The sequence below is a fragment of the Zingiber officinale genome, chromosome 2B (genome assembly GCF_018446385.1).
Source record: "Zingiber officinale cultivar Zhangliang chromosome 2B, Zo_v1.1, whole genome shotgun sequence".
Taxonomy (NCBI): domain Eukaryota; kingdom Viridiplantae; phylum Streptophyta; class Magnoliopsida; order Zingiberales; family Zingiberaceae; genus Zingiber; species Zingiber officinale.
The window spans coordinates 103546768-103618856 of NC_055989.1; the positions used below are offsets into that span (position 1 = coordinate 103546768).

A 72089-nucleotide genomic window follows, 5' to 3' on the forward strand; every position below is an offset into this window, starting at 1 on the left:
GAACTTCGGCTCCTCGTATTCTTCGAGTCTTGTGTAAGTCAGAGCGTACTATCTCTACATACTACTTACACGATAGTACACCGGGCACTTTATCTTTTAGTGATATATGGACACCACAAATTAGAACAAACTCATGGCTGATCGTCCCAAGATGATATTATAGACGGAAGAGGCATCTGCCACTGTGAGAATAGTAATCCGTGTTTGTTGTTGGAGCCCTTCTTTTAAGGACAATGGGAGATTGATTTGTGTGAGAGCTCTACCTCATGTCCTGTAAACCAAACAATATGATCGATCGATATCAATCAAGCTCATGTCTGTCGATCTGCATTTAATTGAAAACCTTTTTGAAGAGAGCCTTGACCGAGCTTCTGGTATAGATGAAGATTTTAGTCACATCATAATTAGCTATGGTGGCGTATACCACCAGTTGATCCTCATGAGGGGTGGCTATCCTTCCAAGTTTTAAGGATCGAAACTAATCAGGGACCTTCTTTTGGTCTTCTTTTTGTCGATCTCATAGCTCTCGAGCTGTTGATCATGAGTCTTCCTCACTTGATTTGAGTCTCCATTAGTCATACCTCCTAAGATCATGTTGATAGGGGAAGCTGCCCTAGTGGCTTCAAGACAAGTATCTTGACGACGTTGGGTCGTCTCCTAAGACTTCCTTGATGGCGAGTTCATTTAGTGGCCTATTCTACAATCAGAGTTGTTGCTCATGTAGTATTTAGCTGGTTATTGACAGAGAGCACTGGGGGTGATCTTTGTCATGTAGGTAAGTCTCGGCGAGTTTCGGTGACTCAACGGAGTTCTCTGGCATATTGATCACGTTCATGGATGAAATGGTCATGCAATCGGTTGTAGGCATAGACATGACCAGACTTCTCAGGGTGTAGTCGGCCTAGCTCAACAACGAGGTTGGGATTACTTCTACAATCTACACTGCTTTCTGCCCCCTTCGGGCCTAAGAATATCGGTGACTCGTGTATGACTCCTTGTTTCAAAAAGGTGGTGTGGGAGTTTTGCACTAAGATTGGGTGACTACTAGTGTCGGCACGCCGACCTCCTTCCTTCTCATGAATTGGACTTCTTTTATAGTGATATACTTATCGGCTCATCCCCAATACATAGTTAAAATCTGTGGGAGGCTTCTTCACTAAGGATCGGAAGAAATCCCCAACCAATAATCCCCATTGAATAAATTCCCTCAAGGTTTCTCCGGTCTCCAACTTTAAGACGAAGAGATTGAGGGGAGTTTTATGACATCACTTGATGTCGGCGAAGTGATGCAAGAAAGTGGCCTTGAAATCCCCCAACAGATTGGATAAAAGAGGGTAGGAGTCGGCTGAACAATCTCGGAGCTGAGCTAGAGAGAGTCATTAGAAAGAATCTAAATTTTACATCATCTTTGAATTGATGCAACAGAGAAACATTTTCAAACAATCCTAGGTGATATGCAAGATCTAATGATCCCTTATACTCTCTGAGTTGAGGTGATTGAAAGTGACATGGAAACACTGTTGGAGGATCGGTGGCCGGCTTGAAGGGGGGTTGGATAGACGGCACCCCCAAATCACTCGCTTTCTACGTATTTGTTAGTTGCGCAGCGGAATATAAATAATACAAACACAAATACGAAAGCTAAATACAATAAGAAAGAGCAAGCAAACCGCTAACACGTTCGTTTAACGTGGTTCGGAGATTAGGGCTCCTACTCCACGACTTGTCCTTGAGGTGGACAATCCCTCAATCCGTCGGTGGATTAGTCCCCGGCAAACTCCGGCTAGCTCAACCTCCTTGTGGGTGGAGAAACCTCACCACAACACTCTCCAAAAACACTTGGACACAAGGGAACCTTTGAGCACTTAGTGACTACTAATTAGGCTTTAACCGAGTCTAATTTCGTCAAGTTGGCCGGCCATCCCAAGCTCCTTCTTATAGAGCTTGGGGAAATCAGCCTTGCTGATTTGTCCGTTACCAGCCGACTGGTCCATGCATCAGTCGACTGGTGCCAGCCCAACGGCACTCCAACGGCTATCTATCAGTCGACTGGTCCCATGACCAGTCGACTGGTCCCATGACCAGTCGACTGATCCCAGCCATTTCGGGCACAGAATGCTTCTGTGCTCACCACCAGTCGACTGGTCCCAGTACCAGTCGACTGGTCCCAGTACCAGTCGACTGGTCCCAGTACCAGTCGACTGGTACAACCCTAAACTTAGGGTTTCCCATCCCGAGTACATTTCACTCGTACTCGGACCCTCACGACTCACTTGACTCTTCTTTGCAGTCTTGACCTCTTGCCTTCAAGCCTACTTCCTTTGGCTCTCGTCCCTCGGATGCATCCAAGCCCGCGGCTTGTCTCCAATGTCATCCTTCGCGTATGCCTCGAAGTTGCTTCCCTCGGCCCTTGTCCTTGCTGCCTTGTCCACGATCCCTCAGATGCATTCAAGCCCGCGGCTTGTCGTCAATGTCATCCTTCATCGGACCCAAAGCCGTCAACCTGAGTCACATGTGTCACCTGCAGTCCTGCACAACTCAAGTACACATATCAAATAACGAGGGTAAACCTAACTTAAACCCTTTGCCCAAACACCAAAACACATGGTCCCACGAACCATTGGGATTGCTCCAACAATCTCCCCCTTTTTGGTGTTTGGCAATACGTTTAAGTTAGGGAAAACATATAGCAAATAAACATACTAAAAACACATGGACTTACGTTGCCAAGGCTACACACTTGGACTTACACCGCCGAATGGACTTACGTTGCCAAGGCTACACACTTGACAATCGCCGAATGGACTTACGTTGCCAAGGCTACACACTTGACAACCGCCGAATGGACTTACGTTGCCAAGGCTACACACTTGGCAACCGCCGAATCAAAATGCAAACATGCATTGAAACCTATCACAAGGCTCCCCCTACACCTAAGCTCCCCAATGAGCTAGGATTTTACCACGGGCTTTTTAAGAACCTATCACAAGGCTCCCCCTACACCTAAACTCCCCAATGAGCTAGGATTTTACCACGGGCTTTTTAAGAACCTATCCCAAGGCTCCCCCTATGCAAAGACACTTAAGGTTTTCCCAATTTAAACCTTACTTCTCCCCCTTTGCCTAACATCCAAAAAGTTCTCCAACAATATTCCAATTGTTGAAAACTTATCATCTAACTGACCCTAAACTCATGTATTAATCCCCCTTGGATCTCATACATCTAACCGAGTTGACATGGTCACATACCAATGCTGAAAATAGTTTTAGACTGGTATCAGTCGACTGCCCCAAGTGCCAGTCGACTGGCCCCCTTCGACAGAATCTTACAGAAACATTCTATGGTCGAAAAGCACTGTTACCAGTCGACTGATATCTGCACCAGTCGACTGGTACCCTTTTTCTGAAAAAATCAGCCTTTTCAGGCCAACTTCAGAAATGCACCAGTAATTCCCTAGACCTCCAAAATTTTCCAAATTTTGTGGAGAGGTCTATTGTACCAGTGTCTACTTGGGAAAAATACATTACAAAATGTATCTATCACCAATCCCAAGATTGACACAAAATCCAAAACTAGCTAAATGGTTCAATTAAACTTTGACCTAAAGTCCTAGTTTTGGCTTCCTTTTGATGTATTTGCCCATACCAACCCACAATGCATCCCTAGCATTGGTTTATATGGCATCTATACATCCAAAACCAATTATCATGCTATATGACCCCAAATGTCATATTTCTTGCATGAAACACAAACCATGTGTGCCAAATCCCTAAGTTTGAGACTCAAGTCCGTCTCTAAACCACTTGGCACACTCCATGGCTCCTCTAGACCCCCAAGTAGAACCCACCTGAGATCCATTGGCCATGGGTCCCAATTTGACTCTTTGAGCTCCCCCTAGAGCTCTTAGCCTTAGCCACCTCCCTAGGTGACTCATCCACAATGGCTAGGCCACATCGGTCCACCCCCGGTGACACTTGGCCTACAAACGTAACTTTCTTAACCTTGGACACTTTGTCCTTGGTTAATTTCTCCTTACCATTAAATGGTTTTCCCTTGCCATTTATTGGCTTCTCCTTGCTATAGTCATATGCAACCCTAGCATAAGACTTTTTATTGGCCTTGGATGACTCTCCCTTGCCCTTATCATGTGCCACCCTAGCACATGATCTTCTTTTGACCTTGGAGGGACTAGATCGGTATCCCAAGCCCGATCTATCATTGTTGGGTTTTTGACTACCCAACACCATACTTAATCTCTTAGATCCAATAGTGAATCTCTTAAGGAATTTCTCTAAACCATCAAGCTTTGCCTTCAAAGCTTAATTCTCCCTTTCTAGGTTCCTAACCCTAGAGTCAACATGTCCACCTTAGACATTCCTAGACCTACCCTTTCTAGGCATATGTCTCCCCTTCTTGGGATTAATGCCTTGGGTCTCCTTAGGTCTACCATTTCTAAATTTATCATGCATAGATTTCCTAGGGTTATGATCCACATTTACCCTATTCTGATCATGATATCTAAATCCAAAATTTTTCATTGCTACATAATGATAATCATTATTTTTCCTAGCATGCATGGGAACATAAGAATTTGCATTGCATTTCAAATTAGGATATACCTCCCTTACCCTTGAAGCTCCCCCTTGACTTGAGCTCCTCTTCTTCTCCCATTTCTTCAAATGCGCCAATTTCTTGATTTCTTTCTTCTTTGGGCATTTGGTGTGGTAATGACCCCGCTCACCACACGTGAAGCACACTATGTGCCATTTTTTCTTTTGGGCTTCTTTATTCCTACAACCCATGTTAGTATTCAAAATAACTTGATTGGGTTTAGGAGTTACCTTCTTCTTACCCAAAGGACACCTACTCTTGTAGTGCCCCTTCTCATTGCACCCGAAGCACATAATGTGGTCCTTTGACTTTGCTTCGGTGGAGGTGCTTGCTAAATTGACTTCTTCCAAGACCTCTCCTTCATCCTCTTCACTTGTCTTGGATTCTTCTTCAATTCTTGAGGATGTTGATGATACTTCATCCTCCTTCTCCTCCTCAGATGTTGAGCATGGCTCAACTTCCGTTTGCTCCTCTTCAACTTGAGCAACTAGACCCATCTCAATGGGTTCTTCTTCCTCTTGTGTAGGTTTAGGTTCTTCTTGTAGAACCATCTTCACCTTGCTCCACAACTCATGGCCGTTCTTATACTCACCTACACCATTTATCACATGATTAGGCAAAATATCAATCAATATAGATATTACCTTTGAATTTGCCTCCGATCGTGAGGTTTGCTCTTCCGTCCAACGTCGTGGTTGGAGTCTTTTTCCTTTCTTGTCTTTCGGGACTTCAAACGGTTCTTTGATCACCATCATGGTGTCTCAATCCGTGTTGAAGAAAACCTCCATCCTCATCATCCAATACGTGATGTCCCCAAGGCTTCCTCCTTCAAATTTTGGAGGGACAATCAACCCGGCCATCTTCTTATATGTGTTGCTCTTCTCGGCGGTTAGTCCGATGAAGTGCGTCCTCGCTTTGATACCACTTGTTGGAGGATCGGTGGTCGGCTTGAAGGGGGGTTGGATAGACGGCACCCCCAAATCACTCGCTTTCTACGTATTTGTTAGTTGCGCAGCGGAATACAAATAATACAAACACAAATACGAAAGCTAAATACAATAAGAAAGAGCAAGCAAACCGCTAACACGTTTGTTTAACGTGGTTCGGAGATTAGGGCTCCTACTCCATGACTTGTCCTTGAGGTGGACGATCCCTCAATCCGTCGGTGGATTAGTCCCCGGCAAACTCCGGCTAGCTCAACCTCCTTGTGGGTGGAGAAACCTCACCACAACACTCTCCAAAAACACTTGGACACAAGGGAACCTTTGAGCACTTAGTGACTACTAATTAGGCTTTAACCAAGTCTAATTTCGTCAAGTTAGCCGGCCATCCCAAGCTCCTTCTTATAGAGCTTGGGGAAATCAGCCTTGCTGATTTGCCCGTTACCAGTCGACTGGTCCATGCACCAGTCGACTGGTGCCAGCCCAACGGCTATCTATCAGTCGACTGGTCCCATGACCAATCGACTGATCCCAGCCATTTCGGGCACAGAATGCTTCAGTACTGATCCCAGTACCAGTCGACTGGTACAACCCTAAACTTAGGGTTTCCTATCCCGAGTATAATTCACTCGCACTCGGACCCTCACGACTCACTTGACTCTTCTTTGCAGCCTTGACCTCTTGCCTTCAAGCCTACTTCCTTTGGCTCTCGTCCCTCGGATGCATCCAAGCCCGCGGCTTGTCTCCAATGACATCCTTCGCGTATGCCTCGAAGTCGCTTCCCTCGGCCCTTGTCCTTGCTGCCTTGTCCACGATCCCTCAGATGCATTCAAGCCCGCGGCTTGTCTTCAATGTCATCCTTCATCGGACCCGAAGCCGTCAACCTGAGTCACATGTATCACCTGCAGTCCTGCACAACTCAAGTACACATATCAAATAACGAGGGTAAACCTAACTTAAACCCTTTGCCCAAACACCAAAACACATGGTCCCACGAACCATTGGGATTGCTCCAACAAACACATCCTCTAGGAGACTTCTCAAGAAAGGAATGCCTGGGAGTCCCTCTCTTTAACAAGTGAGGGTCATTTGCCTTTGTTAAGGTTTTGGGGTAGCGTCTCACTAGCCATTGATTCGTGTGAGTATTCCTCTGGTAGGATCGTTGTCCTAGCTTGGAGGTTCACCAATAAGGAGGGGGGAGTGCCAACAAAAGCTAGTGACACTCAGCAGGGGAGAGGAGGCACCTCAAGCGAGGTAGAGAGCACTCCGGAGGGAGCCAGATTCACCAGAGGGTGTCTCTCTAATATATATATATTGCCCTGTATGATCAACTAGTCACTTGAAATTGTCCCTCATCATGGTGATAGTGGCCTTTGTCACTAGTGGAGTTGTGGTCCTCGATAGTTTTCCCGATGTCAACTATCTCAATGTCTTAGTTCGAATTTCCCACAAACAGTGTCAACTTGTTCCTGTCTAAGATCGAGAACAAGTGAATCACCGGTGAGGCATCTTCAAAGTTAACCAACTACAATGATCTAACGAGGAATGGATTCTATTGGTGCAATTTGCACTAACGGTCTAATTCAAGTTTTGATGAATGATAAATGAGTTAAGTTAGGTGTTTTGTGATATAATTACGTTATCAAGTGTGCAGGAATTGACGGATCTGGAGAACCTGACACCAGACTGAAATCTAGCTAAGTCTGGGGGATCGGATAGTTGATGCGAAGTCCAAATAGGTCATGGGACGACCGAATATCTGGCAGGAAGTCCGGTTGGATTGGCAGGACGGGACAACTGACAGAAGTCCAGTTGGGTCTGCCGACCAGACAATTGGCATGAAGACCTGGTGGGTCAAGAGGTTAGTCAACCAACAACAAATTGGTAAATAAAGGTAAGTCACTGGAGAAGAGTGACTAAGTGAGGACGCATCCCGGTTGAGGGACAATAGGCGTCAGTCTAGGTTAAGTCCATTTTGGATCCCTAATCTGAGACTTTGACTAGTTCCTGGTCCTGGGAGGACAGAAACTAATTACTATTTCTTTTTATCATTGTACTAACTTTGTTTTGCAGGTTAGATGTTTTAATTTTGGGCTAACACAATTTGCAGGGCAAAAGGAGCAAAAAGCCTTAGGATGAACAGTACCCAGAGATACCTTCAAGCATTGGAAGACGTCTTTGACTATTCATGGAAGGTGTCTTCAATGGCATGGAAGGCGCCTTCCAAGGGATAAATTTTGGACCCCGTCAAAGATAAGGCACAGCGAAGTCAGAATCAAATTTGCCACATTAAAGGCGCCTTCCATGGCTATGGAAGGCGCCTTCCATGCCCTTTATAAGGCAGTCTCAACCAAGCTTCAAGATACAACTGAAATATAAGCTCCTATGCATCTGATTGAGGCTCCGACTGCTCTGGCTTCCTACTACAACGCTGCTACACTCATCTACTGCTAAGAAGCTGACCAAAACACTGAGTTTGAGTTGACCGTCTTATGAAAAGTGTTTGGTAACTTTGATTCTTTGTATTTAATTATTGCAAAAGGACAAGTACAATGTGTTGTACTTGTACCGAAATTCTTTGTACTCGATTCCCTCTTCCGGAGGTACCGGAAGAGGTATTTTATTGGATTACCTATCGATAGGTCCGTAGGACCTGAGTCTTGGAGTAAGACGCTAAAAGCTCCGAACCAAGTAAAACCGATTGTGTTTTCGTGTGTTTTTGATTTCTTAAATTCCGCCGCATATACTTTTGTTTTAAAAGGTAAAAACAAGTTTTCAAAAATCACGTGATTCAGCCCCCCCCCCTAATGTGCGTCTCGATCCAACAGATTCAATGGGTCTCTACAAAAGTCAAAGAGAATTAGAATGGGAGCCAAGGCAGATCTCGGCTCAGTCACTCCAATGGTACGATTAGGTCAGATGCTTGGGAGAAAAGTGGAGACATTAACCCCATGTCTAGGTCGTGAGGCTGCCACGCAGGTCCACTACCCATTGGGGGGAGGGGGTGGAGTTTAGAAGGGGCCCATTTGAGGGAGACAGGCATGGTTGAGTTGAAGGGTTCCAGTGTGGCCAAGCAAAAAGAGTTGGGCGTGGTCGAGCTGAAGGTTTCGGCCATTACTAAATTGAAGGAGTCAAATGTGGCCGAGTTGAAGGAGATAGGTAGGGCCGAGATGAAAGAGTTGGGCGTGGCTGAGATGAAGGAGTCAGATCCTTCTTGAGCTTTCCTCGGCGTACTAGGGTGTCTTGATCTACCACGTTGGCACCTCAGTGCTCCATTTGACCTACTTCAAGTTTGCCTTGACCAGAGTCGATCTCCCTTTCTCTTTATCTTACAATTCAGCTTGACTTTCGATCGACCTGGTGATGTCACGTGCAAGTAACCTCTTTCCGCCACATCACATTGAATTCTACAAGTTCCATTAACAATTTTCACCTTTTCAATAGCTTTAAGCTGGATGGTAAACCATGAAATCAAAGTCGTTCAAAAGGCATTTGGAAGTAAGGTTGTAAACGAATCAAGCTAAGCTAAATAACAAGAGGCTCGAGCTCGGTCTCAGTTCATTATCCCTAAGCTTGAGCTCGGCTCGAGTTAGATTCTAGCTTTAGTTCTTAAGCTCGAGCTCGACTCGTAAAAAATTCAATAGCTCGAGTTCGGCTTAAGCTCGACTTGAAAAAAGTTTGTTTAAAAATTAAACAAACTTAATTCGAACTCGTTTAAGATAATTAGCTATAATAATTAATAATATATTATTATATTTATTATTTATGTGATATTTAATTATATATATAATAAGATAAACAAGCCTCTTAACGAACATGTTCACGAGTCTCTCAACAAATACGTTGGCGAGCCTCTAAGCGAACATGTTCGTGAGCTCACGAACCAAATACTATTAAGCTCGAACTTGGCTCGATAATATTTTCGAGCTCGAAATCAGGCTGGAGCTCGGCTTGTTAACTTAATCGAACGAACTTTTTTCGAAGTGAGACCCGAATAATTCACGAGCGGCTTGATTCATTTACACTCCTATTTGAAAGGGGCCAAGCTGAGGGAGACGAGCATGGCCAAGCTGAGGGAGACGAGCATGGCCAAGCTAAAGGAGTTAAGCGTGGCCGAGTTGAAGGAATCGGGCGTGACTAAGATAAAGGAGTCGGATCTTTCTTGAGCTTGCCTCAGCGTAATAGGGTGTGTCTTGACCTATCACGTTGGTGTTAGAAACCAAACAATCTGTTGTCGAAGATTTTAGGGGACTTAGTTGAATTTAAAACTTACACGGAATTTAAATCCAACTTACAGTCGAAATGACCTGAGCAGATAATCTTAGGCTGCCAATAGGGGCTGGTTTCCATAACGCAGCAGAGCTGAGCGACATGGCAGGTCTACAGAGCGGTAGAGCAGGTCTGCAGACCAGAGTGACAGGCCAAGTCTACAGAGCAGAAGAGCAGAAGAGCAGGGCAAGGCTGCAGAGCAGCAGACCAGAACGGCAGGGCAGAGCGACAGGCCAAGTCTGCAGAGCAGAAGAGCAGGGCAAGGCTGCAGAGCAGAAGACCAGAACGGCAGGGCAGAGCAGCAGACCAGCGCTGCAGTGCGGAAGACCAGAGTGGCAGGGCAGGTCTGCAGACCAGATCTGCAGAGTGGCAGACCAGAGCAGCAGGTCTGCAGAATGGAAGACCAGGTCTGCAGAGCAAAATGACCAGGTCTGTAGTAGGACAGACCAGACAGTAAGGTCGGGCGAAAATTTCGACCGGGCAAGTTGACCGAGGCCTACGAGTAGCAGTTTCCTTGAAACAGATTCACCCACCTCCGGCTGTGTTTCGAGGTTTACTTGGGTCATCTGTTTCCCAAGATACAACGATCGACCGTGAACTCCACCAAGCACTGGTTGCACCTTTAGTCTCGTGGCAAAATGTTGGTTGTTCCGCTTGGGCAAATTTTGCCCCGACCGGTCCGACATTCGTGTGCGCATGTTGCGCTCGAGTCAACTTAGTTCAATGCAATCCGGGCCCTAGATTTGCACCCCCCCCTCCGCGCACCCACGCGTGAGAGAGAGTCTCTCCCCATGCATTTGTTCACATCCTCAATATATGTTAATCAATATAAACCAACAAAGATGTCAAGAAACTCTCAATATGAGACTAAAGTCTCATACACAATAGAGTTTCTTCACTTCCTCCTCTTCTCCATTCACACTTATTCAACAGTTGGTACCTCAGTGCGATTCATTTGACCTACTTCAGGTTCGTTTTGATCATAGTCGACGTCCCTTTCTCCTTAGCTTAAAATTCAATTTAACTTTTGACCGATCTGGTGGTGCCACATGTAGGTTACCTATTTCAGCCCATCACAACGAATTCTGCCAGTTCCATCGACAATTCTCTCCTTTTAACAGCTTGAAGCTGGATGATAACAACGGAGTCAAAGTCAACTGCTGGGTCTATTTTTACGTCGCTATTTTGGCCACGAAGAAAATTAGAATGAAGTAATTATGTCATGTTGACTAAATATTCTTGTATGCTTTATTTGATTAATTATCACGTGATGATATCCAAGACAGGTGTTTTTACGGTAATATGATTCACTATCAAACCTAATTAATAAAATCAAATTGAGAATCGGATTTATTTTTTTTGAAAAAATTAATAAATTCAATTAGACTCGTTAACTATTTCTAAAATAAATGATTCAATATTATAAAAAAATTTTATTAGTCACTAGGATAAATCAAAAAGTATACATTGTAGATAAAACCCAACATCCTTTAGTTATATGATCAATTTAGAAAAAAAAAATTCTATAAATACGTCATAATTAGTGATCGAATTATGAATACCTAAGTCAGGACGACAGGGCCGGCTCAAGGCATAGACCATTAAGGCCTATGCCTAGAGCCCCTATTATATTGGGGCCCACAAATTTTAGATATATATATCTATATAAATTAAATATGAATCTTAATTTTAAAATGTATAAGTATGGATATTAAATATATAAAATTAAGGTTAAAATAAATTTTAGTTGAGATTTATTTTTATCGGTAATTTTTATTTTTTTACTCATGTTAGATTTAATTAATAGTTTTAATTTTTTGCTATTAAAATTAGATTTATTTGGTAATTTTTTTTATTTTTTTATTAAAATTTAATTAGTAATTTTAAATTTTTTAATGATAAAAATTTAATTTATTAATCAAAATTAAAATTTGTTAATAAATTAAAAATATTTATTAGTTACACTTAATTAATATATATATATATATATATTTATAAAAATACTTTTAAAGTCAAAAACATATTCAATAATATAGTATTATTTCTTTCTTAAATTTTATTTTTCTTCCATTTTTTTAAAATAATTCACCATCAATATTTTTTAGCTAAATATTTTTGGATAAATAAATTTTATTAATAATTTATCAAAGTTAAAATTAATAAAAAGACAGTTTAGTTCACGAAGCTCCCGTCAATTGAGGGATTCTGAAAAAGAGTCTATTATCTAGTACTAGAATTTATTTCCTTGAGGTCATATAATAATTTTATATTGTGTCGAGACTTTCCTTCCTCAAAATTAAAAATGATTGATATTTTTTAAAAAAAATTATAATTAAAATATATATTAATAGTATTACAATAATTATTATTATTTCTAAATTAGATAACATAAAATATTTTTTATTTTAAAAATTTTACTAATTATAAAAAAAATGAGGTTTGACATAAGATAAAGTTATTGCTACATGGTCTAATTGGTCATTGCTTCTAATTATATAAATAATTATTGGCAATATATGGAATTGTCCTTTTAAATTTTACTAACAAAATTAAATGTTGCCCCCAAGACATGGTGGAGTTGGTTAATACAGGGTAGATATTGTTACAATCGGTAAGGTGTCAAATCTCGACAAAATCAAGAAAAATACACTCCCCGCAGTAGCCGACTGCAACTTCCCGATTTATCTCCTCACAGTTGGTCGTAGGGTCGATCGGGTTGGACTACTAGGGTGGCAAATTCCACCTTTTGTTATAAATAATAAAATTAAATGTTTCTAATATTTATTTAAAAAATATTAAATTCTTTTTTCTGCCTAGGGCCTTAAGAATGATTAAGACGACCCTGACCTAGGTAACAATTTAAATATCCTACCGCGATACTATAATCCCGGGGACGAGATTAGATCTACCAGTTTATATACATGCATGACACCATGTCATAATTATTGCATTAATTAACTGACTAATGAAGATTATGAACTTCTTAGAGCTTGGAGAGATGGAATTCTTCTGGAGAGATTTGCATTACCTATACATGCATGACACCATGTCAAATCCCGGGGGCTATTTGATGATTGATGATCTTAGATTTTTTTTTTTTTTAGCACAAGTATCTAATCCTTCGGGCTGATTAATTATGGGGATGATCATCCTGAGTTTCTTCCGTCATCAGGGATACATTTAAAAATGCTCATAATAAGAGGCTTAGTAGCTCAACAGTTTCTCTCGTCATGAGGGATAAATTTAAAAATGCTCATAATAGGAGACTAAGTAACTCAGCATCCTAAATTTATCATTCTAGTAGAGATAAATATCATACAATAAGTCATATATAAAAATTAAACTATGAGTGTTTGAAATCGTGTATGAACGCCCTTCGGCTGAATCATAGCCAGGGACATCATATTTTATCTTTTTTGATTGACAATCCTAGATTATCTTGTTGATTACGTGTGGAGTGGTATAAAATAGATTAATTTGTTTGGTTATTCTAAACCCAGATCTTATTCAATTAGTGATTTAAAGTTTGATATAAAAATACTGGAATTTAATTTTTAAAAATAAAAATAAAATATTAAACTTTAGATTTGCTAAATAATAATAATAATAATAATAAAAATAAAGCACATGTTTCTTATATTTTATCTTTTCCTTTTTTTCAACCATTCAAACAAATTTACCAAACAACTTGATTTACAGGAATTAAATAACTATTACAGTAAAAGAAATAGTAGAAAATAATATAAAGTTTTGGAACATAAAGATCTGTTTTTGCATATTTCTTACTATCATAGCTCATATAATATAAATAGACGCAATTAACTAAAGAGATGATTCCATGGTGTTTCTTTCTATTAATTTTCTATTCAGTGTCGACAAATGGTGGTAGTGCGCCAAAATGCAGTCCCACGTTCCTTAAAGTTTTCCAAACAGAGACAAATCAGTTGACTAGAGTCTTCCTGCCCTAAACTCTATCATCATCTTCTTTAGTTAAATGTTATAACTTAGCTTGCAGCAACTCGGCGCAAAGAACACAACAATAAATTGCAGGGGTAGGCGACGCAAATCCTTAGAATTCCATGGCGCGGATGCAGCTCTTTCTTCTACACTTTCTGGAAATAGTAGTAGCAGAGACATTCTTTCTACTTGGCCGATCTTCCCCTGGTATGTTAAGAAAGAAATCTTAATTCAGAATTAAATTAAATTATAGAATCGGAGGATTTTGATAATCTTTTAACAGATCTATTCAAATAAAACCTTCAGAATTTTATGAATCGGATAAGATCTTTTGGATCTATTTAAATAAACCTTTAAGTTTTATTTCATTTTCTAAGATAAGTTTATTTTTCTGTTAGATAAGTTAGACTTTTCTCTTGAAAAATACTCCTATGTGTCTATCTAAGAAGATATTATGTAACTTTTGGAAGACAGGTAATTTCTTTTGGTTAATCAATTCAACTTGATTATTGGAGGTTGATTTCTCTCAAAATGATCATCCTATCTCCCTTTTTATTTTTATTTTTTTTTAATTTTATGTGATAGGACCCAAGTTTCTATCAACTTGGTGTCAAAGCCGCATTCAGCTTCACCATCGCCCTATAACATCAAGCATCAATCCTTCAACATCTAAAGCGCACATCCATTAACAAGTGCATGATCTTAACCTGCCTTCAAGAGAAGAAAATCCACTCCAACATAACGATCGAAGGATCTCAACCTGATGTCAAATGGGCTCTAGAATTTGAATCTAAGCATGATCACAAGGTTAAGAACTCCTTAATCAATTTGGTCCCTCTTGTTATGAGAATGTTGATGGAGAGTTGGCCAAAATCTGGCAGACTACAACCGTATTAGAGTACCAAGGACGATTTGAGCATCTCTCCAACCGAACTCATGATTGATCAGAAAAACAATTATTGGGCATTTTATTGAGGGGCGTCGCCTTTATATACAATGAGAAATAAAAATGAATCGACCATGTACCATGAAGGATGTCCTATCCTTTGCACGAGTACAAAAAGAGAAGATCAATGAGGATGGAAACAAGGTAATTTGTGAACACACATCTCATTATTCAACATCCTGTAGATTGACAAAAGAAGATATCAATGAATGAATGACAAAAGGATTATGCTTGTATTGTGATGAAAAGTGACACTGTCGTCATCAATGCAAGCAAAAGAGGATATTTATGATTGAACAAATAGAGAACTTTGAGGAAGAAGATGATTTTGATGAAGGTGGAGGTGAAACACAAGAAAACATAGACTAAATACAAGATGACTATATGACAATATCAATTCATGCCTTAGAAGGACTATAAATTCCACAAACGACAAAGGTAAAAGGATTCATTAAAAACAACCAATGATGATACTTATAGACTCAGGAAGCACCAACAATTTTCTAGACTCAACATTGGGAAGAAGACTTAAACAAAAAGTAGAGCAAGCATCTACATTTGATGTCAAGGTGGAGGATGGAAGATCACTTATAAGTCCAAGAAAGTGTGACAGTATTAAAATTTTCTTACCAAATTATGAAGTAACTACGTATCTGTTTCTTCTACCCCTAAATGGATGTGATGTCATAGTTGGAGCATAATGGTTGAGAACATTAGGAGACAATATAAAATTTCTCTTAGCTAACAAGGTGCTTCCAAGATCAAGGAAAAGAAGTTTGCATCAGAGGCAAGAGACAAAATTCTATCACATTAATCAGTAGTCATCTGATAGAGAGATTATTAAAGAAAGACTGCTCTATATTTCTCATGCAACTCTCTATCAAGAAGGAACCTAAAGGTAATCACATACTCCTCAAGAATTAGAGACACTTCTTTCAAAATTTTTTATGATATTTGTTGAGCCAAAGGGGCATCCTCCACTATATTCACATGATCATCATATACCTCTAAATCTGAATAGTGCACCAGCAAATGTTAGGCCTTATCACTACCCCCATATATAGAAGGAGAAAATTGAGAAGATTGTACAAGAGATGTTTCAAGTTGATATCGTTCTCTCTATTGGTGTAATCGACCTTTAGGGTTTCGATGTTTGATAATGTACCCAACTATGGTCAGGTTGACTAAGGGTTAATCTAAATAGGACTTGATGTTTGAAAGAAAGAAGTCTAGCCAGGACTAGATGACTAGCAAGGGTAAGTCTTAACCGAAGGTTAGCCAATGGGAAGTCCTGGTGAGTGAAGTCAGACCCTAGTGAGTGCGGTAGAGAAGTTTTGGAGGAGTAAACTCCAAACATGTGCGTGGTCGACCAGCCAACAATTTCTTAATACCGCTAACATTGTTTTACCTTACTATTTTATATCTACTATGCTAACTCAGTCTTGCAAGTAAATCTTAGTAGATCAAATTGATCAGACACTAATCGGGACTAGAGAGAGTCCAACCAGGTCTAAAGGATCAAATGTTTGGCATGTAAGGTCAAGTAAGTAACTAGAGGAGAGTGATCCAGTGAGAACTAGTCCCAGTGGGACTGTAAGTGCTGATCCAGTTTAAGTGTTTTTTGGAAGCCTAAACTAGGACCATGACTAGATTCTAGTCTTGATAAGACAGTATTTAATTAATAATGCTAATATATATTATGCTAACTCTATTTTATAGGTTACACATTATTTTTGGACTAACATATTTTTATAGACTTCAAAAGAAAAAATCTTCCTTGGATGAATAGTATCGGAGGCGCCTCAGAGGTGCTCGGAGGTGCCTCGGAGTAGCATATGGAGGTGCCTTGGAGTGCTTGGAGGCACCCTCGCACGGATAGAAACTAAAGCTCGTAGAGTTAATCAAGTCCAAAGCTTACAAGATTAGTTTTTAGGTTGGAGGCACCTCGAATGCGGTTGGAGGCGCCCTCAACGCTCAATAAAAGAGTTGTTCAGCCAGCAGAAGAGGTACAACTCATACACAAGCTCTTAAGACTATTCTACGACCTCTCACTACTACCACATTAAAGCTTCAATGACGCAAGAATGACACAACGCCGCTACATGCTCAAACAAGCCTAGACTTTGGTAACGTGTAGTTATTGCATAATTTTTCTATCACTTTTTTCCTGCATATTAAATTCTGAGATTGGTAGTTTTGTTACCAACCTAATTTTTGTAAAGAAGCGATTTGATAGTGAATTACCCATCGGAAAGGTCCAAAGGACCTGGGTCTTGGAGTATAAGTCGTCAAAAGCTCTGAACCAAGTAAAAAACCAACCTTGTGTTCTTTCGCTTGTTTTTATTATTTATATTTTCCGCTGCACTTTATTTTAAAAAGAAAAGAAAAGGTTTTAAAAGACACGTGATTTACCTTCCCCCTCCACCCTCACGTGCCTCGATCCTACAATCCCAAGTGTAAATTCATATTCCTCACCAGTGCTGCTTGTGTGAAAGAGACGAAAGTTGGCAAATGTGTGTGGATTCGTGTATTCAATAAAATTATAGTGAAAGACAAGTATCTCATCCCTATTTTTGATGAATTACTTGATGAATTAGGATGTGTCTCATTCTTCTTAAAGTTGGATCTTCACTTAGACTTCCATCAGATAAGAATTCATCAGTCAGATATTCCAAAAATAGCTTTTGGACTAATAATGGACATTTTGAATTTTTAGTCATGCCTTTTAGCTTAACTAATGCACCTTCTACATTTCAAAGTTTGATGAACAATATCTCCAAGCCTTACCTTAGTATGTTTGTATTAATTTTCTTTGATGGCATTCTTATTTATAGTTCATCATTCTAAGATCATTTGTATCACATTTATAAAATACTCACTCTTTTGCATGAGCATTCTCTTTTTGTGAAAAGATCTAAGTGCAGCTTTGGGACAACTCAGGTGAAATACCTTGGTCATATTGTAAGCTAATAAAGAGTAGCTGATAATCCCTCAAATGTACAAGTTATGAAGGAGTGGCTCATCCCAAAGAATATTAAGGCATTACGTTGGTTTTTAGGTCTCGCGGGTTATTATCATAAATTTGTAAAAAAAAATTATGGAAAGATTAGTGCTCCACTAACAACTTTTATTAAAGAAAGATGCATTTAGATGGTGTTCTGAAGTAAAAAAAGGCATTCTAGAATTTAAAATAAGTTATGATGACAACACCAGTTCTTGCTCTACCTAATTTCAATAATCAATTTGTAATTGAAGTTTATGCATCCGGAGTTGGAATCAAAGTAGTTCTTATACAAGAAAGATTATCAGTAGCTTTTACAAGCAAGACGCTATCTCCTCTACATCAACAAATGTCTATTTGTAACAAAGAAATGTTGATTACCATACATACCTTATAAAATGGAGACCCTATCTTCTTAGCCAACGCTTTCAAATATGAATTGACAATAAGAGCCTTAAGTCATCTAGGAACAATGTATCTATAATATGGATCAACAGAAATTGATCAAGAGGCTCTTGGGATATGATTATGAAATCATTTACAAGAAAGGAAAGGAAAGTATAGTAGTTGATGCATTATCTTTCCTTCCTAACTAAATGGAGTTCACTGCTATATCTTTAGTAACTTGCAAGAACTTTGACAATATAAAAAGAGAGCTAAAGGAAAATTCATCAACACAATCTCTCATTCAGTGCATACTACAAAATTCATCGCTAGAACCCCACTATTCTTGGAATTGAGAAATTTTACAATATAAAGACAAAATCTTCCTTCCAACAAACTTAGTCGAAAAGAGAGTAATATTGGAGGAATTCTATTCTTCACCAATTCAGGGAATTCTAGCTTCCTACTCACGAATAAACGGATTTCAAGAGTTTTCTATTGAAAAGGAATGAAAAAAGATATCAAAAATTTTGTTGCTAAATGTGATGTATGTAAAAAAAAAAAAGGAGAAAATGTACCCAGACTAGGCCTTCTTCAACCCCTTCCCATACTCAAACAAATATGTGTTGGTTGCTACTCGAAAAATCTAATGGTTCCACAGTACAAAAATTTTGTACCAAGGTCTGAACCTTTTCCTAGCTACCATGTGTTCTTTTAAATTAAACTCGGATCGCCTGCGGAACTTAACACGTTTGATCCTAAGTTTAATTTATTTGTTCTTTTAGGTTTAGACTAAGATCTCCTCCGGAACTTAACACGTTCGATCCAAATCACCTAGGTTATTAATTTCATTAAATATTAGTTTCCAAAATTGGCTCCCAATACTAACGTGGAGAGGCACATGACCTTCTTGGATATGGGAACAACCACCACCGACTAGACAAAGCCTTTTAAGGAAAGTTAATATTTAATTTCCTTAAATAACTTTAGGTCAACCGAAAAGAACAATCAAATCACAAGGAAAAGAAAAAACAAAAGAACACAACATCGAAAATAAATTCGAAATACTAGAATCGTATGCCTCTTGTATTTGGTATTTTTACAAAGAAATAAAACTAGCATGATGCGGAAAAACATTACTAGTTATACCTTTCTTTTGAAGACAAGACCTCTTGATCTTCTACCGTATTCCTTTTCTAACCTCGGACATTGTGTGGGCAATGATCTTCCGAGACGAGAACCACCTAGCACCTTCTTCTTCTTCCTTCAAGTTTCGGCCAAGCAAAAACTTCCAAAAGATGAAGAACTTTTTCCACCAACCAAGCTCCAAAGGATGCAAGCTTTCTCTCCTTCTTCTTCAAGCTAGAATCCGGCCACCAATTAAAACTCCAAGAGCATGAAGAGGTTCGGCCACAAGATGGAGAAGAAAGAAAGAGGAGGGGCCGGCCACACCCAAGGAGAAAAAGATAGGAGAAAATAATAGAGTCGTTCACCATGAAGGCACCTCTACACCCTCTTTTATAATCCTTGGTCTTGGCAAATAAGGAAATTTAAATAAAAACTTCCTTAATTCTTTTGCCATGAAAAGGAAAAATTTTAATTAATCAAAATTCTTTTCTCAATTTCAATGGCCGACCACATTAATATCTCCAAGCAAATAAAATTTTAAACACAAATTAAAACTTCCTTATTTGCTTCCGGAAATTTATAAAAATTTATCCAATAATTTTTATCCCTTCATGATTGGTTAATAAAAAAGAAATTTTATAAATTAAAAACTTTCTTTTAAACATGTGGATAATTTCTAAAAAGAAAAGTTATCTCTAAAAATTAAAATCTCTTTTCAATCTACAAATAAGGAAAGATATTAAATCTTTTCTTAATCTTTTGTAGAAACTAATAAAAGAGAATTTTTAATTTTTAAACTTTCTTTTAAATCATGAACATGATTAAAAGGAAAGTTTTTACCAAAATTAAAATCAACCTTTTAATCTACAAATAAGGAAAGAGATTTAGCTCTTCTCTTAATCTTTTGTAGAATCTTATAAAAGGAAAGATTTAAATTTTTTAAACTCTCTTTTAAATCATGTTATCCACATAAGAAAAAATTTTAAAATTAAATTCCTTTTTATTTTAATAGGGTCGGCCACCTAAGCTTGAGTTCAAGCTAGGGCCGGCCACATAAATTCACCCATGAACCAAACCATGGCCGGCCCTAGCTTGGTCTCCAAGCTAGCTTAGCCGACCCCTATAGGATGGGTAAGAAGGTGGGTATAGGTGGGTATAGTAATCTATAATTAAGAGGCTACGATAGGGACCGAGAGGAGAAATTGGTTTTGGTCTCCCGATAAAATTAAGCATCCCGTGTTCGCCCTGAACACACAACTTAATTTTATCAATAATAATTCATTCCACTAGAGAACTATTATTGAACTACCGCACCAATCCCAAATTATATTTTTGGGCTCCTTTTTATTATGAGTGTGTTAGTCTCCCTGTGTTTAAGATGTCGAATGTCCACTAATTAAGTGAGTTACTGACAACTCATTTAATTAATATCTTAGTCCAAGAGTAGTACCACTCAACCTTATCGTCATGTCGGACTAAGTCCACCTGCAGGGTTTAACATGACAATCCTTATGAGCTCCTCTTGGGGACATTCTCAACCTAGATTACTAGGACACAGTTTCCTTCTATAATCAACAACACACACTATAAGTGATATCATTTCCCAACTTATTGGGCTTATTGATTTATCGAACTAAATCTCACCCATTGATAAATTAAAGAAATAAATATCAAATATATGTGCTTGTTATTATATTAGGATTAAGAGCACACACTTCCATAATAACTGAAGTCTTTGTTCCTTTATAAAGTCAGTATAAAAGAAACGACCTCTAATAGTCCTACTCAATACACTCTAAGTGTACTAGTGTAATTATATAGTTAAGATAAACTAATACCTAATTACACTACGACCTTCCAATGGTTTGTTCCTTTCCATCTTGGTCGTGAGCTACTGTTTATAATTTATAAGGTACTGATAACATGATCCTCTGTGTGTGACACCACACACCATGTTATCTACAATATAAATTAATTGAACAACTACATTTATCATAAATGTAGACATTTGACCAATGTGATTCTTATTTCTAGATAAATGTTTATACCAAAAGCTAGGCTTTTAGTATACATCCTAACAATATGGACAGATATTTCCATAGATTTTATAGATGGGTTACCAATTTCATAAGGACAAACTACTATCATGGTGGTCGTTGATCGCTTCACAAAATATGCTTATTTTTGTTCGTTATCACATCCTTATATAGCTACCCATATTGGCCAAGTATTAGTTGATCATATAATCAAACTACATGGGCTACCAAGATCTATTGTCATTGATAGAGCTCCAGTATTTATAAGTAAATTTTAGAAAGAATTATTTCAATTACATGACACTAAACTTAATTTTAGCACATCCTACCACCCACTGTTAGATGGGCAAACAAAGGTGGTTAATCGATATTTATAGAATTATTTATGCCCCTTAACTGACGAAAGACTAAAGGAGTGGGTTGTTGGCTTCCGTGGGCAGAATGGTAGTACAAAACGACCTACCACTCAGCTATTAAGATTACCCCATTTGAAGCAATTTATGGATATGTACCACCCTTGATCAGCTCATACGCACATGGATCAATAGATGTGCATCAAGTCGATTAGATCATATGCACAAGGGACCAAATATTGCAACTTTTGAAAAGCAACTTATGCAATGCACAAGCAAAAATGAAGCAATTAGTCAACAAATATCGTTCAAAAAGAGAATTTGCAATAGAAAATTGGATTTTTCTAAGACTTCAACCATATAAATAGGTTTCAATTCGTCCTTCAACCTCTATGAGGTTACCACCAAAATTGTATGACCCTTATAAGGTAATAGAGCCTATTGGACCTATTATTTATCACCTAGAGCTTCTACAAGATTGTAAAATACACCATATATTTCATGTGTCTTGGTTAAAGAAGAAATTAGGTGATCATGTTTGAAAGTCGATGAGATGGATGTTGTGGATGTGGCGCTCCCGCTGACCTCCTGTGGACTTTGCTCCGAACTGCAACACAAGCAGCGTCAGTGTCGAGCCAGGGAAGGGGTCCTCGGCGATGGCCCTCCGACGCTCAAGCCAGTCTCCGGCGAATAAGAAGAAGCAAGTAGCTGAGTAACAAGAAGACTGTAGCGCCACAGTAAATATTGCATACCTCCGTCGATGCTTAGACCCCCCCCTTTATATAGGGCTTCGACAGCACGCGTGCATGCTTCCCAAGGTAAGCATGCATCTCAAAGCTTTCCCTGAAAAGATGTGTTAGTAAAGTGTCCCTGACATAGTACCTTAACGGGTCGAGCATATCTCTGAAGTGACAATGGAAGCTTCCGCCGTACAATCCTCTGTCTAACCATGCCACCTGCTAGCGGCACTAGCTCCCAAAAGGATGTCGAAAGATAGCTTGTTGTGCCTTCTTGTTGGCCGAGTGGAATAGCCGATCGGTTGGAATTTCATCATCCGTGTGTTGTCCGCTGTCGGGCCGAGTGGGATAGCCGCTTGGCCGGAAGTCCACTGTCCAAGTGTTGTCTGTTGCAGAGCCGAGCGGGATAGCCACTCGGCCGTAAGTCCACTGTCCTCTTGCTCTGTTGCTAAGGTCAAGTCTGCTGCTAGGTCGAGCGGAGAAGCCGCTCGACCGAAGTTGAACTCTATCGATGTCATGCCTCATTGTCTGACCGAGAGGGGTACCCTCTCGGCTCAGCTTTTGCACATCGTTCTCCCTTGAGCGTCAGGTGTTTGAATGCTCCCCGTGTCGAGGGCGACGGTGGATCATATCCTTCTCCCCGATCGGGGCATGCTTCGCCCGATCGGCCAATGCCTTATACGTGTTGACCACCTTGACTTTGACCTCCTTTGACCTCCATCGTGGCAGTAGGGTAGGGTCCCTCATCATCACCGCATCACAAGCCTCCCCCTCAAGTCTAGTCGATGGAGGTTGTAGTCCGACTGACTGGACAATTGTCCGAGTAGGTTTTCTCTCGATCGACCTTCGACACTGTGTGGTTGTCGATCGGGATAAGACCGACCCTCGCCGATCGACCTATTGAAGCTAATCGTTCGGGCATAGTTATGCCCCCTTGATCTGATCAGCACGACGAATGTCTGGACTTGTAAAAATTTGCCTTGGGTAGTCTCGGGTGAGCGCGAGCTAGGCTGACATCATCCAGATTTCTTGAAAATGATGCAAATCCTCGCTTATTAAGGCTGAGCACATTCCCACGCCTTCATTAATTGTCGACCCATGGCGATGCGCCATGTGTCACGCCTGATGCCATCGCACGCCTCATGTGACAGGCATGATGTGACGTTTGGCGGTTCAAATTCGACAGTGAGATCTTGACCTAGGTTTTCGCAACCTAGATCGGATGGCTCCGGTCGGCCGAGCCTGAAGCTTATAAGCCCGCCACGTCGCTTCCTTCGCAGTCTCCCTCGTGTCCTTCCGGTGACCATCTCTCTGCTTCTGTGCGATCCATTCTCCGACGATCCTCCACGCTTCTTCTCCTGCGACCTCTCCCTAGTAAGCTTTCTCCCCATCGTATTCCATCTTGAAGCTTTTCGACCTTCTTGTATTCCAGTGATACTCCAGTAGCTTTTCTTCCTCTTTGATCGCATTTCTTCCCCTCAACCTCCTTTTCATTTTTTGCTTTCACGATGTCAAGTTCTTCGCAGCTGTCTGCCTCTGTCCCTGGACCCTGGTACACATCCATGGAGTCTAGGTTCAATGGAGGCGACGCCGAGAGCTTGAGAGATGTATTCGAAATTCATTCTGATCATCAGATCATTCTACCTTCTCCGTCTGATCGGCCCAATTCTCCGCCAACTAGCTGTATCTATTTCTTTCGGGATCAGTTTATCGCCGGTCTACGGTTTCTGCTCCATCCCTTCATTTTCGCAGTTTGTAAATATTTTCGCATTTCCCTTGCTCAACTTGTGTCGAACTTTTTTCGACTGCTATGCGACATCGTTGTTTTGTTTTGTCTGCACGATATTCCTCTTACCCCCAGATCTTTCATTATTTTTATTACCCTAAACTGTCTGATCTGGGGACTTTCCTCTTCTAGTCTTGTGTTGGTTTAGTATTCTTCGACAAGATATCGACTTCTAACAAGCACTGGAAAGAATACTTTTACTGTTGGAGCAATCTCAATGGTCCGTGCGACCAAGTATTTTAGTGTTTGGGCAAAGAGTTTAAGTTAGGTTCACCCTTGTATTTGATATATGTACTTGAGTTATGCAGGACTACAAGATACACATGTGACTCAGGTTGACGGCTTCGGGTCCGGTGAAGGATGGAGCATCCGAGGGACCGTGGACAAGGCAGCGAGGACAAGGGCCGAGGGAAGCGACTTCAAGGCATACGCGAAGGATGACATTGGGGACGAGCCGCGAGATTGTATGCATCCGAGGGACGAGAGCCAAAGAGGAAGTAGGCTTGAAGGCAAAAGGTCAAGACTACGAAGGAAGCGTCAAATGAGTCGTAAGGGTGAGGGTCCAAGTGTTGTGAGAGAATGTACTCGGTACCAGTCGACTGCATGTTTCATCAGTCGGCTGGTGCAGTCGACTGGTCCAGTCGACTGGGAGTGAACAGAATGCTTCTGTTCGCTCAACCAGTATGGAGCAGTCGACTGCTAGTTTTAGCAGTCGACTGGTATCGAGCCGTTGGGAAGTAACGGTCGAATTTCCATAGAGGGCAGTCGACTGCATGTTTTGGCAGTCGACTGGTAGGCGAGATTTCCAACCAGCGGCCTATATAACCAAGGCTTGGAAGCTTCGTTATCTCTGACGAAATTGGACTTGGTTAAAGTCTAATTAGTAGTCTTTTGTGCTCAAGTGATCTTTGTGTGCCAAGAGGTCTTGGTTGGAGTTGTGGTGAGGTTTCTCCACCCACAAGGAGGTTGAGCTAGCTGGAGTTTGTCGGGGACTAATCTATTGACGGATTGAGGGATCGTCCACCTTACGGACACGTCGTGGAGTAGGAGCAAGTTATCTCCATACCACGTAAACGAACGTGTTAGCGGTTTACTTTCTTGTTCTTTCCTTTAGTCTTTAGCTTGTTTGTTTTATTTGTATTATTCCGCTACGCAAGCTAACATAGTGTAGGAAGCAATCGATTTGGGGGTGCCATCTATCTAACCCCCTTTAAGCCGGCCACCAATCCCTTACAAGTGGTATCAGAGCGAGGTCGCTCTCCGTTGGACTAACCGCCAAGGAAGCAAAGATGACCGGCTTAATTGAACCGCCAAGATTGAAGGTAGAGGCTTATGGGACATCACATATTGGATGATGAAGATGGAGGTCTTCTTCGACACGGATTGGGACACCATAATGGTGGTCAAAAAACCGTTCGAAGTCCCGAAGGACAAGAAAGGGAAGAAGCTCCGACCACGACATTGGATGGAGGAGCAAATCTCACGGTCAAAGGCAAACGACAAGGTAATATCTATATTAATTGATATTTTGCCTAATGACGTGATGAGCCGTGTAGGTAAATATGAGAACGCCCACGATTTGTGGAACAAGATAAAGAAGGTTCGATGGGAAGAACCTACGCCTACACAAGAAGAAGAAGAGCCCAAGGAGATGGGCTTAATGGCTCAAGATGAGGAGGAGTAACCGGAAGGTGACGAGCACTCAACTTCCGAGGAGGAGAAGAATGAAGAAAGGTCATCCACAAGTGTGGATGAGGAAGATGAGGTAGCATCTACATCCTCAAGAATTGAAGAAAATTCCAAGACAAGTGAAGAAGAAGAAGAGGTCTTGGAAGTGGTCAACCTAGCAAGCACCTCCACCGAAGTGAAGTCAAAGGATCATATAATATGCTTTGGGTGCAATGAAAAGGGACACTACAAGAGTAGATGTCCTATGCGTAAGAAAGAGGTAAATCCTAAACCCACTCAAGTTAATTTAGATACTAATTTGGGGTGTAGGAATGATGGTGCCAAGAAGAAGAAGGAGAAGAAGCACATTAGATGCTTCACTTGTGGTAAAATAGGGCACTACCACACCAAATGGCCAAGGAAGAGAGAGTTCAAGAAGTTGGTGCATTTGAGGATATGGGAAAAGAAGTGGAGGAAGAATGGAGGCTCGTGTCAAGGGGGAGCTCCAAAGGTAAAGGGTAAGGTAAACCCTAATTTAAATTTGAATTCAAATTTAAATTCCTCCATGCATGCTATAAATAATTCTTATTATTTACCCATGCAAAATTTTAGTTTCAAATATCATAATAGGAATAGGGTAATTGTAGATCATAACCCTAAGATGTCTATTCATGATAAATCTAGAAATGAGGAGACCCAAGGCATTAATCCTAAGAAGGGGAGACATATGCCTAGGAAGGGTAGGTCTAGGAATGTCCAATGTGGACAAGTCAATTCTAGGGTTAGGAACCTAGAAAGGGAAAATCAAGCTTTGAAGGCAAAGCTTGATAAATTGGAGAAACCCCTAGAAATATTTAATGTTGGATCTAAGGGTTGGGTAGTCAAAGACCCAACAATGATAGATCGGGTTTGGGATATCGATCTTGTGTCTCCAAGGCTAAGGGAAAGTCTTATGCTAGGGTTGCATATGACTATAGCAAGGAGAAGTCAATAAATGGCAAGGGAAAGTCATTTAAAGGTAAGAAGAAGTTAACCAAGGACAAGGTGTCAAAGGTTAAGAAAGTTAGGTTTGTAGGCCAAGTGTCACCGGAGGTGCACCAATGTGGCCTAGCTATTGAGTCACCTAGGGAAGTGGCTAAGACTAAGTGCTCTAGGGGGAGTTCTAAGAGTCAAGTTGGGACCCATGGCCAATGGATCTCAAGTGGATTTTACTTGGGAGTCTAGGTTGGGTCATGGAATGTGCCAAGTGGTTTGGAGACGGACTTGAGTCTCAAACCTAGGGTTTTGACACAATTGGTTTATGTTTCATGCAAGAAATATGACAAGTGAGGTCATATAGCATGAAAATTGGTTTTGGATGTATAGATGCCATATAAACCAATGCTAGGGATACATTATGGGTTAGTATGGGCAAATACATCAAGAGGAAGCCAAAACTAGGACTTTAGGTCAAGGTTTAATTGAACCATTTAGCTAGTTTTGGGTTTTGTGTCAATCTTGGGATTGGTGATAGATACATTTTTGGATGTATTTTTCCCAAGTAGACATGGGTAAAACAGACCTCTCCACAAAATTTGAAGATTTTTGGATGTCTGTGGAATATTTGGTGCATTTTTGAATTTGGGTCAAAAATGTTGAAAAGGGCCGAAACAGTGTGCCAGTCGACTGGTAACTGTACCAGTCGACTGGTAACAGTGAAAATCAAACACAGAATGGTTCTTTGTGCTATTTCGATGAGGCCAGTCGACTAGGGCAGTCGACTGATACCAGGCTGATTCTGTTTTCAGCTTTGGTTTGGAACCGCGTCAGCTCATATATGTGTATGAAATCCATGGGGGATGAATACACGAGTTTAGGGTCAATTTGGATGACAAGTTTTCAATAATTGGGATATTGTTCGAAAGATTTTTGGATGTTAGGCAAAGGGGGAGAAGTAAGGTTTAGTTGGGAAAACCTGAAAATGCCTTTGCGTAGGGGGAGCCTTGGGATAGGTTCTTAAAAAGCCCTGTGGGAAAATCCTAGCTCGATGGGGAGCATAGGTGTAGGGGGAGCCTTGTGATAGGTTCTTAAAAAAATCCTGTGGGAAAATTCTAGCTCAATGGGGAGCATAGGTGTAGGGGGACCCTTGTGATAGGTTCTTAAAAAGCCTTGTGGGAAAATCCTAGCTCAATGGGGAGCATAGGTGTAGGGGGAGCCTTGGGATAGGTTCCAATGCATGGTGCATTGATTCGACGTTGTAAGTCCAAGTGTGTAGCCTTGGCATCGTAAGTCCATTCGGCGGTGTAAGTCCAAGTGTGTAGGCTTGGCAACATAACTCCATTCGGCGGTGTAAGTCCAAGTGTGTAGGCTTGGCAACGTAAGTCCATTGTTTTTAACATATTGTTTTGTTATTATGTTTTCCCTAACTTAAACATATTGCCAAACGTCAAAAAGGGGGAGATTGTTGGAGCAATCTCAATGGTCCGTGCGACCATATGTTTTGGTATTTGGGCAAAGGGTTTAAGTTAGGTTCACCCCTGTATTTGATATGTGTACTTGAGTTGTGCAGGACTGCAGGATACACATGTAACTCAGATTGACAGCTTCGGGTCCGGTGAAGGATGGAGCATCCGAGGGACCGTGGACAAGGCAGCGAGGACAAGGGTTGAGGGAAGTGACTTCGAGGCATACTCAAAGGATGGCATTAGGGGTGAGCCGCGGGTTTGTATGCATCCGAGGGACGAGAGCCAAAGAGGAAGTAGGCTTGAAGGCAAAAGGTCAAGGCTATGAAGGAAGCGTCAAATGAGTTGTAAGGGTGAGGGTCCAAGTGCTGTGAGAGAATGTACTCGGTACCAGTCGACTGCATGTTTTATCAGTCGATTGGTGCAATCGACTGGGAGCGAACAAAATGTTTCTGTTCGCTCAACCAGTGTGGAGCAGTTGACTGCTAGTTTTAGTAGTCAACTGGTATCGAACCGTTGGGATGTAACGGTCAAATTTCCACAGAGGGCAGTCGACTCCATGTTTTGACAGTCGACTGGTAAATGGGGTTTCTAACTCGCGGCCTATATAACCAAGGCTTGGAAGCTTGGTTATCTCTGACAAAATTGGACTTGGTTAAAGTCCAATTAGTAGTCTTTTGTGCTCAAGTGATCTTTGTGTGCCAAGAGGTCTTGATTAGAGTTGTGGTGAGGTTTCTCCACCCACAAGGAGGTTGAGCTAGCCGGAGTTTGCCGGGGACTAATCCACCGACGGATTGAAGGATCGTCCACCTTACGGACACACCGTGGAGTAGGAACAAGTTATCTCCGAACCACGTAAACGAACGTGTTAGCAGTTTGCTTTCTTGTTCTTTCCTTTAGTCTTTAGCTTGTTTGTTTTATTTGTATTATTCCGCTGCGCAAGCTAACATAATGTAGGAAGCAATCGATTTGGGGGTGTCGTCTATCCAACCTCCTTTAAGCCGGCCACCGATCCCTTACATTTACTTCATGCACCTTCCCGAGCGGCCAGATTTCCTGATCCACTGGCAGCTCAAAGTGGCGCCTTAGCTTCCCTTGAAAAGCTGCAAGAGCCAATCAGACTACCTGAACGCAGCTTCGATGTTGGCCAGTCAGAAGTACGACATCCACAAGTTGTTGCTAGAGGGTGTCCTATATATCTTCGGCCTAAGTCCGATCTACACCCGGCTGCCGACCAGCCTAGGTATGAAGCTTCTTTAATTTTTCCTTTGATGCTAACTGATTTCTCTTTCTCTTTTGCAGCCGAAGTCATGATGCGAGCATGTCTGACCGGCAGGGCGAAGTTCAAGGACATCGCGATCAATATGGCAACTGTTGAAGAATTGAGAGCCGCGGCCTGCAGCCGGTCGGCTCACATGAAGAGCCCCAGGATGAGGGTGATGGGATGCCCATCTTGGTGAGCGAAGGCGAGGCCAACCATGCACTGAACGGAGAAGCAGCCGCGGGCTCACAACCTCCATCCAAGCGGCGTCCGATCCTCTCGGTTGAGGAGCCATCGAGCTCGGCCTCCTCCGATGTACCACTGAACTGGCGCAAGAGGCGTGATGTGCGTAAATATTATGATCATTTATGCATATTTTAACGCACATTCACTTTATTTATACGTATATATTCTTTGCATGATCGTCCCTTTTATCATGTACTCATCATAAATATTCTTTTGTTCGGATATCTGCTCTTTGTTTGGTTTTGTGTTGACAGGGACAACTTTCGGAGCAAAAACAGTGATTGTCGACGCACCAGAACGAGGCAGAGAACACGGTCGTGCAACCTCGCATGGTCGTGTGGCCAAACAAAAGAAGAGCAGTGCACGGCCGTGCAACTCTTGCACGGTCGTGCAGCCAAACTGAGACGGATCCTAGCATGGTCGTGCAAACTTGCACGACCGTGCCCCCCACGACAGCAGCCAAGCAATGCAAGGGTGTGTAATCCTGCACGGTCGTGTCCCAGGAGCAGAGCCCCAGATCTACACGGGTGTGCCAATTGGTACGGCCAGAGGCAAAAGAAGGCACGGTCGTGCCACATCTACACGGCCGTGCATCGCGGCCAGAGGCAAAAGAAGACACGGTCGTGCCATATCCACACGGGCGTACCGCCGCAGCCATGCCCTAACCTATAAAAGGATTCTAACCCTTCTCCTCGTGGGGGGAAGCGAGCCGTCAAAGGGAGAATCACCTTGGTGATGTTCCACACCGTCCAAGACCTCCGTCCAGCGATCCTTCATCACCACATCAACTCCAGAAGCAAAGGATTGGATCCGAAGATCACTCGTCGTTGTTGGATAAGCGTTCTTTCTCTTTCTCAATTCTTATTTGAGAATTGTATGCTTAATTACATTATGTCTTCGGGTTTTTCTCCGACGTCTATGGAGTAGATTACTTGTTCTAGGATTAGAGAGTAGTTGTGGATTGGTTTTGATGTAAGACTCACATTTATACCTTTATTCATTGGATGATTTTACTTGCTTTGTTTCAACTACTATGCATGAGACTTGTTGCGTATTAATTGATTGTGTAGGGATTGCTAACCTCGTAGAGAGAGTATCTTAGATCATATACCCGAGAGGCCCTAGTGACAGGGGTAACCCGTTCACGGACATCCAGGGTACTTCCTTGAAAGGAGAGGCAACTTCTCCACAAGGAAGTAAGAGACCAAACCAAGCTCTTATTTCTATCCTTAATGACACCAATTAGAGTTGTGTTCTTGTGATCTACCGAGGCGCCCTAGTGACAGGGGTTAACTGTGACAGGATTTCACAGGGATCTTCTCTATTTAGTGTTTAAGGATGGTTGCTTTAGCTTCAGGCGAATGCATGTTGATGAACAATGAGTAAAGGATAGAATGTGATACATCAATACCACCACAATGAAACTGAACTCCTAGAACTCTTCATAAACCAAATAATTACTCTCTCTTCACTAGTTCTCGTTTCCACTTCCCAATCTCTTTCCTTTAGATAACTTACAACCATCGGTAGTTTAGCTAATCCTAAGTGAACCATTGCTAGTGCTTATAACTAGTCCTCGTGGGATCGATAATATTTATTACTAACGATGAATCTGTGCACTTGCGGAATCGTAACAAGTTTTTGGCGCCGTTGTCGGGGGTTGCGTCTATAACATTAGCAAAAATCATATTAGATTAGACTAGACTTTGTTTTCTTCCTTTATCTTTCCTTTTTCTAATATTTTGCATTTTAGAGATAAATAATTTTATTTTTATTTTTCTTTATTTTTTGCAATTTTATTAAAACGTAAAAAAAATATTATTATTCCAACTCTTTTCTTTACTTTATTCCATATCTTGTTTTTGCATGCGAAGAGCTAATCTTTCAGAACAACTTCTACCGTTCGATCCAGAGATTGATAGAACTTTCTTGAGGAGAAGAAACTTACAAAAAACATTTCAAGTCCACAAGAATCATCAGAAATGGCTGTCAAACTGTTGAAGGATTACGCAGCATCTTATGCACGAGGGGTTCGGTCTAGCATCACTTGACCGCCAATCGAAGCCAACAATTTTGAAATCAAGCCTGTAGTAATCCACATGGTTCAACAGAATCAATTTGGAGGAGGACCGCACGATGATCCAAACCATCACTTAGAGCTTTTCTACGAGATTTGCGGTACTATGAAAGTGAGCGGGGTCCCTTCAGAATCAGTACGGTTACTTCTTTTTGGATTCTCCCTGAGAGACAGAGCCAAGCAGTAGCTAAATTCTCTTCCAGCAAACAGCATAACGTCTAGGGAGCAGTGTAAGCAGAAATTTCTGGACAAATTTTACCCGCCAAGCAAAACTGCCCACATGAAGAATTTGATCGCAAATTTCAAACAGATAGAATCAGAATCATTATTTGAAGCCTAGGACATGTTCAAAAGTATGCTGAGACAGTGCCCCCATTATGGCCTTGAGAAATAGCTGGTTCTATACACATTCTACAATGGAATCAACTATCACACGAATTTATCCCTCGATTCTGCAGCAGGAGGAGCATTAATGAACAAGAGCCTTGATGAAGCTGAAGAGATCATAGAGAATGTGGCGCAGAACCACCATTAGTGGGCAACCGAAAGATCTGGTGGTTCTTTCTCAGAGAATCCAATAAAGGTGTCAGGAAAATTCGACGTAGATGCAGTCACACTCATGTCTGCAAAGTTGGACGCTCTGACCAAGAAGCTTGAGGCAATGGGAAACAACACAGCCAATGCAATAGTATGTGTTTGCGAAACTTGCAGAAGTACGGATCACGCTCAAGATACTTGCCCCCTAGGGCCAATACAAGCATAGATAAACCAAGTTGAGCAATGTGATGTGATAGTGAGTTACAACCAAAAGCAAAATAATCCATACTCCAACACATACAACCCTGGATGGAGGAACCACCTAAATTTTTCGTACAGGAATAATCAGGACCAAGGACCAGCAAAACAAAGCTATCAACCTGGGCAACAGAGCTACTCATCTGGACAACAAACTTATCAACAACAGCAACCTTCACAATTGTCCAGAATCAAAAAGATGCTTGAAGAAGCTCTCTCAGAGCAAAAAGAGATGAAGAATGAGATCAAGCAATTGACTCAAAGACTGGAAAATTCTGAAAAATATCAAAGGATGCAAGACAGCCAGATAGCCCAGATAGCCCAATCTTTTTCAAGAGCACAAGGAACATTTCCAAGAAAGTCCGATATAAATCCGGTGGAACACTAGAACCGCATCTAGCTGAGGAGCGGACGAACTTTGGGAGACCCCCAAATCACTACTCAAAAAGGACTTCCCTCAGAGGAAGAGCCCTCTTCCCTAATGCCTAATCAGATCCAAAATAGGGATAGAGAGGAGATCACCAAGAAAGTTGAAGGAACTCTTCAAATTCCCCCATAAAGTTAGACAATTCCTTTCCCTCAGAAACTGATAACATCCCAAAAGGATGAAGAGTTCAACCGATTCTTGAAGAAGATTAAGGAAATTTACATAGAGGTACCACTGATAGATGCATTGCACCAAATGCCGAAGTTTGCAAAATTTTTAAAGGGTATTTTATCTAACAGGAGGCAGAAGGGCGACTTTGAGACCGTAGCATTAACAAAAAATTGCAGTGCTCTACTTATGGCAAATATTCCACCGAAACTTCAGGATCCAGAGAGTTTTTCCATACCTTGTAAAATTGATTCTGAACTCATACAGAAAGTTTTCTACGACTTGGGAGCCAGCGTTAGCCTACTTCCGTACTCATTATGTAAGAAGCTAGGACTCCAGAACATTAAACTGACTACTATGGCATTACAATTAGCTGACCATTCATATAGATACCCAATGGGAATAGTGGAAGACATGTCAGTAGAAGTAGGCGGATGAACCATTCTAATAGATTTCATTATCCTGGATATGGAGGAGGATCCCAAGATACCAATCATCCTTGGGAGACCATTCCTTGCCACCGCCGGAACCCTCATTGATGTGAAAAGTCATAAGTTATCCTTAGAAATCAGCAAAGAAAGGTTAGAATTTGATTTATCTGATTCTTCTAACTGTGCCCCCTCCTCTCAGGGAAATTCTAGCAAGATGAACATACATAAAGCTGAGGAATGCAGTTCCCAAGAGAGGTCCCCTCCAGCGAGCAATAAGAAATACATTTGTCCTGCACGAGCGAAACTAAAGGTGTAGACTGGAGCATTAACCCTAGGAGGAGAGTCGTGCTTCCATGGGTTTAGTCCACACTAACTGAAATGGGATCGAGCTAAAGACCTAAAACAAGCGCTTCTTGGGAGGCAACCCAAGGGTTTTTCATTCTAGTTCATCATTCCGTTTATCATTTTATTTCTCTAGTAAAATTTAAGTCGAGCACTTTTATTATTTCTTTATTTTTTGAATATTTATTTTCAGGATGTGCATAGCCTCCACGAGCTGACCATGAGCGTTTCATGGGTGTTGAGGTGTCAGAAGAACCAAAATGATGAAAGACGTGTCACCATGCGCTTAAGGGAGTCGGTCGTGTGACCCCACACGGTCGTGCGAAGCTGACAGAGGGATAAAGACCATTGGCCTTGCAACCTTGCATCATCGTGTGGCTTGTACAGAGAGGAAGAAAACACAGGCTATGCCAATTGGCACGGTCGTGCAAGAAGACCAGTGGAGAAGGAGACACAGGCTGCGCCAATTGGCACGATTGTGCGATCAAGGCAGAGAGGAAGAAGGTATGGGTTATGCCAACCGGCACGGTCGTACGACTTTAGTCGAGGGGAGAATAGAGGGGATCGTGCCAATTGGCACGACCGTGCAGAATCATGAAGAGGAGGGTGTGCAACCCTACACGGCCCAGCCCAAAATCCCTCCTTATTAGGTCACGGGTGTGCGGAGGCTTGCACTCCCGTGCCACCACCTTCACCCCTTCCTCATACCTCCTTTCTTTTCCTTTCTTCCTCCAACTTCCCAAGGTGCTACCACCCCTTCCCCACATTCATCTCACTCAAATCTACCTTTCTCGTCATCCGTGATGTCGAACTTCATCGAAGGGAGCTCTCGTCAAAGGAAAGGAAAAGAATTGTTGGTTGTCTCAAACGAGGAGAATGTACGCTTCAAAGGTATATCGAACAACTTCGGCATTACTTTCTCTAATGACGAACAATTGCATCGTTATCATTCTTTATCTAAACGTTCCATTTTGAGCACTAGGTTTATGGACCAAGAAACCTTAGAAGTATTGGGGTTTGGGAATGATATTGTTTGGTTGTTTGATAGAATAGGTTGGACTAACGTAATGGCCATGAAATACCCAACTTATCCTCGTATCGTCTTGAAAATTTTAAGCTCCATCACTGTTGATAATGTTCAAGGAGGAGGAAAATTAAAATTTCATTTATTTAATGATGATTATAAATGGAGTCTTGAAGATTTTAATATATGATATGATTTGCCTAGGGATGGAGCTTATATAATTCTACCTGTTTTTGAAAATTCAAACTTATGGGAGCAAATTGGTGGACACTCTTGCTTTAATCCACATGTTTCTAATGGTAGTAGTATCATTAACCTAATTTTTTGATATGTCCATATGATGATGAGGAACACGATATTTGGAAGGGGTGGTAAAGAAGGAATTGTAAGACTTTCAGACTTGTATTATTTATGGGCAATGGTAGAAAATGTGTCTATTAATTCAGGATATTTCTTTCTGAAGCACTTGGTAAAATTAGGAAAAAATTTCTCCCCTACCCCCCTTGTTTTAAGTGGATTGCTTACTCATATTGCAGTAGTATTAGGGTATGATCTGAGTGGTCTTGAAATGATTGAAGATGTTTATCGAATGGATTTAAATTTTTGTTTAACCACACGTTTGATTCGCCGAGAGGAATATGGGTATAGTCTTGTGATTAAGGATAGTTTTCCCCTTAGATTGCCCAACCTGGCTTTGACCACGATCCATGTTAAGGAGAATTGACGTTTGACTTTAGCAAAGCAATAGCTTAACCCACCTCCAACCTCCCTTCCTAGAAATATGACTTTGGTTAGTCAAGATATTTTGCGATTCGATTTCCAAGATTTCGCCCTATCATTGAGTCTCTTCATCATGACTTAGAACAAAATAATGAACTGTTCACTAGAAACATTTGCATGAAGGATGAGCGGTTTAAGTGTTTGCAGGAGTGTTTTAAGAGTGAGAGAGAGTTATGCACACGAATGCTTGAATTTATGGAGGCTCATAGAAAGAGAATGGTTTGGAACGGAGATTTTAGGTGGTATATGAGGAACTTTCAGAGTAATATTGATGAGTTGTTCGCATATCATAAACAGGTAAGGGACCTGAGATGGGTAGTTGAGACTTATCCTGAGCTTCTAGATCTCCTCGACCTTCAGCCTCATCGACCATTTTGATTTCATCGGGATGATGAAAAGTCTAAGTCTGGGGGGTGTTGTGTCTGCACAACCTGAGTCGAGTCGAGTTTTTCTTTTATTTCTACATATTTTATTAGTCTGCTTTGTTTATTCATATTTTATTAGTTTCATATTTCTATTTGCATCTCATTTTCACTTTCATACTTGAATATATATATATAAGGGTTTTGAGGCATATTTGAGAACATCAAACCTTCTACTTTTTTCTGCTACTTGTCCAATAGCAAAATGACTAGCATTTTCTTAGTTCATGTGTTGTCAAGATAGTGTTAGTATGTTTGGTGTATCTCCTTTCTCTATCTTTGGTAGTATGAAATAAGCTAAATATTGTATGGAGTTTGATATAAGTCTTAGTCTAACCTTAAGGATCTTATTTTCATTACACTTAAGTACTTAAGCTTGAATAGTAGAAATATTTTTGAAATAGTTATGATTCATCCAAATTGTTTAGTACTTTTGTTCCCATGGTGATTTCTTATTTACATTTTAGTTACTGGATGACCTCGGATCATGGAAGCTCATTTGGAAAAATCTAAATTCCAACATATGCATCTCGCATTTGTGATTAGTGCTACACCTCTTTAGCACAAAAAAAAAATTGAATAAGGGATAAAAAAATAATTGTCGTGAGTGGAAACTAACAATTCACTCTTTTGAGACCGAGTTAGGTTACTGGGGAAATGAATGTTATGTTTCTCTTGATTCCGAGTAGTATCCTTTGAGACCTTGTGTAAATTAAGGAAAACGAACAAAGTGTGTAGCAGATAAGTGTCTATCACCGGGAACATTAGAAACTCAATTGTATGACGACTTAACTAAGACAGAGAATTGAAACTTGAAGAGTTTGAATTACTTATTGCACCGAGCACAAAGAACTTATGATTATGTCATACTTAGGTTACTCCACAATCGTGCTTATCAATGAAACTAGTTGATAGAGTTAGGCGAATGCACTAGGGATTATGAAACACTGCAGGAACTCATGAACATAGTTTGCAGCGTTTTGCTTGAGGACAAGCAAAAGTTCAAGTCTGGGGGTGTGATGTGCGTAAATATTATGATCATTTATGCATGTTTTAATGCACATTCATTTGCTTTATACATATATATTCTTTGCATGATCATCTCTTTTATCATGTACTCATCATAAATACTCTTTTGTTCAGATATCTGCTCTTTGTTTGGTTTTGTGTTGACAGGGACAACTTTCGAAGCAAAAATAGTGATTGTCGATGCACAGGAACGAGGCAGAGAACACGATCGTGCAACCTCGCACGATCGTGTGGCCAAACAGAAGAAGAGCAGTGCACGACCATGCAACTGTTGCACGACCGTGCGACCAAACTGAGACGGATCATTGCATGGTCGTGCAAACTTGCACGGACGTGCCCCCCACGATAGTAGCCAAGCAATGCATGGTCGTGCAATCCTGCATGACCGTGTCCCAAGAGCAGAGCCCCAAATCCACACGATCGTGCCAATTGGCACGGTCGTGCAGCACGGCCAGAGGCAAAAGAAGGCACGGTCGTGCCACATCTGCACGACCGTGCAGCGCGACCAGAGGAAAAAGAAGGCATGGTCGTGCCACATCCACACGGTCGTGTTGCCGCAGCCGTGCCCTAGCCTGTAAAAGGGTTCTAACCCTTCTCCTCGCTGGGGGAAGTGAGCCGTCAAAGGGAGAATCACCTTGGTGTCGTTCCACGCCGTCCAGGACCTCTATCCAGCGATCCTTCTGTTGGTCCCCGTGGGTGTTTTGATGTGATCAACCAAGTTGGTTAGGTCCTGCTTTGTTTGATCCCTGTGTCTGAGTGTGAAGGAGCTTAGGAGCGCAGGAAGTCGAGCGGAAGACGCAGATAGCGAGAAGGACGGCACGGGAAGGGAGTCAACGGGCTCGGTGCATTTGAAGGACGAGAGAGCTGTGGAAGAGTACTCCGGTGGAGCGAGAAGAACGTGCACGACATTCAAGGGACGAGAAACCGGACGGAAGCCTGCTCGAGGAGAAGGCCGGGAATTGGGTTCGGGTGAGCCCTATTCCGGTTGGCCGCAATCACCCAAAAGATCGAAGCGTCGGAAGTCAAAGCGAAGCAAAGAAGCAAGTTGGAATTCAAGCTGCCAGCTTGGAGGCGCCTCCATCAGGCTTGGAGGCGCCTCCATCTTGAAGGCGCCTTCAGCCTTGTTGAAGGCGCCTCCATCTTGAAGGCGCCTTCAGCCTTGTTGAAGGCGCCTTCAACAGGTCAAAATTGATCATTTGCGCTGCGGATAAAGTTTTATCCTCTCACCCATTGGAGGCGCCTTGGACCTCTATTGGAGGCACCTTGGACCCTCGAGATCAGATTTCCAGAGGCTATTTAAAGGCCCCTGGAGTTAGGAATTTAACACAACTCAAGCAATCAATTGTGTAGTCATTCCTAGCAATAGTTCTAAGCTTCCAAAGTGTAAAAGGCTTCTCCGCCTTCAGTAAAGGAGATTCTTTTTAGTGCGCTTCTCATTGCCCTGGATTAACAACCTCCTTGGTTGTAACCAGGTTAAATTCCTATTTATTTTCTGTTTACTGCTTTATTACTTTACTGCTATATTTACTATTGCACTAATTGAGTTGAAAGCACGAGGAGGGTATAGTTTATTTTTGTTTTCAGCAATTCACCCCCCTCTTGCCGACCTCCGTTGCACCTACAATTTGATATCAGAGCCTGATCGTCTCAGAAGGACTAACCGCCAACTGAAGCACTACGATCAAGACGATGGCCAGAGCGAACATCTATCCCTCGAAGTTCGACGGAGACTTCGCCACATGGAAGCGCAAAATGGAGGTATTTTTTAAAACTGAATTTGACATTCTTTTAATAATGAGATATGGCTATGCAGTTCCGAAAGATAAGGAGGAAAACACCTGGACGAAAAAGGAGCAAGCAGATTTCGTCGCCAACGGAAAGGCTGAGTTCCATCTACTCAGTGTTATGCCGCCTCAGGAGGTAAATCGGATCGGAAGCTACGACTCCGCAAAAGATCTCTGGGAAAATTCCTGGAGCTTCACGAAGGTACCTCCGAAGCAAAGCTAGCGAGGCGCAACATCCTCCGGACCCAGTTGACGAACCTCCGGATGAACCAAGGCGAGAAGGTAGCGCAACACCAAGCGAAGATCAAAGAGCTAATAACTCAACTCAACAACCTTGGAGAAGAAGTAACGAACCGGGACTCGATCCGGTACGCGCTCAACGCTTTCCCGAGAACTCCCGATTGGGCCTCCTTAGTAGATGCGTACTACATGTCTAAGGACTTCGAGGTAAGTACTTTAGAACAATTGTTTTCCACTTTTGAACTTCACGAATCTCGAGTTTCAGAGCCCAATGGAGTAGAAAAGACCAGTCAAAACATTGCCTTAAAGGCAAAAATGAATAGTTCTGACTCCGAAGCCTCAGTCGACGAATCAGAAGCGGCACTACTAGTAAGACGCTTCAATAAATTTTTTAAATCTAACAAATTTAGATCGCAGAGGCATGAGAGAAAAAGAAGAAAGACTCGTTGCTACAACTGCAACGAAGAAGGGCACATCAAGGATGACTGCCCGAAATTGAAGAGCAAGCAAAAGGAGAAGGCAAAGACCAAGTACAAGAAACCAGAATCCTCCAAACACAAGAACCTGAAGGCCACTTAGTCAGACTCATCCTCCGAATCAGACGTCGAAGAATTCTCGGGGATAGCTCTAATAGCTAACCATCAGCTGGAAGAAGAGTCAAGCTCAGAGATGAGTATCGATAAAGGGGGAGGAAAATCAGAAGAAGAAAGCAGCAGTGAAGGGGGAGCGTCACCAGATCAGGTAAGTAAGGTAAGTAATCTAACCCTGACTCAGTCTTTTAAATTTATCAAGTCTCTGTCCAAAGAATTAGATCAATTAGAAAAAGAAAATACTGAATTGAAATTGATCCTTGCAAAAGCATGCTCAGTAGAAAAGTATGATAATTTAAAGTTAGAAAATGAAAAATTAAAAGTTGAAATTGAGAAATTGAAATATCATGATGCATGCTTAAATAAATTTCCTAAATCAAAATTAAGAATTTATGGAAAATTAAATTAGTACATTAGAAAACACCAGGGTCAACTTAGAAAAGTGCCCAAAAATTATGTACCCCCTAAGTTTTTTACCAACCCTGTAGAAAGAAACCTTTATTGGGTTCCAAAATTTTTGCTAGTTTAAATTTCTCTTTTAGTTAAAAGCTTATAGTGAGAAAACTAAATATTGAAATTTTTTATGGAAGCTTTGTCTAAGGAAGTGGTTGTTGCTCCAATAACCAAGAAGGCCTAGTGCCTCGCCACGACCTGGAAGCTAAAATATTGAAAAAAATGTTTAATTAATTTTCTGAAAAAGCATTAAACAAGAATTAAATAATGATTTGAAAGTTTTTCAAATATTTTTGAAAAATTCTAAAATATTGATTTTGACTTAGAAATTATTGTGAAAAAGTCATAGATTTTTTTTCTCTTAGAATTTTATTTAAATCTCAGTTATTTTTACTAAGAATTATTTTTAAAAATTAATTTTTCCTTGGAAAATTTTTGAAAAATTCAAAAATTCATTTGACTTGAAATTTTTTTAAAAATTCAAAAATTTATTTAACTTAGAAAAGTTTTTCAAAAACCTCATTATTACTTAGAATTTTTTTAAAAAAAATCAATTTTCTGAGACATCATTTTTATTAAATGGAAATTTTATCTAAAGTTAAAAAAATTTCAAAAATATTTTTTGAGTTATCACCCCATTTTTGCTGTGATCAAAGGGGGAGAGAAAGGTACAAGCTTAGAGAAGTACATATTTAGGGGGAGAACATTTTTTGCTTAAAATTAAAAATATTCTTTTTGTAGTTTAGAAAGGTACAAGCTTAGAGAAGTACATATTTAGGGGGAGAACATTTTTTGTTTAAAATTAAAAATATTCTTTTTGTAGTTGTAATTTTATTTATTGCAAACTAATGCTTAATATGTGAGTTTAGTAATTTTTCTTTTAAAATTACTTTTTTTATCTATTATTACTCTAACTTGAACTTGGGTTGATGCACATCAAAAAGGGAGAGATTGTTGGTCTTCGTGGGTGTTTTGATGTGATCAACCAAGTTGGTTAGGTCCTGCTTTGTTTGATCCCTGTGTCTGAGTGTGCAGGAGCTTAGGAGCATAGGAAGTCGAGCAGAAGACGCAGCTAACGAGAAAGACGGCACGGGAAGGGAGTCGACGGGCTCGGTGCGTCCGAAGGACGAGAGAGCTGCGGAAGAGTACTCCGGTGGAGCGAGAAGAACGTGTGCGGCGTTCGAGGGATGAGAAGCTGGACGGAAGCCTGCTCGAGGAGAAGGTCGGGAATTGGGTTCGGGTGAGCCCTATTCCGGTTAGCCGCAATCACCCAAAAGATCGAAGCGTCGGAAGTCAAAGCGAAGCAAAGAAGTAAGCTGGAATTCAAACTGCCAGCTTGGAGGCGCCTCCATCAGGCTTGGAGGCGCCTCCATCTTGAAGGCGCCTCCATCAGGCTTGGAGGTGCCTCCAGCTTGAAGGCGCCTTCAGCCTTGTTGAAGGCAGCTTCAACAGGTCAAAACTGACCGTTTGCGCTGCGGATAAAGTTTTTTCCGCTCACCCATTGGAGGCGCCTTGGACCTCTATTGGAGGCACCTTGGACCCTCGAGATCAGATTTCCAGATGCTATTTAAAGGCCCCTGGAGCTAGGAATTTAACACAACTCAAGCAATCAATTGTGTAGCCATTCCTAGCAATAGTTCTAAGCTTCCAAAGTATAAAAGGCTTCTCCGCCTTCAGTAAAGGAGATTCTTTTTAGTGCGCTTCTCATTGCCCTGGATTAACAACCTCCTTGGTTGTAACCAAGTTAAATTCCTGTTACTGCTTTATTACTTTACTGCTTTATTTACTATTGCACTAATTGAGTTGAAAGCACGAGGAGGGTATAGTTTATTTTTGTTTTCAACAATTCACCCCCCTCTTGCCGGCCTTCGCTGCACCTACACCTTCATCACCACATCAACTCCAGAAGCAAAGGATTGGATCCGAAGATCGCTCGTCGTCATTGGATAAGCGTCCTTTCTCTTTCTCTCTTCTTGTTTGAGAATTGTATGCTTAATTATATTATGTCTTCGGTTTTTCTCCGGTGTCTATGGAGTAGATTCCTTGTTCTAGGATTAGGGAGTAGTTGTGGATTGGTTTTGATGTAAGACTCACATTTATGCCTTTATTCATTGGATGATTTCGCTTGCTTTGTTTCAACTACTATGCATGAGACTTGTTGCGTATTAATTGATTGTGTAGGGATTGCTAACCTCGTAGAGAGAGTATCTTAGATCGTATACCCGAGGGGCCCTAGTGACAGGGTAACCCGTTCACGGACATCTAGGGTACTTTCTTGAAAGGAGAGGCAACTTCTCCACAAGGAAGCAAGAGACCAAACCAAGCTCTTATTTCTATCCTTAATGACACCAATTAGAGTTGCGTTCTTGTGATCTACTGAGGCGCCCTAGTGACAGGGGTTAATTGTGACGGGATTTCACAAGGATCTTCTCTATTTAGTGCTTAAGGATTGTTGCTTTAGCTTCCGGCGAATGCATGTTGATGGACAATGAGTAAAGGATAGAATGTGATACATCAATACCACCACAATGAAACCGAACTCCTAGAACTCTTCATAAACCAAATAATTACTCTCTCTTCACTAGTTCTCATTTCCACTTCTCAATCTCTTTCCTTTAGATAACTTACAACCATTGGTAGTTTAGCTAATCCTAAGTGAACCATTGATAGTGCTTATAACCAGTCCTCGTGGGATCGATAATCTTTATTACTGACGACGAATCCGTGTACTTGCAGAATCGTAACAAGGCGCCAAGCAAAGCCCTCATCGCGCTCTGCTACCTCAGGCTCACAGTCTGCCAAGCGGGTCGAAACTTCAACCCCAACTCCGATTCAAGAAATGGCAGCCTTTGTGTGTTCTGATTGGATGCCCTCCTTAGCTAATCTATCGTAGGAGACTCTCGTCGCGTCGCTAGTGGCTTTCATGCCACCACCTTCGAAGCCCTCAAAGGTAAAAAAGGCCAGCATCCGTTTGGCATCTTCCTTCCGACCGTCCGGCCAAGCGACTTCGGCTTAATTAGCCCCGAGCGGCCAACGTCACATAACGGTGATCCTCCACCTGCCCATCGAAGAATATAGCGAGCCGAACGCTAGATCTCGAGGCCCCGAGCACCATATCATCATCTAGAGGCCACTCGCTAAGATATGGGAGGGCACCCGAGCTTGTGCGGCAATGATGCCTTCGGGTGCGCTCGCGAACATTCATACCTAGATGTCCACTAGGATAAGTGTTTCCTCTATTGTACCTTCTTATATTACCTACGATCAACACTGGCCTTCCCTTGCTCATCCGCAGTACTGGGTGGAGAGACTGGCCATGTGCCACAGGCTCGCAATTTTGGAAGAGGATGTGAAGTGATTAAAGGCTTCGAGAGGCCAATCCTCCGCCGCTCAGGAACATATAGACGCCGAGGTGGCCTGGCTTCAAGCTGCTCTGGAGAAGAGCGATAAATTGCTTGAGGCTGAATGGGCCAAGAGTGCCGGTTAGGCCACGATGCTAGAGAGACTCAATAAACAGGTCGCTACTTTTGATAATAAGATCGAGTCGGCCACTGCGTAGAAGAACCGGGCCATCGCCGACCTTGACGAGAAGAACAAGGAGGCCCAGTCCCTCTCCCAAAAGCTTAAGGAAGCTGAGGACTTCCTAGTCGCCGAGCGGCACAGTCGATCAGCTGAGGAGGCTGCTCTTCGAGGCCAGCTCGTCGATAAAGATAAGGAGTTGTCCACTACAAAGGACGAACTGGAGGGCTCCCGAGCGGCCTTGAGGATTTATCAAGATGCCGAGGTGAGTAGGTTTGATACCATGAAGCAAGCCTACATCCATTCGAACACATTCTACGACAAAGTCACCGACCGGACCCTTCGACTATTTGACTTGGCAATCAACGGGACGATCGATCAGCTCCGCGAGGGAGGCCACCTGTCGATCACTCTGACCAGCAATGTCATCAGCCGGGACAAGCTCACTGGCGCGCTGCCCGACGATGTCTTGGACTATCTTGAGTGAGGCAGAGCCCTGTAAACTATAAAATCTTTGAAGTTTAAGTGCATGTTCGTCCGTTCGGACATGCTTTACCTCTTTGTTTTTCAACTCCTTGAGTATTGCAAAAGTTCGTGGCCTCATTTATGATTATTCTATCAGCCGATCGACCCCTCTGGTATTCAGAATCCATGATTCCGTGATCTCCCGCTCGACCCTAGGAGTATTTTAAAGAATAGTGTCGAATGGTCGCTATATTCTGAAGACTACGAGCTTTTGAGTAGCCCGGGTTCACGGTCGGCTATTCATCGACACTTACCCGCTTATTGAGCTTTCGAAGACTGATCGAACCTGAATGGGGGAGACCAAGAAACCCGTGTGCTGGTCCGAGACCAGAGAAGATCACTCGACCCCGAACGGGGGAGGTTGAAATCCAAGGTGTTGGTTGAAGACGAGTAAAAATCGCTCTATCTCGAATGGAGGAGATAGATGCTCTGATAAGTTGGTCCATGACCAGTGAAAATCGCTCGACCCCAAATGAGAGAGGTAAGGGAATTGACCCCGACCGGTCAGCACGAGAGTTTCCAAACTCGGTCGATCGGTACGGGAGTATCTGACTCAAGGGTTTATAGTCGTCGCTCGACTGTTGATGAAGACCCGGGTTTTAGGTCGCCTCTCGGCCATTGTTGAAGAATATGCGAAGACTCGAGTTTAAGTTCGCCGCTCGACCGTTGATGTAGACTCGAGTTTAACATCGTCGCTCGACGATTTGATGTAGACCCGCGTTTAACGTCGCTACTTGACAATTTGATGTAGACCCACGTTTACCGTCGTCGTTCAACCGTCGATGGAGACAAGGGTTTAAGATCGCCGCTCGACCGTTGGTGGAGACAAAAGTTTAACATCACCGCTTGATGATTTTATGTAGACCCGTGTTTAACGTCACCGCTCGACGGTCGGTGGAGATAAGGGTTTAACGTCGTCACTCAACGATTTGTGGAGATAAGGGTTTAACGTTGTCGCTCGACGATTTGATGTAGACCCGTGTTTAACGTCGCCGCTCGACGGTCGGTGGAGACAAGGGTTTAACATCGCCACTCGACGATCAGTAGATACAAGGGTTTAACGTCATCGCTTGATGGTTTGATGTAGACTCAGGTTTAAGGTCATCGCTCAACCGTTGACATGATCTCGGGTTTAAGGTCGCCGCTCGACCGATGAGAAAGATGTACTTCACGAGGCTTTTGCTTTTTTATTCGATTTTGCCCTACGCTCGAGAGATACAAGAAATACAGTACATAGTATTCGCTCGCGTACCTCTCATCCAGCCCTATAGGATTGAAGATGGTTCGCACTCCATGGCCTCTCGAGTTGCCTTCCCTCTTCATCCTCCAAATAGTAGGCGCCCGAATGGAGCTTCTGCTTGACCTTGAACGGTCCTGCCCATGGTGCCTCGAGTTTGGTGACGTCGCCGACCGACTTCACTTTCTTCCAGACGAAGTCGCCGACCTGGAAGGACCTCGGAATCACTCACTTGTTGTAGTTCTGCTTCATTTGTTGTCGGTATGTCGATAGCCGAACTACTACTTTTACCCGCGTTTCGTCCACCAAGTCAAGCTTCATCAGCCTCCGTTCAGCATTCCCTTCGTCGTAGAGCTGCACCCGATCAGATTCCACTCCAACCTCCACGAGGACAATCGCTTCACTGTCATACACCAACTGGAATGGGGTTGCACAGGTCGCCTCCTTTGGAGTTGTGCGGAGAGCCCATAACACATTGGGGAGCTCATCGACCCAGTTGTCTCCCATGTGGTCGAGTCGAGCACATAAAACTCTGAAGATTTCCCGATTGACGACTTCGACTTGCCCGTTGCCCTGGGGTAGGCCACCGAGGTGAAGGCTTGTTGGATGCCATAGCCTTCACACCATTCTCTAAGCTCCCAGTCGGCGAACTGTCTTCCGTTGTCCGATACGAGTCGGTGTGGGATTCCGAATCGACAAATAATATTTTGCCAAATAAATTTGATGACCATCTGCTCGGTGATTCTTGCGAGCGGCTCGGCTTCCACCCACTTAGAGAAGTAGTCGACCATGACGAGGAGAAACTTCTGCTGACCGGTCACTATTGGGAATGGTCCAACGATATCCATGCCCCATTGGTCGAACGAGCATGATACCGTGGATGCCTTCATTTCTTCGATCGGTTGGTGCGACATGTTGTGATACTTCTGGCAGAACAAGCAAGTGTCCATTGTCCAAGTGGCGTCTTCTTGGAGGGTTGGCCAAAAATATCCGACCAGGAGTATCTTTTGGGCTAATGCACGGCCGCCCAGATGACCTCCGCAAGATCCTTAGGGCACCTCCTTCAGGATGTACTCGACGTCTTCCGCTCCGACGCACTTGAGGAGGGGCCTGGAGAAGACTCGCTTGTAAAGTTGGTCCCCCACTAAGGTGAATCGTCCGACCCTCTTCTTCAGCAAGCGAGTTTCTTCCGGATAGGCAAGTGCAGCTCCTGACCACAAGAACTCTGTCAAGGATGTTCTCTAGTCGTTCGGGAAGGTTATTCCCTCTATTCGGTCGATGTGCGCCACAAGTGAAACTTGCTCGATTGGCTGACCTATGACGAACGGCTTTAACGAACTGGCTAGTTTCGCTAACTCATCCGCCACCTAGTTCTCCAATCGGGGGATCTTCTGTATAACGACCTCCTGGAAGTTGGTCTTCAACTTCTCGAAAGCCTCTGCATAGAGCCTCAGCCGTCCGTTGCTTATCTCAAATGTCCCGGATAGTTGTTGAGCGGCGAACTGAGAGTCTGAGTGGATGAGGACTTTGACTGCTCCCACGTGTCGAGTGATGTGCGTAGATCTTATGATCATTTATACATGTTTTGATGCACATTCACTTACTTTATTCATGTATATTTTGTGCATGTTCACCTCTCTTAGCATATATTTAGCATAAATATTCTTTTGTTCAGAGATCTACTCTTTGTGTGTTTTCTTGTTGACAGGACGTGATTTGGAGCAGAAACAAAGCTTAAGTGGAGTCTAGAGCTTCCAAGGTGTCGTGTCCAGGCCCTGTGAAATTTTTGCACTATAGACTAAAACCAAAATGGTCATAACTTTCTACTCAGTTGGAGTTTTGGGCTGTTCTTTATACCAAATTGTAGATAACTTCAAGATCTACAACTTTGATGAAGACCTAAACACAATAATACCACGTTAAGATGTGCTAAAATGATCTACACGGCCTTGATACAATTCTACATATCTAGAGCAAAAGGAAGTCACGGCTGTGGCAATTCGTACAGCCGTGCGGTGTAACAAGAGCAGAAGGAAGGCACGACCGTGTCAATTCACACGGCCGTGTGGTGTAACCAGTGCAGAAGGAAGGCACGGTCGTGTCAATTCGTACGATCGTGCGGTGTAACCAGTGCAGAAGGAAGGCATGACCTTGTCAATTCGCACGATCATGCGGTGTAACCAGTGCAGAAGGAAGGCACGGTCGTGCAGATCTCGCACGGTCGTGCCACTCAACCCAAAGGGAGGATGCAGTTGGACGTGCGGATCTCGCACGGCTATGGCACGGGTCGTGCGGCGCCCGTGCCCTATCTTATAAAAGGGTCAAGAACCCTATTTTTGGGATCATCTTTGGTTCAGGACTTCATTCCTCTCTTTGGAAAAAGGTTCTCCCCTTCGAGGGAAACCCTAGAGCTTTATCCACTGTCATCCATTGACGTTCCATCCATCTCCAGAGCAAGGAGACATCCCCAAGACATCGAAAACCTCGGCAAGCATATCTTCTTCCCCTTCTTCTCATATCAAGGGTTGTAAGTATGCTTTACTTTATATTTTAGGGTTGTTCTTCCCTCACAATGGAGTAGATATCCTCTTCTAGGATTAGGAAGTATTTGTAATGTGATGGAGATGTAGAACTATGTAGATTCGCCTTATTTCTATTCAATGACTTTTTAATACCTTGTTCATGATGAATTGTGTGTGTGACATATTTATATTTCTTTGCATGCTTTGTTGATTGATGTGGAGGATTGTTAATCATGCAAAGGGGATGCCCTAGAACATATTGACCAAGGTGCCCTAGTGACAGGGGTAACCCTTTCCGGACGTCTAGGAAGTTCCCTTAAAAGGAGAAACACTCCCTTAGGAATTGCTGCTCTCGTAGAAAGAGTGCTTTAGATTGTATACTCGAGGGGCCCTAGTGACAAGGGTAACCCGTTCACGGACGTCTAGGACATTCTCTTGAAAGGAGAGGCAATTCCTCTATAAGGAAGTAGGAAATCGTACCAAATCTCTACCTTTATCCTTATTGTTATTTACTAGACATGTATTCTTGTGATCTACCGAGGCGCTCTCGTGACAGGGGTTAACCGTTACAGGATTTCACAGAAATCATCTCTATTCGATACTTAGGGATATTGACCAATTAACTTCTTGCAAAAGCATGGACATAGAGGGTAGAAACTAAGCAATCTATGTAATATCTCATAGCATTATAATGAAATTGAAATCTTAGAATCCACCTCCCAAAGCTCATTCCCTCCAAGATCAATTCTCTCTCTCTCCTCTCTCCTCTCTCTTCGTCTCAACCTTCTTTCTCTCTCTTTAATCACACTCGTTAGTTCGTAAGAGTCAAAGCCAATTTTCGACCGTCTAGATAACTTACATTGTGACATCTCTAGTGCATAATCAACAGTCCCTGTGGTTCGACAATCTTATATATTACTGACGACGAATCTGTGCACTTGGGGAATCATAACATCGAGCTGCCTGTATGCCGGCTATCAACGCTTCATACTTTGCTTCGTTATTAGTGGCTCGATAGTCCAGTCGAACGGACTATCTCTAGTCCGTCTAGATAACTTACATTGTGACATCTCTAGTGCATAATCAACAGTCCCTGTGGTTCGACAATCTTATATATTACTGACGACGAATCTGTGCACTTGGGGAATCATAACATCGAGCTGCCTGTATGCCGGCTATCAGCGCTTCATACTTTGCTTCGTTATTAGTGGCTCGATAGTCCAGTCGAACGGACAAGTGCATCCATTCCTCCCGCGGTGAGATAAGCAATATGTCGATCCCGCTGCCCTGCCAAGTGGACGAGTCATCCACATATATCTTCCATGTTGCTGCTGGCTCATCACTCTAGACTTCTGTGATGAAAGCTGTCAAGGCTTGAGCCTTGATCGCCACTCAGGGTTGATACTGAATATCAAACTTGCTCAGCTCGATCGTCCATTTGATTAACCTTCCCAATGCCTCTAGGTGGAGAAGGACGCGTCCCAGGGCACTGTTAGTCAGTACGATGATCATGTGCGCTGGGAAGTACAGACGAAGCCTCAGAGCGGCTAGAATCAAAGCGTACATGAGTTTTTCGAGATCGGTGTAGTAAGATTCAGCATCCTTCAATATATGGCTCAGAAAATATACAGGCTGATGATCCTGGCCATTCTGCCTAACCAAAGCCAATCCAACAGCATGTTCGTTAGATAACAAATAAATCCACAGTGCCTCACCCACAACCAGCTTGACCAATACAGGCAATGAGTTCAAATATTCCTTCAGCTCCTCAGCGCTCGATCACACTCGACGTCCCATTAGAATTTTGTAGCTCGGCGAAGCACCTTGAAGAACGGCAAGCTCCAATCAAACGACTTGGATATGAACCTGGATAGCGCCGTGATCCGACTGGTAAGCCTCTGAGCTTCCTTTAAGTTCCGAGGCGGCATCATATCTTGCAAAGCTTTGACTTTGCTTGGGTTGGCTTCAATGCCCCACTCGGTGACGATGTAGCCCAGGAAGTGACCACTCTTCGTGCTGAACAGACACTTGCTCGGGTTCAGCTTTATTCCATATGTCTTTAGCATTCGATAAGTCTCATTGATATCTGTGCATAGGTCAACAGCTCTGAGAGATTTAATGAGTATATCGTCGATGTATACCTCCATATTACGGCTGATCTGCCGTCGGAACACCTTGTTCATCAGTCTCTGGTAAGTGGCTCCGGCATTCTTCAGTCCGAACGGCATGATGTTGTAGCAATATATTCCGTCGACCATAATGAAGCTGACCTTCTCTTGGTCCTCTCGGGCGAGCAGCACTTGGTGGTATCCTTGATACGCGTCGAGTATGCTGATCAGCTCGCAGCTCACCGTCGAGTCCACCATTTGGTCTATCCTGGGCAATGGATAGAAGTCCTTTGGGCACGTCTTATTTAAATCACGGAAGTCGATGCAGACCCGTCATTTGTTGTTCGGCTTGGAGACTAGCACAACATTGGCTAGCCGGCTCGGGAATTAGACTTCCCTGATGTGGCTGGCCTCCAGTAACTTCTTTATCTTCGCTCGGATGATCACATTCTGCTCCGCGTTGAAATCCTTTTCCTTCGCTTCACCGATCGAGCGTCCGGTCGGACATGAAGCTCATGTTGAGCCACGCTCGGGGAGATGCCGAGAAGCTCATGAGTCAACCAGGCGAATACGTCATGATTTTATTTAAGGTGGGCGACTAGCTATGCCTTCTTCTCCTCCTCCGGGTCGGTGGCGATGAAGGTTGTTGCCTCCGCTTGGCTGGGGTGGATATGAACCTCCTCCTTTTCTTCATATACCAAGGTAGGGGGTTTTTCAGTGATCGTGTTTACCTCTAGTCGTGGAGCCTTCCGAGCGGCCTTTTGTCCACGGTTATATAAGATTTCGCGAAAATAGGTGAAGGTCTGATTTTCTTTTCAAACGCGAAAATAAATTTTTTTCGTCTTCTTCAAGTTCTTTTGCATTCTCATACATGCACACGAGCCTCACATCTCAGTTCATTACTGACTTAATCGTCAAAGAGGGTAACACCGATAATGTCAATCCTCGACTGACAAGCTTTGCTTTGCAGGACATCGAGAGCAGACGCACTGACAAACTGACATCAACCACATATCCAAACGAGTGACGAAGGTTTTATCACTAGATGATTCTATATTTTTTTTTGTTTTATATATATTTTTATTTTTGTGTACATCATCGATCCAACTAATTAATAATTAAAGAGTCAATCTCAAAAATATATATAATTATTTTCCATATTAATTCAAAATATTTTCTTCTCTTAATATTATTAAAAATATTAAAAATATAAGAAGATAATTATCTTCTATAAATATTTTTACATTTGATTTTAGTCAACGGAAGATTAAATATTCTTTTTTAAAATATAAAGGATAAAATACTATTTTATAAAAAATAGAAGGGGTTGAATGTATCTGATTCCTTTATTTATTTATCAACTTTTGTGCAGGAAATACAATGATGGGCTCACTTATTAAGAACCAGACATTGATCTCGGCGGGGAGTGTGTTCCAACTCGGCTTCTTCAGTCCAGTTAACGATTCTGCTACTGCATACATAAGAATTTGGTACTACAATCACCCACCAACAGAAAACAAAATAGTAGTATGGGTCGCCAATAGGAACAGATCTGTCAACACATCCATGGCATCGTTGAACCTCACTTCCGACGGAAATCTCATCTTATTTGAGGAAGGAACAAAGGTTTGGTCGACGGGAACATCCGCAGAACTCAATTCCGCACGCTTGCAGCTTTTAGACTCAGGAAACCTCGCGCTGACTGCCGGCAACTCTAACAGAATTCTATGGCAGAGCTTCGACCATGAGGGTGACACTTTTCTCCCTGGCATGAAGCTGGGATTCGACTTCCGGACCAACACTCCGTGGCAGATCGTGTCATGGATGAGTGCCACGGACCCTTCTCCGGGCAAGTACATCCTCAGGATGGAGACGTTTAATGTTCCGGATTTTTTCATGGTGAATGTGAATGAGAATGAATCCGTCAAACTCTTCCGCACTGGGCCATGGAACGGGCAATGGTTCGTCGGCCTTCCAATGCTGGGGAACAGCATCGCGATGTACGTAAACTTCGCTTACGTGTCCAACCAGAATGAGACCTACTTCATCGCTGAATATCAGACTCGATCTCCAGGGCTATTGCGGCTGGAAGTGGACGCCAACGGAAATACCCAGCTTTTGATTTTTGGTGGGGGAGAGTGGAATAATTCTTTGTTATGGCTTCTGGACGACGACTGCGATAACTACAATCGTTGTGGCCGCAACAGTGTTTGCACCATGGGCTACGTCTCAATCTCCTGTCGTTGCTTGGAAGGGTTTGAGAACAAAAGCGTCGACGAGTGCGCGAGGAAGGAACCCTTAAGTTGCTCGTCGAACCAGTTTTCGAAGGAGCCGAACATGAAACTGCCCGACACTGAGAATGCAACCTCACGAGGCAACATTAGTCTGGATAAGTGCAAGAAATTGTGCTTGGACGATTGCTTCTGCGTCGCGTATGCGGTGATCAATGGGCCTTTTGGGTGCATAACTTGGCACGGTGAGCTGTTGGATCTCAGAAATTTTACCGACGGAGGAGACGATTTGTACATTCGGCTTCCAGGTAGTCGCAAGAGTTTTGCGTGCGTGAAATTGGATGATCAGAGCAACATTACATTTAATCATCTATTTTTCCTTCTTTTTCTTTTCCTGCAGGATCATCAACGTCAAAAAATTGGAAGAAGCTCGTGTGGGTCATAATCATTTCGATGTTGCTGGGAATTTTTTTGCTGTGCGGTGTAGGTGTACTCCTTAGGAGGAGAAGAAACAGAGCATTGCGATTTCCAAATGTGGAGAAAGGTCTTGCACAATGTTTTATATAACAATACTGCTAGTTTTTCAAAGTTATTTCGGATTTAAAAAGGATTGAGTCAAATTTATTTAAATTAATCACTCAATTCTCAACTTTCTAAGAAAAAAAAATATTACTAATTCATAGCGTGATCCTTGTGCCAGGTTCGATTAGCGCATTGGATGTACTTTCTTCATATGATTTGCATACTATAAAAGTTGCAACAAATGATTTTTCTGAAGAAAACAAACTCGGGGAAGGGGGATTTGGTGTTGTTTATAAGGTAAGAAGACTTTCACAATCAGAAAAATGAATTTAGTCTTTCAAACCTGTAAAATTGAAGAAAATGATACATTTTATCAGGGTGAATTGGATGATGGACAGAAGATTGCTGTCAAAAAATTATCAAGATACTCCTCACAAGGTCCAAATGAGTTTCAGAATGAACTTTCCGTGATAGCTAAGTTACAACATAGAAACCTTGTTCGTCTTTTAGGCTCCTGTATTGAAGGAGATGAGCGACTTATGATACTCGAATACATGGAAAATAAGAGCCTTGATACTTTTATTTATGGTCAGCAGATTTTCTCACATTTCTTAGTTTTATTATCTTCACAAATGGTTAAAAACTAATCACAACACATTTGTAAATCTGGATCTCCAGATAAAGCTAAAAGTTCATTACTAAATTGGCAAAGACGTGTCGATATTATAATTGGGATTGCTAGAGGACTTCTATACTTGCATCAAGACTCTAGATTGAGAGTCATTCACCGTGATCTTAAGCCGAGTAATATTCTCCTTGACAAGGATATGAATCCAAAGATTTCAGATTTTGGCATTGCAAGGATATTTGAAGGAGACAATGCTCTTGAGGATGCAACAACGAGACCGATCGGAACATTGTAAGTATTTTAGATTGAGTTCACTTGATTTGATTAAATATATTGGGAGGAAAACTAACAAAGAAATATTAAGTTATCTCAATCTTTCTCACATGTCCTTTTATTTTTGTTTTATAGTGGTTACATGGCGCCTGAGTACTTATCACATGGAGTTTTTTCATTCAAGTCAGATGTATTTAGTTTTGGTATGATAGTACTAGAAATTATAAGTGGAAAGAAGAATAAAGTGTTTAGTCAAACTAGTCAAAGTGCTACCAACTTAAATCTTGTAGGATATGTAAGTATTAGTTTCAATATAAATAATTTTTCGTCTCTACATCGGACTATCTAAAATTTTAAAGTATGTTTCCTACGACATTGCAGGTGAATAAACTTTGGAAGGAAGGAAGATCTTTAGAAATTCTTGATGATGCATTAAATCAATCATATCCAGCAGAAGAAGTTTTACGTTGTATCCAAATGAGTCTTCTATGTGTACAAGATAATAGTAACTACAGGCCAACAATGACAGAAGTGATGGCGATGTTAATAAGCGAGGAGCAACTCTTTACTCCAGTTATGCAACCTGCTATAACGTCAACTAGCAGCGAAGGTGGTTTCACTGCCAATGAAATGAGCTTCACACTTGTAGGTCAATGAAATACGGATTTAGTTTTTATCTTTTCAATATTTGGCATCATCAGAGTCCTGGATCACTTTGTTAAGTTTACTATAAAGCAATACTGCAATGACTATTTTTGCAAAGCCCTTCAACTATTTTTGCAATGCTGAAATTTGATACCTTCAAGGTCATGCCCTCGTGGAGGAGGATATTGTTCGGTATAAGATCACGATGAATGACTCTCAAGATGGAGTCTCGATGCAAGTGTAGAAGGCCTCTAGCAATCCTCATTACGATCTCAAGACGCTTTTGCCTTTAGTAATACCCTTTTCGTTTTGTCTAGATCAAGTTATGAATAGTTTTTCATATCATTTAAGAACACTCTATAAGAATTAATATAGGCAAACATGCTAACCAAAAAGGAAAGCATCTAAGCTCTTGTTTTCCATGTATTCCAAGCTCATCTCCTTCAATGTAGGAGCCCAACAGACGAACAAGGTTTCTATGTTCTAACTTCGATGTAAGTGAGAGCTCATTATGGAACTCATTTGAGCCCTGTGACGAGTACGTGGACAATTTCTTGACGGCTCATTACAATTTCTTGACGCCATTATGGAACTCATTATAGATCTGAAAGATCTTTGGTGATTCCAGAAGCTTTTACGTTGTAAACTACACCAAATCGCCTTCCCCAAGTTTGTTCTCGTTAGAGAAATCATTGGTCGCCAATTTTATTGTATGCAAATCATAGGAAGACAGCGACCCCAATGTTTTGGCCGAACCTGGAACAAAGATCGTAACTCTAATTAGTAGAAAGCAGTGAACAATCAAGAACAGAGCAAACAGAGATAGTCACACGCGAAGCAGTGACGAAGGGAAGAATGAACTGACTAATTCCTCGATTATTATGCGAAGCAGAGTGTTCAGAGTCGATCGTGATCAATCTTGTCTCTGATGCACCATGATCGACACCTGTGAGTGGGAGAACAAACGCCATGATCGACGGTATTTCCTCGCAGACAAAAGACAGTCACACGCAAAGGCCATTATACCTTGCTTCTCCTCCGGATAGAGTACGCCAAGAGAGCAGAGCACAAGAAATCCAAGCGACGAAATCCAAGCGACAGAGGAATGGCTAGTTGCCTTGTCAATATTCTGTTTGTCTGAGGGAAGCGGACGAATTCCTCGAGTGGAAATTCTTTCAATGTAGTCGCCGAGAGAAGGGTCCCTGGTGTTCCTCCATTACACGAGCTGCCACGTAGTGTTGATCCGGAGGTCAATTCCAAGCTACATGCCGGGGAGAAGAATATCGCTCGGGTGGTCAAAGCTCTGCCACAGAGTTCTGCTAGAGTTGCCACCGGACAGCTGTCAACACCAGGTTCCCTGAATCTAAAAGCTGCAAGCTTGCAGAATTGTGTTCTCTGGATGTTCCCGTCGACCAGACACTTTGCTTGTTGGTCAAATAAGATTAGATTTCCATACGAGATAAGTTCAAGGATGCTGTTGATTTGTCCAGGTACTTATTCCTGTTGGCAATCCAAACTACTTTGGCTTCTTCGGTTGGGAGATCGTTGTACCTGATTCCTATGTATCCGTTCGCTGAACCATTAACAAGACTGAAGAAACCAAGCTGGAGCACATCTCCTCTAGATATCAAGGTCTGGTCGCTCATAAGGGAGCTGCTCGGTAGCATTATATCTCCTGCACAAAAGTCGAGCACTTGAATCAGTTCCTCTTCTATCTTCAGGTGAAAATTACAGGAAAAAGCATCAACACATCGGTAATTGGAGAAAACCCCCAAGAAACATCAGCTGATCAATAAGTAAGAAGATGAGAGGATGTGTTACTGAATGTTTTTTTATAATTTAAATATCAGGACCATCGGTCCAACTAGTCATAGAGATGGACAGTCTAATCCCACAAACTGATATCGTTCATGTTTTTTTTCATTTAATTTTATATATGTGGATGTTTTTTTTTAATAATTCAAGAATTCAGACTTTCAATCCAATTAGTCCGAGATAGATTGTTCGGTCCTTAGGTAAATAAGTTTGTGTTATCAAATTTAATAATTAATCAAATAAATTTAAAATGTAAAAATTTCTACTAATCAAATAAATTTAAATTTAGAATTCAAATTAAACTTGAACCAAATTCAAGTGAAACTTGAATTAAATTTAAATTATAAAAAATCAAATTAAATTTGAATAATTATTTTAATGATTTAACTTATTTTAGGTTCGACTGGACTTATTTGAACATTATAAAATTTGACTTTGACTTGAATTATTTACAATAATTTCTCATTGACGACATTTCAATATGCTAAAAAAAACTTGATATTTCGTGCATTTTCTTCGACATTATTTTCTTTCAAAATATAATCTTCATTCTTTTCAAAATATTACTTTCTTGTGTCATAGCAGGTGCGCGCCACGTCACTGGTCATCCGGACAATATTCGACAGATTCGTATTTTCTAATTTCGCAAATAAATAAAAAACACAATATTAAGAGTAAGGGAATTTTTAATTTGGTCATTAATAATTTTTATAATTTTCACATCGACATTTGAGAAGTAGTGAATATTTGATAAATCTGGGAGCAAGATGAAATTTGTCTAAAAGACGTGGATGGACTTCTGTTTAGACCCGACCCCGGGTGGGGACTGGCCCGGACCCGACCCGGGTCTGACCCGGATCGGGCCCGGGCCCATAACCAGGTCAACGGGCTGGTTGCCCGTTGACCTAGTTCGCCGGGTCGAATCGGAACCGACCCGGCAAACCGACCCGATAAGTTGCAGGTCGGTTCCGGTTCAGCTCCTGTAAAATCGACGGTTCAACTCGCCGATTCAGTCGTCATTTTTTATTTTAACGGTTTGAACCGCAGGTTAACCGACAGTTCATAGCAGTTGGAATTGACGATTCATGGCCGTTGGGGGGAGGGATTTGGTATTTTTTTAATGGTTATGATCATTTGATCATTTTTTTTTTATCAATGACTATGATTTAGTATTCGTTACTATCAAAACTCTATAAATAAAGAGCTCATTTCTTCATTTTCACACACATCTTCTCTACTCTTACTCTTAATCTCAATTTTGTATTCTCTATAAACTTTCGTTTCCAATTTTCAATTACAATGGAAGGAGGGCGCGGAAGTGCATCATCTCAAGCTCGGAAGGGAAAGCAAATAATGAATCCGCGGGAGGAGGACCCAACATTCAATCCACCGATGACGTGATCGAGCATCTTCCGAATCATACACCTGAAACACAAGAAAGTATAGATACAATTACTTCTAAAGTTCAGAAACTTCCTCCTCTAAAGTATTCTATTTTCATTAAACATTTTGAGAATGTCACTCTTCCGTCAGGAGAAATGCGTGCAAAATGTAAACACTGTAATGTTTCCTACAAATTCCAAGCCAGCGGCGACTATGGGTCGTTGAAACGACACGTAGAAACGAAACACCCGACGGAATATGGACTTGATTGTTCTCAAACACAATTATCAAGATTTTCTTCAACTAGCGGTAGTACCGATTCCGGTTTATTTTTATATTCGAATAATAAATTAAGAGAATCATTAGCTAAATTTGTTTCCGTAGAACATCTTTCTTTTAGTTTTGGATCTAAATGCACATTTGAAGATTTTTTTAAAGAATCTCTTAATCCATGCGCTAACGTGTTCCTAGGACTACATTTACTCGTATAATTAAAAAATTAGTAAAACAATGAAAAAAGAATATAATTGATGAATTTAATAAATTAGATAATAAAGTTTTTTTTATGTTTCGATATTTGGAGTGATCATTGGCAAACGTATTCGTATATGAGTATGACTTGATATTTAATTGCATTTGCTTTAAATCCTATATTTAAATTAGAAGTTTTACCGGAAAGGTTAATTTTATATTATGATGCTTTAATTCCAATTAAAGATTTTTCTTCCCCTAATTCAGTTAATATTATATATAATGTTAGAATTTATTTATATGATATTTATAATTAATATTATGTAAAATATGGAACACAAAATAATATATTTGAAATATAACAAACTACTAGTAGTAATTTAAAACTCATAAAAACGCAATTCTTATTAAAAGGACAAAACGTCCACGAGGATCATCAAGTTTCACACAGAACTTGAGAATTATTTTATGATTTATTTTGATTTTAATGAAGCAGATGCGAAAATTTCGATATCTTAAAGTGGTGGTCACATAAGGTTCAAAGTTTTCCCGTCCTCTCTGTGATAGTCAAATAAATATTAGTTTGTCCAATGTCAACTGTTGTTGTGGAGCAAATGTTCAATGTCGACGGCAACATATTAGATGAACGACGATCAACTTTATCTCCCGACTCATTAGAAGCCCAAGCATTACTGGACGATTTGACCAGAGCGGAGAAAATAATCCAAGGAATGCAACTTTCAGATGGCGAAGTTGAAAATTTTGATATTGAAGGAACAAATACGACAGGAATAGGAAATAGAAGTAAGTGAAAATGTAAAAGGATAAAAATATAAAAGAATTACGTGAGCTTTGATCCCCTAAAGGGATATGTAGACATCTTAATTTGTAGGCAACTTAAAGGATACGTAGACAACTTGAATAAGTTCAAATCTTTTTTTCAATAAATTTTAATTTGTAATTTGTAATTTTTAATTTGTAATATGCAACATGTAATATGTAATGTTTAATTTTTAATTTTTAAGTTTTAATTTTTTTAACATAATAATCTTGAACCGTGACGAATCGTGAACCAAATTATAAATCAACGGTTTCGAACTGTGAATTATAATCATCTTGAGCAGTGAAAATTAAGAGTTACCTGTTAGAATCTTCGAACGGTCGATTCCGAATCGTGATAAGGTCTATTTCTGTTACGAAGGAAAACCAGAAAGTCGCCTCTTCCTTCTGCTTCTCTCCCTGCCATTAACTGCGCCTTCGCTCGATACTCTCTCAGTGATCCCCTTTCGAACGGGTTTCCAATCCCTCCGCCAATGACGAGGCTTCGGCGCCTCTATGACAACCTAGACGCCTCCCCCGGAGACGACTCCCGCTGCCGCCGCAGCGACGGCCGCATATGGCGCTTCCACAAGCGCGCCATGGACGGCCTCGTCTTCTGCGAGTACCACTACATCCAGACCCGAGCCAACATCGAAAAGCACAAGGCCTCCGCCCGGAAATCCAACCGAAGCGCGCTAAGCAGCAGGAACGCTCGGTGGAGTCGATCGCCCTCGAGCGGCGGGTGAAGCGGGAGGAGGAGAGTGGGGAGGGGGAGGCCGGGACCACGAGGGCTCTTCCCAATGGATTGATGACCATCGCGACAGCGCCTCCCGTTGGCGGTTGTCGCGACGAGGGCGGCACCGTAGATCAGAGGGTAGGGTTTGAGGAGGGCTGCTTGCTCGCCAGGCGGTATATTCGGTCCAAGAACGCGAAGCCGATTCTCGTTGCGTCAATAAAGTTTTGACCTTTTTGTATAAGCTCCCTTCTAATTTTGTTGGCCCATTCTCTACTATGCGTCTTTTGTTCCTGGCTGGCTCTCACATTATTCTGCTCTTCGTTTCTTCTTCGGTTATATGTGGATTTCAGAAAATACCTTGTGGAAAGGGTTCGGCGATGGGAAGGAAGAGGGCCTGCCACAGTTGTAAGGTGTGGAAAGTGGTGAACATGGTCCGGTGTTTGAGCTGTAGGAAGAGGTTCTTTTCCTCTTGTTGCATAGAGAAAGGGTATTCTCCTCGTTCACTTGCTTCTGTGTATTCTCGAATCCCACATTAGCTAATGTGCATCCAATGCCTTTCCATTTTGTTGTTTTTTTTTCCTTTGTGTATCAAAAGGTTCTTCTTTGACAAAGTTCTATATTGGCATAGTAGTTCAATGTGCTTAAAATGTGAGGAAATATTGGTGGGAACACCCTTTCCTTTTTTTTTCCTAATCCAATTCAATATAAAAAAAATGGAAGACTTCATGTTAAGGATGACCTGGCACATCACTCTTTCAGCTACAAGCAAAATGCATGCTATCCCTGCTTGTTGATATTGGGTACTTACTGGAGCTTTTACTTTTACGTGGTAGAACGTGTTCAAGGCTTGTAATCCGTGTTGTTATAGTCTTATAGACTCAAGGTTTTGGTCTGGATAACAGTGAGTATCAAATAATTGGCTCATCTTAGTGCACCTTGCCAACCAGAGAATCTCAATTGGGCTCTTGGATTGTTTAATATTTTTCTGTATGATTATTTTGTTAAGCTAACTTTGTTACTTTCTACAGGAGCTTGTATCTGTGTTGTTATAGACTCGAGGTTTTGGTCTGGATAGTGGTGAGTATCAAATAATTGGCACATCTTAGTGCACCTTGCTGACTGGAGAATCTTTATTGGACTCTTGGATTGTCTAATATTTTTCTGTATTATTATTTTGTTAAGCTTTACTTCTTAAAGGAGCTTTTAGCAATCAGTGAATAGTTACGCCCATAATAATTTTTGTTGGTTTATAATTCTGTGTTGGAATCAGACTTAGGTGGTAGTGGGACATGTTATTGATACTGAAGTTATGCTGGCAAAAGCTAAGCTTCTGCAATTGTTATGCTGGAACTGAAAGGTACTGTGAATTTTCAAATGATAACCGATCATCACAATTTCCTAGGCAAAAGCTTCTTTCCTAACATCAGCCAATAGCAGAATGTGTGGGTCTTAAATGCTATTACCTAATTTACCTAACCTAAATGGTTTTTCCACTGAAAGGTACTTTGTTGGATTAAGTTTTCATGTTCTTGTATATTCATTAGTGGTGGGAATGAGAAGTTCTAATCCAAATGGATTATCACTATGGAGGCTTTCTTAGATGCACTTTGTTTAATATTTTCTGTAGAACTTCTTCGATCAAATTGGCTTTCTTGCAGGATGAGTCCAACTGAATGTTAGGGTTGCAGTAATCTTGTGTTTTAATGTGGCTTTTTCTATAACTTAGTCTTGACTAGGTCTGATATTAGTGAATTACTTTTGTCTTATAGATAAGAGTTTTGTTGTGTGTTTGAGAAGATTGCCTTATGTTATTTCAGTAAGAAATTCATTGTGGTTTAGCTAGATTACTGTTCTTCTTAGTTCGGTAAGCAGGCAAAGAGAATGCAGTTGCTTCTTTGCTAAGTTCTATGGTTGAGAGAAGTGAAATAGCGTGTCTAATAATGTAAATACAGTGACAAGTAATATCCTTTCTATAGTTTGCTTAGCTTGTTAAATTTTTTGTAAAATCATTAAATGCTTCTTGAACCTCTCCATTCTTGTTGTATTCACATAGAACAGCTTGATCTATAATTTTGTTTCTATGTCCACCCTGTTAGCTGTCAAATTCTAAATGTCCTGCATTATCTACGGTAAGAAAATTGGACTATGTTGGCAACACACTTGTTTTTTCCTCTTTGACTATCCTGCTATTGTGAAAATAGGCCAACTGACGCAAGTCACATATCCTTTTTAAATATCCAGTGATATTGGATTTTGTAGTTTGAAAAAATTTACAATTACTTATGTTTCTCTGATTTAGTTTGCTTTTGTCAAGGTACTCTGGTATACTTGAATAGGAGGTAAAGATTTCCTGCCCTGTTTGCCGTGGGCGTTGTGATTGCAAAGCATGTTCTGCTAGTCCAGCTAAGTATGATTGTAAGGTTGGCTTATTTTTAACATGCAAAGTCATCAATATTTTTTACTCTTTCATAGTTTTCCATGAAATTTTTAGTTTATGTGATTTTCAGGATTTCGAAATAGTTTAGAAGAAGACTAAGCATGCCAATAATGATGAGATTTCACTGGTCGAAGTGAAGATTTTCTACTCTATTTGTCATGGACAATTGGATTATACAAGTTGTCCTCCAGTTGGAGCTAAAGAAGACAGATATAAGGTCGACTTCCTTGCCAATTCTTGCTATATTTAGAGAACGTTCTGTAACTTAGATTTCTAACCAATGTAAAATTTATAAGCATACGAAATTTGTAGGCTTGCTAGAAATTCACAGATGGTAAAGACAATAATTGTAAGGAGCATGCATATAACTTGATATCCAAATTGTTCCATTGCTGAAACATATCAATCTGAATGATGCTAGGTAGGATAGCGATTATCCTGCGAACTAACGAGAGGGGACATTGGAGGAGAAATCAAAAAGAGAGAATGTCAAAAAAACAAGGGAAACTCATTGGATTTACCAGAAAAAGAAACTTCATTAATAAAAGAGAGATTAATTCCCTTGTAGCTATACATGTGTTTATATAGACTCTAGACCCTGTAACCAAGAAAAGAAAGAATTCTAATATATGGACTTCAATTCCAATCTTAGAGAAAACAAAAGGAGATCTTTCCAGAAAAGGATATCTCTTGGAATAAATCGAAATTAACATAATAAGATGTTGATATAAACAAACTAGGACCCATAAATACTAGAAATACCAAAATTACTCTAAATATCATAAAAATGAAAATTACTAAAAATAGTAATAAAGTCTTTAAAAGCTTTATTGAAGGCCTAAAGATCGGAATTTGGGTCCGAAAGTTGGCGATTCTGGGTACCCATAATAAATGTAGATTTTCAAGTTTTGCACGTGTGAGATTCGAGAAAGCCGGATTTCAAGTCTCGAGTCAAAAGTTATGTCCCTTTAAAGTTTAGGTTGATCCTGCATCAGTCACCCCGTGTTAAAAAGAATTCATCCTCAAGTTCACAGTAGCCTCATCCACATCCACCGAATAAGGAGTCAAATGTTTCACATTAAAGATATCAGACGTCTTCAAATGACTAGGAAGACACAATCTATAGGCATTGTCATTGATCTTTTGCCATATCTGACACAGTCCAATCTTCCGATCTTTGAGCTTGTTATACTCATCCATAGGGAAATGATCACTAGTCAATATAGCCCAAACAAAGTCACCAAGATCAAATAGTACCTGATGACGATGACGGTCAACCTCAGTTTTGTATTTGGTGTTATTCTCTTAAATAGTCAGATTCACTTGCTCATTAATACCTTGAAGATGCTCTGCCATCTCATCTATTTTAGGACTAAATTGTCTCATACGTGGAACAGGAGCTAAGTCCAAAACCCTAGTTGGGTTCCGCCCATAAATAATCTCAAAAGGACTCAAACTTGTGGTCTTGTTTCGATCTGTTGTAGGTAAACTCTGTTTGAGGTAATGCCAAGTCTCACTGCTTCGACTTAGTTCCCGTCAAACACCTTAAAAGATTGTCCAAACTTCAATTCACCACCTCAATCTACCAATCTAGCTGGGAGTGGTAGGCACTGCTAAAATTCAATTGTGTTCCTAGTTTTCCCAATAAGCTCATCCAGAAATGGCTAATGAATTTGGTATCACGGTCCGAAGTCATGGAACAAGGAATGCCATGTAAATGTATGATCTCCGTGAAGTAAAGATGGGCAATCTGGACATCCATAGTCTTCCTGCAAGTTATAAAATGTGTCATCTTTGAAAATTCGTCCAATACAACTAGAATAAAATCTAAGTTCGTTGGGTGCGGGGTAGTCCCAATACAAAGTCCATGCTGACATCAAACCAAGAAGCTTAAGGAATAGGTAAGGGTGTGTACAAGTCTGCATTGGTGAGAATTCCCTTAGATCGTTGGCTATAAAGCACCAGTCTACAAAGTGGATCACATCACCGGTCAACTTGGGCCAATAAAAATTAGCAGAGATAAAAGTTAGTGTCTTGTCATGATCGAAGTGTCCTTCATTTTGAAACTCACTTATAATCTGTCGCTTTAGTGAATAATCCGAAACACACAACTGCAAGCTACGAAATAGATAACCATTATGCAGAATAAAATCGTGGCGAAGACCATCATGCATCTTTTGGAATATCCTTCGGAATGAAGGGTTTGTTGCATACATATATGCAAAAACCTCAAAATTGGCAACTTTAATACTCATGGTGGTAACTAATGAAGAGCGACGACCCAGGGCATCCACTACACGGTTCAGGCTTCCCACTTGATATCTCAATGTAAAGGTAAATAACTGCAAATAAACCACCCACTTGACATGCCGTGGCTTAGCTTGTCTTGACCATTGATGTACTTTAATGCTTCGTGATCAATAAATAGCATGAACTCCTTCTGTACTAGGTAATGATGTCAATGCTTCAAGGACTTAAGAATGACATGAACTCCAAGTAATAGGTAGAATAATTCTTCTTGAATCCGAATAGCTTCTCACTAAAGTAGGCAACTAGACGCCAAAATTGGCTCAAAACACCTCCTATCCCAATACTAGATGTATCATAATTGACCTCGAATAGTTTGTCAAAATCATGAAGTACTAGAACTAGTGATTTAGTCATCTTCTACTTGATCAGTTGAAAAATAGCCACTGCTTTTTCAGACCACTTGAAATCTCGTCCCTTGAGATATTCAGTGATAGGGGCAATCATAGTACTAAAGTTTTTGATGAACTGATGGTAGAAAGAAGCCAAGTCATGGAAATTTCTGACATTGTGCAAGACCACGTCAATCTTTGCTTGATCTGTGCGCACACCCTCAGTAGAAAGAACACTTCTTCATATTTATAAATAAACACTATCTTCAACTTTTCAAAAACAAGGAGGTGATCAAAGTGGGAATCCGCCCATGTCAAATTGTAGACGAGAATGTCATCAAAGTAGATTACGACAAACTTTCCCATGAAAGGCCGCAAAATCTTATGAATAAGCCTAATGAAGGTGCTAGGCGCATTGGACAATTTAAAAGGCCTGACCATCTTCTCATATAGCCCATGTCGCATCTGGAATACGATTTTTCACTTATCTCCGGGCCTTATTATGATCTGGTGGTATCCGCTTTTAAGGTTAATTTTTTAGAAGACCTTAGAACCGAATAACTGATACAACATATCATCCAAGTGAGGAATTGGGAATATGTACTTCACTGTGATCTTATTGATGGCTTGGCTGTCAACGCACAAACGCCATGAACCATCTTTCTTCGACACTAGTAGGGCCGGAACTGCACATGGGCTCATACTCTTGCAGTTATAGGCCTTCTCTAGTAATTTCACCACCTGTCACTGTAATTCTTTAGTCTCCTTGGATTGAGGCAATATGTTGGTTGGTTAGGCAAGCTCGACCTCGGAACAAGGTCAATTTTATGCTGGATATCTCGCTTGGGTAGTAGCCAAAAGGAAGATCCTCTGGCATCAGTTCATCATAATCTGCTAATAGTTGTTGTACTTTGGTTAGTAACTTTGCATCCGTGGCTAGGGCTTCGCTCTGGCGCAGCAACAGAGCATAGACAATGCCTTCATGCTCCATCTCATCTAAAAACTAGAATATAGAAAGTATATTAGTATTCTTGGCTACCAAAATTGAGGTGGTTCCTTCTCGAAGTTGTGCAAACACAATCTTCTTTCCTTTGACGAGAAAGGTATATGTATTCTTCCGCCTATCATGAACAGACTGTGATCATACTGCCAAGACCGCCCTAATAATACATGACATGCATCCATGACCACCACATCACGTCAAGCACTATCAAAACATTTGTCAATTAAAAAAGACACGAGGCATCGTCGGTCTATGTTACTTCACTGTCTTTATTCAACCAGGATAACTTGTATGGTCTAGGATGATGGTCCGTTTTCAACTATAATTTCTGGGCAGCCTCAGTGAAATACTACATTCTCACAATTGCCGCTATCAATGATCATCTTGGAGACTTTATCTACGATGGTGCAAATAGTATGAAAAATCTTGGTTCTCAACCAATTTTCCTCCGAATCGCCCTTGGGAGTCAACAAACTCTTACGAACGACCAATGTCTCTTGGTAGTCACCATAAATCACCTCATTAGACCGGGTCACCAATTGTTGCAGTCTCTTTTTCTATGTCTTCCTCCATTTATAGATTTTTGCTTTTCTGATTAGCAAGAGCAGGTTTCTTGCATCGGTTAGCTTTGTGTCTCTGTTCACCACAATAATAACATGTGACAGGAGCATTAGGATTAACCTGTTAAGACTGTTGCAGTATGGATCGTGAACCTTAAGGGCAAACTGTTAGTATTAGCCCTAGTATCAATTATGAGATGATTGACAAGGGCATTTTTGTATCATATTTCATTAATTAATAAAAGACAAAGTTAGTTATTATATTTATTTTAGTTCAGTGCCGAATGAATAAGTATAATAATGTCCTAGGGTAATAGGTTCTAGTCTACAACATATCAATTGGTTGAATTGATTGTAGGATATTGTAGATATATATAGAACACTACTCTAAACTATTCCTAGTCAAGCATTATTATACAAAGACAATATTAATACGTTGAGATTAACATGTAGGTCAACGAATGACTTAATCTCACAAGTCATGGATATGAAATATCAGGTTGACATATGAGTATATATTAGAGAATATGTATTGAATGACCCGCTATGAGAATGTTTCATGGATCGTTATATGAGTGTCATTAACATTCTTATAGTGACTATTAGTATGAATACTCCTTAGACCTGAAATCACCACGGTTCTCTACATAAGGAGTTGGGTACTTTAATATCGGCAAACGTCACTTGTAACTAGGTGGACTATAAAGTCGATCACTCGGTATACAATAAGTTATGCGGAGGGATATGAGTGATGTAGATGAGATCTATCCCTTTCATATGATAGAAGCGATATATGTGGGCCCTGATTAGTAGGACACAAGAATGCATCGTCATGCTCAAATGAGTCAATATGTGATATTGAGTTTATTTAATTGAGTGTGTCTACTTAGAAATCAAGAAACACAAAGATTGATAAGAGGATGACATGGTCTATGCCTCATTGATCAATCTAGATATCAAGGATAAAAGACTTGAGTCATATAAGATGATAGACATGGAAAGGTCAGGTCGGATCTTGACATTCTCATCATTTAGGTAGCAATGATGCATTGCTAGATGTCACTTATTGCTTACATATCTAAAATGATTTTAGATACATTGCCAACATTATGAGAACCTATTGGGTCATACACAGAGAATATGTTGATTTGGAGATGGATTATAGGGTTAAGTCTAATTCGAATTATACATATTGAGTTAGATTCGAATGAATTCGGATTAGACTCATTGAGGAATTGGTTAGACTCATTGGTTTATTAGGTTAATGGCTTATTGGATTAATGGTTAATCCAATATACTAAATCTAACCCATTAAGATTAATGAATATTAATAGAGATTAATACATCATTAATCAAGAGGAAAATCAAGAGACAAATTTTTTGTATTCATTGGATGAGTACAAAAGTCATTTGTAAAAGTAACCTTTAGGTGAAGTAACCTTTTTGGTAAAGTAATATTTTGGTGAAGTAATCCTTTTGGTAAAGTAACATTTTGGTGAAGTAACCCTTTTGGTAAAGTAACCATTTTGTGAGGTAACCTTACATAGGTGAAGTAACCTTTTGGGTGATGGTGATCTTCTTGGTTTTTGCTCTTCTTCCTCTTCTTCTCTTGACCAAAAACAACCTTGTGTAGTTGCTAGCACAACAAAGGTTGTTTCTTCTCCAAGTCGTGTGTTCGTGAGACGGATGGAGAACGTGTTCGTGTGGATACTATAGAGGCGCGAACGTGCTGATCGCGCTAAGATTTGCATCCGAATCAAAGTTACTTCGGGAGTACCGGTTTACGCAACAAAGGTAAATATTATATCTGATAGAATAGAAAAACGTGGTATACAGTATTCGTAAGTATCTCTGGAGGGATCCTTTTTTCGCTGCATTACGTGTTGTTTTATGCATAAGATTCCTACGCAAACTAATCTATTGTTTTGGTCGCCTCCCACCATTGGCTTCCAATTCTGTTGTTTTTCAACGATTAGTGCGCATTGGTAGGATTTTGACAACATCAAAAACGAATGAAGACTAAAGACATCTTATAAGGGTTGATGCAACCCCCTAAGCATTGTGCGACCGTCTGCTCCTTCGTCTCGGATAGGTCGTTTCGAGCGGTCAGCTAGTGGAACTCATCGATATATTTGTCGATCGATCTCGCGCCCTGTCTCAACGAGGAAAGTCGTTGAAACAAAGTTTGGGTGTAGCTGAAAGGTAGAAAGTGACCCCTCAACTTCTTCTTCATCTTCTCCCTATCATCTATTTTGGACTTGCCTTGTCTTTGAATGCCACATCTGGTCCCACCAAGCCGATGCTCCCCTTGAATCTGATGGCAATTAACTTCACCTTTATCCGATCCAGAATCAACTTATTCTCAAAGATTCACTCCACTTCGTTCAACGAATCAATGAAACTTTCTCCTTGTAATGTACTAGAAAATTCTGACAATTCAACCGGAAACCTAAGGTCTTCATAAGGCTCCTCCTGAACATGACGTTCCTGGCTTGCAGTCTGTCAGTAGTAAGGTTTCTCGAAGGTAGACTCAGATTCTCGATCTGAAATCTTCTGACCTTCAAGATTTTGTGCCCTTGCTACCATCTCCGCAACTTGCCTCCGTAAATTATCAGTCGTCATCACGTCCTAAATCCTACGTCCACAGTGCTCAGCTTCCTCAATTAGAACCGTTGTTGTGACCACGACCACGACGCCCTTCCATTAGATCTAACGCTCGACTTCCTCAATCGAACACTGTTGCCTCTGATACCAATTGACGTCAGATAGGATTATCTTAACGAGAGGGGAGATTGGAGGAAAATTCAAGTAGAGAGAACGCAAAAAAAAAACAAGGGAAATTCGTCGGATTTACCAAAAAAGAAACTTTGTTAACAAAAGAGAGATTAATTCTCATGCATATGTTTATATAGACTTTAAACCCTATAACCAAGAAAGGAAAAAAATCATAATATATGGACTTCAAATCTAATCTTGTAGAAAAAGAAAAGAGATTTCTCTAGAAAAGGAATTCTTTTGGAAGAAATCGATATTAACAAAATAAGACGTTGATATAAACAATCTAGTACCAATAACCAATAAATATCAAAAATATCAAAATTACACTAAATTCCATAAAAATAAAAATTGCTAAAAATAATAATAAAATCTGCAAAGGCTCGGTTGAGGACCTAAACGGCCGAATTTGGGTCTGAAAGTTGGCGGTTATGGGTACCCCACGTGAGATTCAACAAAGTCTATTTCCGAATCTCGAATCAAAAGTTATGTCTCTTTGAAATTTGAGTTGATCCTGCATCACTGACCAATTAATGGGCTGGAAAAAAGAAAAGAGACCAAGGTAAGCTTAGAAATAATGTCTTAGTTTCATCCTTCTGTTAGATATCCTCTTGATCTATCCATATCCAGAAGGTGAATTTTCTGGTGTACTTCGAGTTGATGAGCCTCACAATGAGCTTTTTAAATGGGCATGTCTGGACATCTTTTAACACCTCAGAGAATTTAGTGATCCACTATATAACTAAATAATGTGTGCTGGCCATGTTTCTTTGACCACCATTTATCAATTAGCTTTAGCAAGAACATGACCGTACTTACAGTTTACACTGCTTTTAAGTTTCTTAAAAGTTTGGTGGATGATGATTTCTTCAAAACTTGTTCAGTAACTTTGCAGTTTGATTAGTAAGGTAACTTGACTTTGTCTTTCTCGAACCAGTAATTACTGCAGGACTTCACTTGTGGATTTTCACAGAAGCTGCTCAAAGTGCTCTTATAAACTTTGCCTAGGTTGTTGTGGAAAGATAGTTGAAGGAAGTGCTTCTCAGGCACCTGCGATCGATTCCTCTAAGGCTGGTAAGAGAGAAAGGGCGAAGAAGTATGTCATCAGCGAACTAGTAGGGAAAAGGAAGAGACTCTCCATGGGCGAGCAACCAGATGACTCCTCATTGTCCACCGTTGCATCTGATAACAAGGAGAGCCACTGGAGCAGCATTGCTTGTCCACCCAAGGAATCTGGAGGCTGTGGTACTAGTCTTCTCAAGCTAAGGTGTAACTTACCATTTCGTTGGTCTAATGATCCCATCCGTACTGTGGAAGAGGTTGCATTTAGCAGCGATCATCCTCACAGCCTACACACACCGCCCATGGTGCATCTTCTCTCCTCAAAAACCAAAAGATGGGTCGTTTTAGTATTAGTATGCTAGAATCGCAAATAGGTGAGACTTCCTATGATAGTTTTCAACAATCTGCGGAGAATGATAATTTGTGAGTTATATATGTAGAGTGCTGTTAGCAATTAGAATGATAATGTAAGTTCATGTTTTAATGAGATTTTAGAATTTGGTGGTACACTGATGGCCACGGAAACAATGAAAAAACAGATGGCCAAAGACTTGTGCTTTATGAATATAAAATGACTGACAGCTTCTCTAAATCGTCCCATTAGCTTCTCTTGTTCTTGTTCACATGCAATTGCTTACATCCAAGAGAACAGGGATTTGATACTTGAACAGATACTGCTGTAGGAGTCTTAGTTCCCCAATTGCGGCCATGGAGAAGGACCTAAGCTTTCATAGTTGACTCCCATTGCCGCAGTAGGCATCCAGTTACTGCACTCGTGCAAATAGTTATCCTGCGTGATGATTTCTTGCCATGGATTCTGGCTCATATTGGCTTGCATAATCTGTGCCGCATCGAGGAGCTGATCATGAGATTGGTACTGGAGTTGTTGCTCCTGGAGTGGTGTCTGATCAAGGACAACGGTGTTGGAGTTTTGGGACTGAGAGGAGAGGAGGTTGGTGGCCATCAAGAGGAGGTCATGTTCGAGGCCTAACAGGCTGTTCGACTGCAACGAATTGCAGAAAGGGGGAGCTGCAAAGAGGAGATCGAGTCGCGGTGCATGAGTCACTGGGTCGATCCCCATCTTCAATAGTCTCTTCCGAATGTGTGTGTTCCAGTAGTTCTTGATCTCATTGTCGGTCCTTCCCGGTAAACGGGCAGCGATCGCCGACCATCTGAATTGACGTACAAAATTGTTATGGAACTAATCAACTCAAGCAAATTTGAGAGAAAAAAAGCATCCATGAACAATTAAACTATACAAAGCTTATAGTTTTAAGTACGATTGCAAACCAGCTTTCTTAGGAAGAGTTCTCCAGTTTCCTTGCCCGTGCTTCTGTATGTAATCGATTAACTTTTCGTCCTCTTCAGTTGTCCATGGACCCCTCTTGAGACCTTCTTTGTCACAACAAGCCTGTCTCCCCATCACAAACAACTCAACTCTGTAGCTATGGAGATGATCAGAAGCAGAAGAGGGAGGACAGAGGATGATGATCTGTACGTGTGGTTTATATAGAGTGAAAGCAGAGGGAAAAGGTCAAACGGATTCGGTACCGTCCTTTGCTTATCGCACTGGCGACGTGTCTCTCTTCCTCTTCGTTTCCCTCCTCAGCATCGGGCTGGTTAATAACTTGAGTTGGAAGGAGGAACCACCGTAAAGCAGGGGAAGAGTAAATCCTCATCTCTTTTCCCCGTGTTGCTGTGTCTCATAGCAACTGGTGACACGTTATGTGTATGCATATAACGTGAGAGTTGAGGCCATCTCTTTTCACCTTCACGGTGTTCTCGCTGCTGCCGTAGGACTTCTCCCTCCGTCGCGAATGTGATCGTGTCGCTTTTACTTCATGGAAAGTTG

The 72089-nt window shown here is 41.2% G+C and overlaps 1 protein-coding gene and 1 long non-coding RNA gene across 5 annotated transcripts in view; one reads left to right on the forward strand and one right to left on the reverse strand.

Moving 5' to 3' along the window:
* Positions 1-13757: 13757 nt before the first annotated feature.
* Positions 13758-54654, forward strand: LOC122046591 (receptor-like serine/threonine-protein kinase SD1-7). Of its 4 annotated transcripts, none has more exons than XM_042607362.1 (9): positions 13758-13985; positions 51611-52777; positions 52870-53013; positions 53170-53288; positions 53369-53429; positions 53502-53579; positions 53670-53910; positions 54028-54187; positions 54274-54654. In XM_042607362.1, the coding sequence occupies exons 1-9, from the start codon at positions 13901-13903 to the stop codon at positions 54547-54549; spliced, it is 2331 nt and encodes a 776-aa protein (XP_042463296.1). In that variant the 5' UTR covers positions 13758-13900; the 3' UTR covers positions 54550-54654. The 4 variants fall into 4 exon arrangements, with proteins under 4 accessions (XP_042463296.1, XP_042463295.1, XP_042463297.1 ...); XM_042607363.1 differs by adding an exon at positions 51209-51270 and having other exon boundaries at positions 13847-13985; positions 53369-53579; XM_042607364.1 differs by adding an exon at positions 47317-47367 and having other exon boundaries at positions 13908-13985; positions 53369-53579.
* A 16043-nt stretch (positions 54655-70697) lies between these two features.
* The window catches only part of LOC122046602, a 1423-nt gene continuing 31 nt past the window's right edge, over positions 70698-72089 (reverse strand). The window contains exons 1-2 of the long non-coding RNA XR_006130323.1: positions 71528-72089; positions 70698-71409 (exon numbers count right to left, since the gene is read on the reverse strand). The exon at positions 71528-72089 is cut by the window's right edge and continues 31 nt beyond it. This is a non-coding gene — a long non-coding RNA (uncharacterized LOC122046602). The remainder of the gene's footprint in view (positions 71410-71527) is intronic.

Coding starts and splice junctions, on each gene's coding strand:
- LOC122046591 (XM_042607361.1), top strand. CDS start 13,901: ATGGCGCGGATGCAGCTCTTTCTTCTACACTTTCTGGAAATAGTAGTA. Junction 52,778..52,869: donor TTTGTACATTCGGCTTCCAG/GTAGTCGCAAGA, acceptor CTTTTCCTGCAG/GATCATCAACGTCAAAAAAT. Junction 53,580..53,669: donor CCTTGATACTTTTATTTATG/GTCAGCAGATTT, acceptor CTGGATCTCCAG/ATAAAGCTAAAAGTTCATTA.